At 45.8% G+C, this 71,586-nt stretch overlaps 5 protein-coding genes across 5 annotated transcripts; 2 read left to right on the top strand and 3 right to left on the bottom strand.

Annotated features, from left to right (window-relative positions):
- Positions 1-3,910: 3,910 nt before the first annotated feature.
- LOC135171045 (uncharacterized) lies at positions 3,911-10,053 on the top strand. The gene is made up of 4 exons (XM_064137334.1): positions 3,911-4,695; positions 4,759-5,320; positions 5,378-9,624; positions 9,682-10,053. The coding sequence occupies exons 1-3, from the start codon at positions 3,911-3,913 to the stop codon at positions 9,413-9,415; spliced, it is 5,385 nt and encodes a 1,794-aa protein (XP_063993404.1). The 3' UTR covers positions 9,416-9,624; positions 9,682-10,053.
- Positions 10,054-16,491: 6,438 nt separating this feature from the next.
- LOC135171044 (uncharacterized) lies at positions 16,492-17,334 on the bottom strand. Its single transcript, XM_064137333.1, has 2 exons — positions 17,072-17,334; positions 16,492-16,987 (listed from the first exon to the last, which is right to left on the bottom strand). The coding sequence occupies exons 1-2, from the start codon at positions 17,332-17,334 to the stop codon at positions 16,492-16,494; spliced, it is 759 nt and encodes a 252-aa protein (XP_063993403.1).
- Positions 17,335-19,884: 2,550 nt separating this feature from the next.
- LOC135171175 (uncharacterized) lies at positions 19,885-31,285 on the bottom strand. The gene is made up of 4 exons (XM_064137549.1): positions 30,749-31,285; positions 29,785-29,860; positions 29,608-29,674; positions 19,885-20,378 (listed from the first exon to the last, which is right to left on the bottom strand). Exons 1-4 carry the CDS (start codon positions 30,828-30,830, stop codon positions 20,166-20,168), a joined length of 438 nt encoding a protein of 145 aa, XP_063993619.1. The 5' UTR covers positions 30,831-31,285; the 3' UTR covers positions 19,885-20,165.
- LOC135171040 (uncharacterized) lies at positions 20,604-24,350 on the bottom strand. The gene is made up of 3 exons (XM_064137328.1): positions 24,295-24,350; positions 20,913-21,206; positions 20,604-20,833 (listed from the first exon to the last, which is right to left on the bottom strand). Exons 2-3 carry the CDS (start codon positions 21,052-21,054, stop codon positions 20,604-20,606), a joined length of 372 nt encoding a protein of 123 aa, XP_063993398.1. The 5' UTR covers positions 21,055-21,206; positions 24,295-24,350.
- A 23,722-nt stretch (positions 31,286-55,007) lies between the features above and the next one.
- On the top strand, positions 55,008-55,986 carry LOC135171043 (rho GTPase-activating protein conundrum-like). The gene is given in 4 exon segments (XM_064137331.1): positions 55,008-55,109; positions 55,255-55,625; positions 55,627-55,895; positions 55,898-55,986. Coding segments are annotated over 4 exon segments (831 nt in total).
- Positions 55,987-71,586: the final 15,600 nt, after the last annotated feature.

Here is a 71,586-nt window from a genome sequence, read left to right as displayed (position 1 = left end):
CGGAGGACACTAGCGTGCCCATTCCTGGCTCCCTTCCATGTTGCCTGCAGCCGCAATCTCGCGGCCGCTTTTGTCGCCTCCTCAGTATTAATATAATTTATATAATTATTAATCTTAATAAAATTTATATAAATTACTTATATGATTAATATGAATATAATTAATTAAATATATTGACTTTGGCTTTATTATTTTAGACCAGTGTCTCGCAAACTGTGTGCCGCGGGAGAATGTTAAGTGTGCCGCAAAAGATTTTCCAAGTTGCACTAGATATTCTGAGATTAATCTAAAAACCAATTTCTTATAACTATAAAATTGCCCAAAAAGTAGTCATTTAACTTTAACTAAATTAGCCAGAACGCAGGTACTCGTATTTGCCCTCCCAAACTTTGTCGTAACAACAAGATGCACAAGCGAGGGTGAATTGGTTAGAGAGGCACTGGCGGGGATTTTCCCCCACTCAACATACCGCTTGACAACGCTTCATTTCGCTCCGTGACGTGACTTTTCAATTCCCCTAAAAAATTCTCATTGTGTGTTTCGTTTTGCGAATATTGTTGCGTTTGCTAGATTGTGTTCTCACTTTTTATTTTTACCACGTGTTTGTGTTAGATTTTCTTTATAATCAAGGTGACTGCAAATCATTAAATAGTGATCATGTTTATTAACTATTGTGACCTTTCGTCTAATTATTAATTATTAATTAGAGGGCGGGTCAAATATTAAATAAAAAGGGGCAGAGGCTGTTAACATTGAATATATTTATTCCAAATAATAATTATGGGAATTACAGTATTGTGGGTCAAGGTACAATTAATTGAAAATATAATAATAATTGAAAGAATGCCTGTTTCTGGGAATTCTCAGGGGTGGGGGGCAGGCAGGTCGCTTGTCGGACCACTTTTGATTTTATATAAAGAAAAAAGGGGGTGGCTCTAATTTATGAAAAAAGGGAGAATTGAGGGATCCACTAATAATAATAATAAGAATGATACAATAATAATATTAATAATATCTAGACAAAGAATAGGATTAATTGACACCGTTGGAGGGGTTCCGAGAATCGTGATTGGGGGGAAATGACGTCACTGGGTAATGAGGGGAAAGAAAGGGTACTCACTCGGCTGATGATAATGATTGTCGAATTTCCGTGCGGTTTTATTCTCCTTTTCGGGGTCTACTGGGTCTCGAACCTCTTCCTGAGGGGCAATTGGTGGATCCTGGTCCACGGATGAGCCTCTCTTCCATTTCGGGCGATCCTGGGCCACTTCACTAATTGTGCTCGATTTATTAGATTAGATAACGGGGCGCACTGTATTACTTTGATCGACAGCTGAACGACGAGTGTCGATCGATCAGCCACTTGAGGACCTCCTCGAAGTATTCGGGGGTCGTCGGCCCATTCTCGTCCATTTCCGGGGTGTGATATTCACCTTCCCCTGATCCACCGATCGATGCTTATGGGCATCTTCGGGGGCCGAGGGGTGGCGGGGTGACGCACTACGCAACGTGCGCGCTACGTCATCCGCTTCTTCCTCCAAGTGGGAGCGTCGCGAGTAGTGGACCGCGGGAAGGAGGGGGACGGCCTACGTCATCCCATCCTTCAGTGGTGCTTCTTTGCGATGGTTCTCGCGCTGTCCGAGCGCGGCGAGTAAGGGATCGGGGGAGGGGGAAGGATTTAGGGGAAGGGGTTCTTCAACGGTGAATGAATAAGTACGTAAATATTAGTAAAATAGGCGGCGTGCGGAGGGGAATGTCAACATAACCTCTAAGGTTATGTTGCCTCGTCACACTATATTTATTCTTAATATAATCAATAAACTAGTTCCATACTTCTTAAACAGGCGTTGATACTTTTTTAATTTTTTTTCTTACAATATTGAATATAAGAAGGTATTCATTTCAGTTACTTACTTGTGACTTAATTACAGACCCAATATGGACAAATACGTTATCCAAACAAAGAGTTCCGAAACTCCGGACTCTGACAAAACTACAAAAAAAGCAAAGGTCACATCTTCAACAGTTTCAGCAAAGCGGAAATACAATGATGAATACATAGAGTTTGCTTTCATTCCGTCCAAAGAAGAGAATTCTTTGCCCGTTTGCATTTTGTGTTCTACAACCCTTTCCAATGAAGCGATGGTTCCGAGTAAACTTTGACGATATTTTGAAAAAAAACATCCATTGTACATAAACAAGGAGAAATCTTATTTCGAGAACCTTCGTTCACAATTATACAACCAAGCCAAACGATTCAAAAATTTATGTGTGGTACCAGAAAAAGCTCAAATCGCAAGCTATAAAATTGCCCAACTATTAGCAAAAAAGAAAAAGCCTCATGCTGATGCTGAAAATATCATTTTGCCTTCGTTGGAGATAGCTGTTAAAACCATGATTGGAACACAAGCTGTTGAACGTGTGAAAGTAATACCGTTATCAGGTGCTACAATTGCGCGTAGAATTCAAAGTATGTCCGATGATATTGATCTACAACTCAAAGAGCATTTGGCGAATAATCAAGACAAAATGTCGAATTTATGGGCTCTTCAAGTCGACGAATCGACCGATATTAGTAATAAAGCTCAACTATTAGCATTTCTCCGTATTATTAAAGACGGATCGATTAAAAATCAGTTTTTCTTTTGTTCGGAGCTGAAGCAAACTACCACAGGACAGGACGTTTTCGAACTGGTAAATAAAAATATTGAATCAAGAGGAAATAAATGGGAAAACTGTATCAGTCTCTGTACCGATGGCGCACCTTCAATGCACGGCCGCAAAAAAGGATTCGTCGCTCATGTGTTGAAAATTAATCCGAATGTGAAAATTGTGCATTGTATGATTCATCGAGAGTGTTGGAATTCCTGGAAGCCGACAGGATTCCATTACTAACACTAACGCCTGCTCACCGTCAGGCAAAATCATAACAACCCAGTTGTTACTAGGGGCCTATTCCACATTTTTTGGGTGATGGGGCGCCACTTTCTGGACCGCTCTCAGCCATCCGGCATAAGGGGGATGCCCCACCACCGACCTCGAGGCCCCTCGAAATCGTCCGATTGAGCGATCGGGCAGCCTCGCTCGTTCACTTTCGTCCGGGATTCAGTAAAAGCAACACGTGTTTAACTGTGTTTCGGATATTCTTCAAAAATTGTTCTTGACCGCTCAAACGTTGATAATCAAGTTATAAAGCACCGCTCATTATTTAACGATTAATTTCTGTAATTATTAAGGTTAATTAATTTGTGTTAGTCAATAAATAAGTGACGTGCCGTGTAACCGTTATCTATTTTTTTTTGGACCGCTCAAACCCACCCACACCGATCCCCTCCGATCCAGAACATTCTTCCAACATTTTCTGGTCCTTCGAGCCGGATCGGAGGAACATTTTTTGTGTTAATCGGTGAAATTGTGCGAGTGTGTGAGTGGGAAAAATTGGCTCAGCGCGGGAAGCATAGCGGCATTGGCAGTGCCGCCCCACCATCAACGAGGGCCCGCCCCTGCCGTCCGACAGTGTCGCACCAACCACGCCGAGCGCCACCGGCACTTGATAGTGCCGTCTCACCACATCCAGGGCCCGCTCCTACCATTCGACAGTACCGACCCTCCATCATCGAGAGCCCGCTCCTGCCGTTCAGATAGGGATCCGCCCATCTGGAATTCCGGAATATTTTTTCGGATCATCGGCAGCAAAACCACGTTCTGGTAATTTTTTGGGAATCATTCCCATTGGCACCGCTCAGTCACAGGTATTTTCAACCCTTTTTCTTTTTGATCCGTGCGGTATCAATCACGTCCAAGGTGTTATATTATTTTTCTACCAGTTCATTCCCCTTTCACTGGTTTTTTCTTGGGTTTGTTTTTTTTTTGGATTTCGGAAACGCTCCATACTCATCAGCTGTCAGCTATGGCCTCCTTTGAGGTTACCCTGGGGCTGAACACATCGAGAGGTGCATTCATCGAAAGGGTGCATAACGAACTGCTCGATGATGAGGTGGACCAGCTCACCATAACATCCCTGCATGCCAAGCTGGATATCCTCGAAACTTATTGGGAGAAGTTCGAGGCCACTCATGAGAAGCTCGTCGGCGGGAGCGCGAAGGTGGACAACGTCTTGGAGTTGCCATACTTCAAGGACAGCCTCTTTGATCGGACCATCGTACACTATCACGAGGCCAAGGGGATTCTGGTTCAGCTCATAGACAGGAAGGGGGTGTCCACCGGCTCACGTCGCTCTGCCGCAGGGGGAACCGCTCAACCTTCAACGGCTAAAAGGTGCCTGCCAGAAATTGCTCTTCCCAAATATTCTGGGGTATTCTCGGAATGGCGGTCCTTCCGAGATTTGTTCAGCTCACTGGTCGGCTCAAACCCAGACATTCCTAATGTGGAGAAGATGCATTACTTGAGGACGAGCCTCAAGGATGAGCCAGCTCGAATCATCTCCAACATCGCCATCTCTGATGACTCATTTGCCTCTGCTTGGGAACTGCTCCTTACGCGCTATGAAAATAAGCGCCTCCTCGTCTCGGCGCAGCTCGAGCGCCTACTCAACCCACCAGGGATGACCGCTCACAGTGCTCGAGAGTTAAAAACTCTGTTGACCACTGTCGCCGAGGCATTGAACGCTCTGGAGGCATTAGGGTCACCGACTGCTCATTGGGATCAGGTCCTCGTCTACGTGGTATCCAAACGGCTCAGCTCGAAGCTCCGAGAAGCATGAGAAGTGAAAGTCGGGTCGTCCACCGACTTCCCCAGTTTCTCAGCTTTCAAGGACTTCCTCACCGGGAGGGCTCGTGCCATGGAGAGCATGGAGATTAATACGCCCGCTCGCTCCACGGATCAGGCTACGAGGCCTACTACTGTCAGCTCAAGAAGGCCTCCCCTGTCGGTCAAGGTGCATCACGCAGCTGCTCCACAGCCACAACAGGCCAGGCCAACTCCCAGGAACACCTCATCAGGGAAAGTGACGTACCCCTGCTCAATGTGTCAGGCAGACCACTATCTGTCAACCTGCACATCATTTCGTCAGCTCAACGGTCCAGCTCGTCGGGAGATAGTGGAACGGTACTATCTCTGCTACAACTGTCTCGGTCGTCATTCAGTCAAGGACTGCAGATCGCAGACGAGATGCCAGCTCTGTGGAGGTCTCCATCATACGATGCTACACTCCACCTCGACCACAGCTCCACCTAAGCCCAGTCAAGGGCCATCTTCTAGGACCGCTCAAGGTACTGCTCAAAATCAAGCTGCATCGTCATCAGCTCGACCATCCGGGTTACCAATGGTCACGTACACCTACGGGGATGGGGTCACTACTGTGAAGACCTCTGAGCCAAGGCCTTCAACATCTGCGGAATGAAGGTCATCCGGACAGATTGCCGTTTCGTGCTCAGCTCGTCAGCTCGATTCTGGAATTCCTGGTTGCCGTCCTGGGGTACTTCTGGCCACGAGTCTAGCTTATCTCGTGTGTCCAGATGGGGCCGCTCACCGCATTCGTCTGCTCATCGACCCAGGATCAGAAATATCTCTTATTGGGGACCAGATTGTGCGTCGTCTGGGACTTACCCGGTCCAAGACTTCACTACTTATTTCCGGAATCGGAAACTCGGCATCTGGGCCGGCACTAGGCAAGGTACCGCTCACCATACAGTCCACTCATTCTTCATTTCAGCTGAGAGTCACGGCTTATGCTCTCAGCCAGCTCACCACGTCGTTACCGACGTTTACACCCGGACAGCTCAAGTGGGATCATCTTGAAGGGTTACAACTCGCTGATCCCAGCTTCCTGGCACCAGCACCAATTGACGTCCTACTTGGTGCTGACGTCTACGGTCAGCTCATCCTGCCAGAGGTCATCACACATGACCCAGGTTCACCATCGGCTCAGCTCACCCGACTCGGATGGGTCATCTTCGGGCCCACTGAAGGTGTTGCGTTAGCTCACACGGCCACAGCTCACCTGGCGGTATCCAATGAGGACCTCGATGGCTTACTCACCAGGTTCTGGGTCCAGGAAGAGGTTCCTGAGACTTCAGAGATACAGCTCACCGACGAGGAAGCTCAATGCGAGGAACACTTTCGGCGGACACACACCAGGGACTGCTCCGGACGTTATATTGTCCGGTTACCGCTCAAGGCTCCGCCCTCAGTGCTTGGGGATTCACGAGCGTGCGCGCTCGCATGCCTTCACCGACTGCTCAGGAAGTTCTCCCGTGATGAGGAATACCATCAACTCTATACAGACTTCCTCAAGGAATATGAAGCCCTTGGCCATATGCGCCGGGTCCCCGGACAGCTCACTCAGACAGCTCATCGACAGCGTATGGGGGAGTACACAGCTCTCGGGACGACCTTAGCACATGAAGCTCCGGCTTCAGGAGGGTTGAGGGTCCCGAATAGCTCGTACTCCGCTCAGGCTGTCACTTCTCCGGAATATTTCTTTCCTCACCACGGTGTCGTCCGAACCAGCAGCGAGACGACGAAGCTCAGAGTCGTGTTCAACGGCTCCCATAAGACCAGCTCGGGGCAGACGCTCAACGAGATTATGCATACTGGAGCCAAACTCCAGAGAGACATTGCTGATGTACTGCTCTTCACTCGACGGCATAGGCTCATCTTCATGACGGACATCACCAAGATGTTCCGCCAAATCGGAGTACATCAGGATGATTGGCCGCTCCAACAGATACTTTGGGCCGATGCAAATGGGAACGTCACCACATATCAGCTCACCACCGTCACGTATGGAACTAGATCCGCTCCATTCCTTTCCATACGTGTCTTGAACCAGCTCGTGGAGGACGAGGGCAGTAACTATCCTCTCGCCGTGGAGCCGCTCACGAAAGGACGATATGTGGATGATATTTGCGGAGGTGCTGACTCGGAGGAGGAGTTACTCAAGACCGCTCATCACGTGACTCAACTTTGCCAATCAGGCGGCTTTCCGTTGGCAAAATGGCACTCCAACAGTGCAGGTCTGCTCAGCGCACTCAGGTTGGACAGCACCTCCCACGATCAAAAGGTGATCGAGGACTCGATCACCAAGATCTTAGGAGTCTCATGGCACCCAGGAACGGACAGCTTCACGTTCTCCATCGCTCGGCCTGAAACCAACTCCATCTCAAAACGAGTCATTCTGTCGGAAACCGCTCAGCTCTTCGACCCACTTGGCTTCCTCGCGCCAGTGGTGGTACGAGCGAAAATACTACTACAGGCGCTCTGGATAGAGAAACTGGGATGGGACGACCCAGTTTCCCCGACAACAGCGCATCGATGGCGACAGTTCAGGGATGAGCTCAACCAGTTGTCGGAGGTCACCGTGCCACGATGGCTTGGACTGCTCAAGGGCTTCGACGTGGAAGTCCATGGATTTTCCGACGCATCCCAGGTGGCTATGGCAGCTGTCATTTACCTGAAGGTTCCGCACCTACCTGGAAATGGTATAACGCTCGTCTGCTCCAAGACTAAAGTAGCCCCGCTCAAACGGCTGACCATCCCACGCCTGGAACTTACGGCTGCTCTGCTCCTGGCCAAGCTCATACGTTACGTTCAGGATCAGCTCAACCTCAGAGCTGCGCCCACCTACCTCTGGACGGATTCCTCCGTAACGCTCACATGGATCAGCTCCCACCCATCACGATGGAAAGAATTCGTGAGGAATCGTGTCACTCTTATCCAAGAGCTAACTCAGCCAAGTCACTGGAGGCTGGTGCCTGGCAAGGAGAATCCAGCAGATTGTGCTTCTCGAGGTCTCACCGCTCAACAGTTAGCAGCACATAAGCTGTGGTGGACAGGCCCACCTTGGCTACAACAGGACAGCTCATCTTGGCCAACTCACGTTCTAGAAAGGGACCTCAATGTGGACCTCGAAGAGAAACCGGGGCAGATTTACTACGGCGCCGCTCAGCAAATAGCTATCTGGGATCTCATCGATAGGTTCTCTTCGTTCAACCGACTACTTCGGATCACCGCGATCTGCTCAAGGTTCATCGCTCGGCTTAGGAGGGTTCCTAATACGTCACTCCATTATCCGCTCACGCTCAGCGAAATGGAAGACGCACGGCTCCTTTGGATCAAGCTCACCCAGACAGCTCATTTCAGGGAGGAACTACGGATCATCTCTCGCGGGGAGAAATTCACCAGGTCCCATCCGCTCACCAAGCTCACCCCGTTTATCGATCGTCAAGGGATCCTGCGTGTTGGTGGACGGCTCAGGTTCGCACAGCTCGACCCCGAGAGCAAAAACCAAGCAATCATCCCAAAGGAATCGCAACTGGCTCGCTTACTGATAAGCCAAGCTCACCTAAGGACACTTCACGGCGGGACACAGCTCACTCTTCGTCAGCTCAGGACAGCTTACTGGATCCTCGGAGGCCGAGCTCCAGTGCGCTCCTTCATCCTTAAATGCGTGAAGTGCGCTCGACAACGTGGGATACGTGCTCAACAGCTCATGGGACAGCTGCCACCAGCCCGACTCACCCCCGCTCGCGCCTTCCTCAACACGGGGGTTGATTACGCCGGCCCCATATCGCTCCGGTCATGGAAGGGACGGGGCCACAAGTCATACAAGGGCTGGTTGGCTATCTTTGTCTGTATGACCACCTCAGCCGTGCATCTCGAGGTAGTATCAGATTACTCAGCTGATGGATTCCTAGCGGCATACAGACGTTTCTCCAGTCGGCGCGGGATCGCTCACACCTTATTCAGCGACTGCGGTACCACCTTTCTCGGCGCTGATAAGGAGCTCAGGAGGCTATTCTTAGCAGGATCATCCGAATCTCGACAGCTCGCCCAGCTCCTCATTCAAGATGGGACTCAATGGTCCTTCAACCCTCCAAGCGCACCACACTTCGGAGGCAAATGGGAGGCGGCAGTGAAGTCGGTGAAATATCATCTCACCCGGACTATTGGAGAGGATCTGCTCACCTTCGAGGAACTCACCACCTTGCTCACCCAAGTTGAGGCAGTTCTCAACTCACGGCCGCTTGAACCGCTCACTGATGATCCTGATGACTGCTCGGCTCTGACCCCAGGGCATTTTCTCATAGGCCAGGCTCCTACAACTCTTCCAGAGCCATCATTGGAGAATCTTAACATCTCTAGACTCTCCCGATGGCAGCTCATACAACGAAAACTCCAAGGGTTCTGGAAGAGATGGTCCACAGGATATCTCCAACGTCTACAGGCCATATCCAAGTGGTACCACCCGACTCACGACATCAACGTCGGCTCTTTAGTCTTACTCACGGACGAGAGGTTTCCTCCATCAAAGTGGCCTCTCGCCCGAGTGACCGCTCTACACCCTGGCAAGGATGGGCTTACGCGAGTAGTCACGCTCCGGACCGCTCAGGCGACGTTAACGCGCCCCATCGTTAAGCTCGTACTCCTGCCAGTACCGACGTCAAGGACCTAGAACCACATCTCAGCGCTACAGCTCGTCAGCTCATTGGCCTTCACCTGGACTTCGTCAACCCTGACGGATTTACGACCCGGCACGATCAGCGAGGTCCACCGTGAAGATAGAATTACCCGGATTTTACGGGATTTACGACCCCCCCAACGTCTCGGATGATTCCAAGCTTAGCCAGCACACCAAGGACCAGCTCTTCGGACAGCTACAGGGTGATCCACCCAGCATACGATCTCTGAATACTCTTGATTCCCAAATTTTTGTTTTAGGTCATATTGCTCATCGACAGCTACTCTCAAGTTGCTGACGGTTGGGGAGGATGTTGGAATTCCTGGAAGCCGACAGGATTCCATTACTAACACTAACGCCTGCTCACCGTCAGGCAAAATCATAACAACCCAGTTGTTACTAGGGGCCTATTCCACATTTTTTGGGTGATGGGGCGCCACTTTCTGGACCGCTCTCAGCCATCCGGCATAAGGGGGATGCCCCACCACCGACCTCGAGGCCCCTCGAAATCGTCCGATTGAGCGATCGGGCAGCCTCGCTCGTTCACTTTCGTCCGGGATTCAGTAAAAGCAACACGTGTTTAACTGTGTTTCGGATATTCTTCAAAAATTGTTCTTGACCGCTCAAACGTTGATAATCAAGTTATAAAGCACCGCTCATTATTTAACGATTAATTTCTGTAATTATTAAGGTTAATTAATTTGTGTTAGTCAATAAATAAGTGACGTGCCGTGTAACCGTTATCTATTTTTTTTTGGACCGCTCAAACCCACCCACACCGATCCCCTCCGATCCAGAACATTCTTCCAACAGAGAGGTATTGGTAACAAAAGCCCTTTCGGAAAAACTTTGCCAAACAATGAAGGAAGTCATTAAGATCGTCAACTATATTAAGTCAAACGCACTCCGAACAAGATTTTTTGCATCATTATGGGAAGCAATGGATTCCGATCATAAAGGTTTGTTGTATCATACTGAAGTGAGGTGGCTCTCGAAAGGAAAATTTCGCGAACGTGTGATACTTTTGCGAGCAGAAATTGTTTCATTTTTTGAGACAGACAATACTGATAAAGTCGATTTTCTGTATGACGATATTTGGTGGCTTAAAGTTTCGTTCCTGAATGACATTTTTGAAAAATTGAATAAACTGAATATGAGCATCCAAGGAGCCAAGGAAAACATCATTAGCATTACCGGAAAACTCAAGGTTTTTGAAGAAAAACTGAAACTGTGGTTGCAAAAATCTAAAAATTTGCAATTTGACTTTCTTCCTACTGTCAATACATCAACAATTAAACATAAAATATCAAAAGAAATTCAAACTACATTTGAAAATCGGTCCACTTCATTCTTCAAATATTTTCCATCTCTGAATTCGAAAAAAGACGAATGGGTGGTCAACCCCTTTGTAGGTTGTACGGACAGCTCATTCTCAATAAAAGAAGAAGAGGATTTTATCGACCTGAAGAATGATTTGGTGCACAAAGCTTCTTTCGCAGAACTCGAGTTATCAAAGTTTTGGATCTCCCTTCAAAATCAATATCCAGAATTGAGCATGAAACCTCTTCGAAGTTTGTTACCATTGGGCTCCTCTTATCTCTGCGAAAGTGCATTTTCTTCATTGACTGAAATTAAATCTAAAAAACATGAGTGACTTCAGATGATTGATGGAGAGATGCGAGTGTGTTTGTCCAACTTCGAACCACGAATAATGCAAATTTGTTCCCAGTAACAAGCCCATCCATCACATTAAGCTTAAAAAAATTATCAGCCTAGAAAGCTAGGCGATAGAAGTGAAACTTCATGGATCTCGATGGGCACTTGAAATGAAAATACACACCCTAGCCAGCAAGTTTTATGAGATAGAATTATTTCCCCGATAACCGAAGCCACTATTCATTATTGGGGAATTTCTAAGGGTGTTAGGTTAATGAAAAAAAAGTTAGTTGACGTTTTTGCCGCCATTTATAAAAAATCTATTCATTCGCTTCCATACTTTCATGTTCAAGAAAAGATACAATTGGTTTGTGATCTGACAAATATAAAATGAAAACTCGGGATTGTAAATTATTTAAATATCTTGAGAAAATTGCATCGATTGTAGTCCCTGATCTGGTTGTTGAGTCTTTGGGATTATTATTCATTTTTACATTAAATTTGCTTTCTAAAAATTGTACAAGTGGTTGAGCTTCTTTCAAGGCAAAATTTACATTAAAATCACCACTTAAAATCATGGGCATAGTGTTCAAATCTTCTTCTAATTCTGCTGCGCCAGAGGGAGTATATGCCAATAATGCTCTATGTATAAATTTTATGATATCGTTAATTCTTTGGTTCGATACTGCAGCCAAGCCTTAATTGTTCTCTTGTTGATGAGACCACTCAAATGACTGGACTTGTGAATTTTCTTTTTCTTAATGTGTACATTGATGCAATGATCGTCATCAAGATGTCGTGGACGATGTTTCACCATTATATCCCCTTCAACTGGAACATTGATGATCTGTCCATATATTCCATATTGTCCATGTCCATGCCGTAATCGCCGTATTTGCGTGAATGGAATTCTCGGTGATATGAGTCTTTCTCATACCGAATCGAGGGGTGGAAGATGGGCAGGTATTTGTACACATGAGAAGCCATTATATACTGACAATATTGGGATAGAATTAGCGTTGAGTGTTCGAAGGCAGGTGTAGCAAATTTTCATTTCATCTCTATTCATTGTTGGTGCAATTGTGTCTGAAATCTCACTATGTTGATTGGCTGGAGCTCTCGAATCCTCTTGGAACCACAATCGATCACAGATAGAGCAAGGAAAAGCGAAAGAATTATTCTTGAATTTTTTATCAAATTCTTTATGTATATTCTTAAATTGAGTGAAGTCTTTGTAAGGGAGGTTAGGGTTTATGGTTATGCTTCTTACGTCATCCTCTATTGCTGATGGCCCTGGGATGTCTGCATCAACCCATGGAACAAACATACCGTGGAAATTTCTATTTGCAGCGTTTAACGTTGCGGAAGGCTCATTACCATCGCCCAAATTATTGGTCTGTTTGATTTCGTCTACCAGTGAAGGGTTCGGAGGTGGTTGTAAATTTATAGCCCTCTTCCTTGCTCGGTATTCCCGGACACGTTCAACACTGGGTTTCGGGATTTTCTTCACTTTATTTAGTTTATTGTTTGAACGCAGTCGATCTCTGTATTCCTTCCACAATTGAGCATCAGATTTAGGTATGATGTACAGCTCTGATTAATATTTTTTAGACTATTTAATAACACTTCTCACTTCTCTATATAACCTTGAACACTTAGAACCACTATATAACCTCGATAAACAACAAATGCTGCACGACTCTTGAAATATATGTATATCTTAATAAAACAAGAAATCTCCAACAATTTTCGCTATACGTGTAGTATAGGCGGAAATTACCATTTGTAATCTCTCGCTATACTCCCGCGCTCAGATCACGCTCTACGCATGCGCTTCGCTTGCGCATCAGTCCCATTCCTTTGCGTCGGCGCATTCGAATGCCTGCCAGTCAATGAGCTATGTGCGGTCTGCGCAGGCGCCCCGGAGCACGTGGAGATGACAGACGCTACAGTGCGTACACGTACGTCCCCTCCCTTCCCATGATACTCATGGCTCATTTCGTCGGAGCCAATCCCCCCCCCTTCACAAGCTACCCCGCTCTCGTCTTTTCCTACTCCGAATCTATCGCGTTTTTCTTTCTCTCTCAGGTCTCCTTCAGTTCGACTGCCCCACCACGCGCTATCCCCTCCCTTTTCCTGTCGCTTTTTCGTTACATACGATATTCGATTTACACCCGAACGAGCGCAAAGAAGTTTCACTTCAATAAAAATATGTTCCTTTCTATTGTACCAAATATTAATTAATATACCTATTTGTAAAACAAATTTTTAAAATTTTTTTTAAATATACGTTTTCTTCCGAAAATTTATTTAGCTTAGTGTGCCGCGGAAAAAAAATTTCTCAGTTAGCGTGCCGCAGGCTAAAAAAGTTTGCGAGACACTGGAGTAGATGAAGATATGTTTCCCCTTGCCTCTCTCTCCAGGATCATCCTGGCGCAGGTCCTTAGGGCAGCAAGCTCAGTCTGGAGCACGGTTGCGTGCGAGTCCAGCCCGATGGCCCTCGCTATTGCGGGCCCCTCTGACCAGACCACCGCTCCTGCCCGTCCGCTCACCCGTGATCCATCCGTATACCAGACTAGTCCACGGGGCGGTGCCCAGTCCGTGTCCGTTCCTGACGGGGTTTCCCCCCATCTAAGGTTGACAGAGAACTTTCTGCGAAAGTGTCATCTGGGTCTACAGGCGTCAGCACCGCGCAACAGTAGCCCTTCCACCTCTCTGTCTGCGCGGAGGACACTAGCATGCCCATTCCTGGCTCCCTTCCACGTTCCCTGGAGCCGCAATCTTCCAGCCGCTTTAGTCGCCTCCTCCCTTATAATCAGGTGTGGCGGTTGCATGAAGAGCAGGGCCTTCAATGCTGAGCTCGGGGTCGTTCGAAGGTCCCTTGTTGTGCCCAGCATCGCAAGCCTGCCTACTCTGTCCACCGCTTTCCTGTGGCAGGCCTTATTCAAGGCTGACCAACACACTACGGCTGCATATGTAATCTGTGGGGTCATTATGGCCGTGTAGATCCATTTGACCATCCGCGGCTTTAGACCCCATGTGCTTCCGAACATTCGCGTGCATGCCCAGTATGGCATAGTGACCTTGTTGGTCTGCATGGCGATATGCTTTTTCCAGCTGAGCTTCTTGTCGAGTCAAATACCTAGATATTTGACTTCCCCAGAGAACTTCAGCACTGTCTTATAAATGGAGGGAGGTTTGACGGCACCCCTCCTAGTGCTTGCAAAGTGCACCATCTCCGTCGTGCGTGGGTTACCTTCAGGCCCTTCGATGTGCACCAATGCTGAACATAGTCCAGCGTCTTCTGTATCTTGCTATGTAGCATGCTCGCGTCCCTGCTAGTTACCAGCAGTGCCACATCATCCGCATATGCCACTGTCCTTACTCAATGCGGTAGTATGAAAACAACCTTGCCAGGTTATGGTTTTCGGAAACCTCGCATGGCCTATTAATCTACTCTACTTACATGATAATTAACACTTAGGCCATTACCCACTGCCAAGGGGGGGATTGGAAAAATCCATACTGTCGGCCGGTTCAGAAGGCCGAAGGACACTTTGCAACCATGACGGCGCCAGGTCACAAGTGACTGACGCAGGCATGGCTCCCACGGGGAACCTCGGGGCGGTGGTCCTTGGTGTCAGCCTGACACCCAGAATGTGAAAAGTGGATAAGGGTATTTGGGGTTAAAAGAAATAGAATAGAAGAAGAGGAAGAAAAGAGAAGAGGTGACTCTAATACTCATTCATATCTCCAACCGGGACAGGGTTACCCGGAGAAGGTTACCGGGTTCCTGTCCCACGACTCCCGTCTCCGACAACGAGAGCTGGTTGGTCCGATTCATTCGTTCACTCATCGTCGCCGCCGTTTCTCATTTCCGCGTACGCTTCCACACATTTTAGCCACATGCATTCCCTGCAAAAATCCGCGAACACGGCGAATGACTCCCTGGACGACACTAGCGCTTGTGCCGCCTGGGGCCATGGGCGATTCCCGATTATTCCCGCGATGCACTCCCGCTGTGGTGCATATATCGGACAGTCCATAATAAAATGCTGGACTGTGTCTTCAGCCTGGTCGCACTCGCAGTTGCGTGACTGGGCAAGGCCCCGGTCGTGAAGATAGGACCGGAATTGCCCATGCCCTGTCAGGACCTGCGAGACCCAGTGGTCGCACTCGACCCACTTAGCTTCCAGGCGCGCCGCAGTATCGGGGAAGAACGCAAAGGTGTTCCTCCCGGTTGAAGCCCGCTCGAACCTATTCCGCCAGAGATTTCGGATCTCTGTTTTTATTTCCTCAACGGCCTCGATCGGGCGGCCGTTGTTACCAACGCGCGGATTCGCGGGGTCTATATCTACATCTCCTATTCCGACCGGAATGCCTTTCTTGGCTTGGTAGCGCGCTGCTCTTTCCCTCAACAAAGGTCCACAGGAAGAACTCCCGCCGCTGCGCAGAGTGCTTCATGTGAGGCCGTCCTATACGCGCCAGTCACCGTCAGCAGCGCGCTCCTCTGCGCGGTACGGAGTTTCCTCCAGTCGTACAGTGTGCACCGGTCCACCCACCCGTGGGCTGCATACGACGCGACAGCCTGAAAAACGCCGTGAAATACTACCTTAACCGATCGGTATCGGAGTCCCCAATGCTTGTGCATTAGGACCGATAGCCGCGTGAAGAGGACCCTAGCCTTTTCTTGAATATGTTCGGTATGGGTCCGGACCCGCATATTCCTATTAAAGTGTACCCCGAGGTACCTCAATCTATCCTTGAATTTAATTTTCTCCCCGGCGAGCCTAATCTCGGGTGGGCGGATGTCCAATACTGCCACTGTCCTTACCCCCAGATCCTCGAGTCCAGTGAGGAGGCCGTCGACAACGAGGAGCCACAGCAGAGTGGGGATAACCCCCCCACTGCGGGCAGCCCCGCCCCGCCACAGCCCTTACCGCACTGTCCCCAAGGGTGGAGTGGACAACTCTAGTTCGGAGCATGGCGGCTATCCACTTGGTGACCGACTCCTCGATCCCAAATGATGCCGGCGCTTTCTCCATCGTATCAAAGGAAGTATTATCGATGGCTCCTTCTATGTCTATAAAGACACCCAAGGTATCCTCCCTCCTTTCCTTTGTGTTTTCTATTATGCCTACCAAGTGGTGCAGCGCAGTCTCAGTTGATCTGCCAGCTTGGTATGCATGTTGTGAGGAGCATATTTGGTTGGACCTCAGTGCCCCCTCCTTAATGCGCCTGTCGACCAGCCTTTCCAGCGTCTTCAACAAGAAGGAGCTTAGATTGATTGGTCTGTAGGCTTTCGCATTGTCATAGCTGCATGTACCTGGTTTGGGGATAAAGACAACTCTGACTTCCCGTCACCTGCTAGGCACATAGCCTAATGCCAGTCAGGTCCTAAGTGCGGGTAATAGTCAGCCCAGGAGCAATGAACCCCCTCTTCGCAAGAGGGCCGGATGTATCCCATCTGGACCCGGACTCTTGTACATTTCGAAGGAGTCCACCGCCCACCGCAGCCTGTCCAACCTTACTATTCTTGCGGCTAGCTCCCAGTCGGGATCGCCGCCTCCTGTTCGCGTCCAGTCCGCCTCAGGGCACTCTCCCGGGTGCTCTATAGTGGAGTCCGGAAAGTGCGCGCGAACCAGATGTTCAAGGACCTCTCGCGGTTCTGTGATGGTCTCTCTGCTTGTCAGCGTGATTCCACCCAGCCCTTGTGCAGGGCCCCCCGAGAAAACCCTGCGAAGGCTGGAGATGCGTGAAAGTGCCTCCAGTTCTTCACAGTTTGTTCTCCAGGTGAGCTCCTTTGATTGCTTTATTAGCCTCTTGTACTCCCTCTGCACATTTCTGTACAGAGTCCAGTCTTCGGCTCTCTTGGATTTGTGCGCTCGGTTCCCGAGTCTCCTGGACTGCCTTCTCAGCCTGTCCAGTTCACGACTCCAAGGCACTTTGTTTCCTTGGCTGCATCATTTAGCCGGGCATGCCATCTGGAAGGACTCGGTTAGGACAAGGTGAATTCTCTCAACCTCGTCCTCCAACCTGTCCTCTCTGCAGGGCCTTAGGCGTCCTACCCTGAGCCTTTCCTCCGGGATCCTCTCAAAGGACTCCCAGTCGGTGGGCCTTGGGTTTCTGCGCAGGCGGTCTTGCTGTAGTTTGACACAGCCCTTAATGCTAATTCTAATGCATCGATTGTCGGAGAGTGTGTCCTCCCGGTCCACTCTCCAGTCCCTGCATCGCCCCGCCAGCTGGCAGGTGCACATGGTTACGTCAATGATACACTGACTCCAGGAGAGTCAGTGCCCCTAATTCCAGGAGAGCAGTGCCCCTGTCATTACATCTCTCACTGCCCCCCACCACGTTCTGCGCATTTGCGTCGCACCCTATGATGAGTGGCAGCTTTTTGGCTCTGCAGTGATTCACCAAGTCACGCAGTTCCTTGGTAGGTGGTGGTGTCGGTGAGTCATGCGGGAAGTAAGCCGAGCAGAACACAATGTCCTCCGCTTCAACCTCCCCCCGAAGTCACAACCACATAGTAGTGGTTGTCGTGAGACTTCGGGGGTTGTCGTAAATCTATGTGGTAGAAGTTAGTCATTCCCCTGGCTCCGCCCGCTTTTTTGACAGCAATGCAGGCCCTGTGGCCCAGGTCGCCCCGGGCATAGAATAGCTCCACTTCGCCTCCAGATAAGCTTTTAACCGAGCCTCCGTGATGCCAGGGCTCTTGTATAAGGCATATGTCAGTGTGCTCTACCGCAAGTCTGCGACTCAGCAAGGCAGTCGCAGCCTTGCAGTGCTGCAAGTTAATCTGGGAGCAGTGGACTAGCAGTGAGACTAAGCCGACTCCCCGCATCTCGTCTCCTGCTCCTCCGCGCCTCGCCAACCTGGCCATTGGTGGGCCTTTAGGCAGGGTCGCCTGTTGGCCCCCTTACCTGCCCCGGGTGAGATGAGCCCGGCAGGGCTCAGTTGATGGTCCCTTGAGACCTCCTTCCAGTTCCCGCCGAGCCACCCCTCACAAGAGGCGGCCTTCCTCTACAACCCTTTGGACATCCGCTCAGCGGAGGTCGTGCAACAGCAAAAGGGTCACTCTGTAAGAGGGAGCCCTCCTCGCTCTCCCTCGCCCCACCCTCGTGGCCGCCTTTCTCGGCAGTTACAGGGGCACCCTCCGGACCATCTGGTCCAGTTGGCACTCCCTTCCGCCCGCCCTCATCCCCTGCGGCCTCTGAATCACTTTGGTCAGTGACCGCATTACCAGGGTCCCGCTGGGCCTGGGGCGCCCTTCCTCCCACCGCTCTCCGCTGGGTCTCGTAAAAACGAGTTCGGCCGAGGCAGTAGAAGGGGGCCATCCCCAACGCCTTCAGGACCTCCAGGAATTTGGGGTCCACTCCCAGCACCAGGTTTAGTTCCTCGTCCCCGCTGCGGCAGTCCCAGATCCTCCACTTTCCAGTGGTGAGGGTCTGGTTCTGCATTCTAAGCCTCTCAAGGGCCACTACCGCTCCCACGGGTTTTCCCGGGAGAAAGGCCGTCACCCTGATTAGCTTCTGGAGCGCTTCCTTATCCATTAGGAGAAGGGAGGCCCCTTCCCAGGGTGCCAGGGTGGGCACCACGGCCTTCAGCCAGTCCTTCGACCGACCATCCGCGCATGCCACCCACAGTACACCGGAACTTGGGTACATTTTTTTTTTTAATAATAAAATTAAAGCTAAAATACTTTTTGTTGTTCAATATTTAATGTTAAAACTGAGGGGAAGAGACAAAAATATAAAAACAAAGAAACAAATATTTATTAAAAAAAATTTTTCTATCTAAAAACTTGAAGTTAAAATGTTTTTGTTTAATTTTGTTTTTTGATTTCTATTTTATAATTTAAAACTAAGGGAAAGAAATTACAGGAATTGAATAAATAAATGAAAAAGAAAATATTTTATTGATTATTTTTCCCATCCAAATCTTGGCCAATAGGGTTGCACCATTCGACGTTATTTTGTATAGTCAACACGGTATTTCAGCGGAAATTCTTGGAAATTTCACTGGAAATTTTGTATGTTGCTTATATAAAAAAAAACAAATGATGAAGTAACCCTCAATTGTATCTGACAGATTAAATGGCAATTCGTTGAAAATTATGTCTCATGGTGCAATTCTATCGACCAAGATTTCGATGGAAAAAATAATCCCCCGAATACCACTCGAACTTCGAAATTATCTGATATTTCCCTCAAGGTTCCCTACAAACAAATAAGCTCGTCAAGTTTTCCAGAAAAATCACTCGCGCTTCGCGCTCGTGATTTTTAAACTGGAAAACTTGACACGTTCATTTGTTTGCAACGAACCTATCGGGAAATATCCGATAATTTCGGAGCTCTTGTGGTATTATATGCGAAAATTTTGTTTTTTATTCAAAAAAAATCTTAAAACTAAAATACTGCACGGTGAGGGATCTGGTTTGAGTAAGTGCAATGATTGTGGGGGACTGGTGCCGGTGAGGGGGGTGAGGAAATTGAGCCGTGAGAATACACTGAGGCACACACGTGTCGAACGTATCCAGACTATTTATTATAAAATATACGTTGATAAAATTACAAAAGATAATCATAATGAGTGGTCACTGAATTTACGAGTGTATAATGAGAACAATCTTCGATTAAGAAACCGAGAACTGTTTGTTCGTTTAGAACATTCGAAAGGTACACTAGAGCACAATGAGGTACTTGTTGTCCCTACGATGTCCAAACGATGAGAGAGAGATTTTGGGAGAGGTCACGGTCGAGAACAATCTAGATCGAACACACGTGACCCTTCCGATTGGTCAAAGGGCGTGTTTCCGGGGTTGATCTCTCCGGAAAGTGGCGCCTCAAATAGGCACAAATGCCAAACGACCCCCTGGCAACAGCGGGTTGTTTTGGCCAAGGGTCGAGCGGTCAGAGGTTTGGCGAGCGCGGGGGGAGGGAAGACTGTGTTTAGCTGGATCTCCAACAAAAAAAATTTGACAATGAGAAAAAAATTTTTTTTTGGTTAAAAAAACTCAAAATTGATAATACATTAATTTATTTATTTTGTATAAATCTAAGCTTAAGGGGGGGGTGAAGGAGGGGCGTCAGTTCCACTGCTCTAGGTCGCAATCCTCCTGGGTCAGGTCGTGCTGGGCGAGCTCCTCCCCGAAGAGGGTCCTGAGCGCCCAGGCGCCCTCCACGTCGTATAGCATCTGCTCGCCCTCGGCCTCCAGGCCATGCGCCTCGCGCCTCAGAGCGCCGACCCACCGCGCTCTCGGGGTGTCCGGGCCAACACCACCCTCCCAACGAGTTCCGCGCTGAAACAAAAAAAACATACATATTGTATATAAATAGGAAAATGAGGGAGGGAGGAGGTATTTTAGGAGAGCAATAGACAGATGGGAATAACAGGAAGGGGTTAGAGGGAATAAAGGGTCTTGCCTAGCAATAAAAAAAGTCAAGACTCACCGTTAATGCAACAAAATTTATGACATTTATTTCAGCTAACCAAAAAAAAAAATACAAAAATGTTTAATGAATTTTTAAGCCGAACGGTTACTGCGTGATAACGGGATAAAATCAAGACTCTGGAGGGCCAATCCTTCATCATCATTGCCGCTTCCATCCAATTGCATCGCAATTTGATCAAGCTCTTTTTGACGCTGCGTTGGAGTGCATCGCACTTCGTAATCGTCCTCGCGATTACTTTGCTCTAGATTAGCGCCCAACGCCACAAGAACGGCCTCAATTTCCTCAATAGTTTTTCGCGGTTCTGAAACGAAAAAAAATACAAGATTAGCTTAAGTCCATCTAATCTAAAAATTCGTGTAATTGATTGATTAACTATTTACTTGTAAGGGTTGAGGCCGCGGAATTTAATGGTCCATGCTGCGCATGTTCACCCTCGCGTTCCAGGATTAAATTAATTACTGATCGAGGGCTTGCAATGATCTCGATCGATGAATCCAATTCCACCATGGTTTCAGGGATCATATGCTTCGATGTGTGGTCCTTGGATCGATTTTCTTTTCGGATTCACGTGCTCTAAATTGTCTTTGTTTTTCCTTAGCTAGTTCTCGGCGTTTTTCGCGAGCGTTAAAGACGGCCTTCTTTTTTTCCGCGAGTTTTAAACGTTTTTCGCGAGCCTGTATTTTTTATAGATCCTTTTTCTTATCAATATAATTCACTTGATTGAACACATCAAGATCTTGTTGTAACATATTAATTCACAACTTTTTTTCCTCTGTGCTCACTTGCACGATATATATATATATATATATATATTCTCAGGCGCATCAATTCTGCGCTGTGCTATCTGCACCAGATTCAGGGCAACACGAGCCCAACAGTTAATGGGTCAACTGCCAACAGCTAGAGCACCGCCTTCAAGACCATTCCTGCATACTGGAGTGGACTATGCAGGGCCACTTCCAATCCTGAAGTGGAGACCAACGAACGCCCAACCATCAGCGGTTCATATAGCGGTTTTTGTGTGTTTCACAACCTCAGCTGTTCACCTTGAACTGGTCAACAGACAAACAACGGATGCATTCATCGCAGCATATAAACGATTCACAGGAAGGCGAGGCATTCCAGCTATCATGTACAGTGACAATGCAACGACATTCGAAGGAGCAGCCAACGAACTCAACAGACTATACAACCAAGAATCTCCAGATAACCAACAAATTAGAGCTGCTCTTGCTTCCAACGGAACCCAGTGGAAATTCATCCCACCAAATGCTCCTCACTTCGGAGGCAAGTGGGAGGCCGCTGTAAAATCAACAAAGTATCATCTACGACGAGTATTGGGAACAACAATGTTAACATACGAAGAGCTCAACACGATCCTGATACAAATCGAGGCCTGTCTCAACTCAAGGCTTATTATTCCGATGAGAGATGACCCAGATGACCTTCAGGCTCTTACACCAGGGCATTTCCTCATCGGAGAACCTCTTCAACTACTCCCGGAGCCATCTCAACTCAACACAAATATCAACAAAATCACACGATGGAATCTGGTGACCCAGAAAATACAACAATTCTGGTCGAGATGGTCCAGGGAGTGTCTTCAACGTTATCACTCCATCTACAAGTGGAATCAACAGCAACGCAACATCAAGGTGGGAGATATGGTCCTGATGATCAATGATGATCTCCCTCCAGCACGTTGGCCACTGGCGCGAGTCATTGCGGTAAGGCCAGGAGCTGATGGACTAGTGAGAGTCGCAGAACTGCTCACAGCAACACCAGAGGTCCCAACGAATCCAGATGGATCACCATCAACACAGAACATTCGGGTTCAACGACATCATTACACCAGACCGATAGCAAAACTTTGCTTGCTACCAACGGACCCAACACCAGCAGACCAACAAGATGACAACTAGAGATTACCATCAACAGAGGATTCATCACGCCTGATGAATGCGGGCGGGATGTTTAAACTATACCTAAAAAACGCCCCCCAACTCAACGACAAGTGATCGATGAATTTCGGATACTTCCGGGGTTCATCGGGTCACTGGTCATCGGTCTCGGTCACCAACTTGAGACCCCCCCCAAATCAGTCTTACAACGTATCTCCAACGTACCGGTCAACGTAATTCTATAATTTCGCATTTATCAACGGCTCTCAACTACAATTAGAATATCAACGATCCAGGATTTCACACGGGTGAAACCCAACGAACTTTGTGAAACTTGTATAGTTTTTTACAATTAGTGACAATAAAACCACGAAGTTTTTATAACTTAGTGTCGTGTGTCTTCGACTGCATCTCATTACACCAATCCCAATTTTTCCGACGCCCGACCACCCAAAATCACGTTCCTCAACTAAACATTGTTTAGTTGAGGAACGTGATTTTGCGAGAGACGTTGAATAATGCGAAAAGGTAGAATTACGTTGACCGGTACGTTGGAGATACGTTGTAAGACTGACTTGGGGGGGGTCTCAAGTTGGTGACCGAGACCGATGACCAGTGACCCGATGAACCCCGGAAGTATTCGAAATTCATCGATCACTTGTCGTTGAGTTGGGGGGCGTTTTTTAGGTATAGTTTAAACATCCCGCCCGCATTCATCAGGCGTGATGAATCCTCTGTTGATGGTAATCTCTAGTTGTCATCTTGTTGGTCTGCTGGTGTTGGGTCCGTTGGTAGCAAGCAAAGTTTTGCTATCGGTCTGGTGTATTGATGTCGTTGAACCCGAATGTTCTGTGTTGATGGTGATCCATCTGGATTCGTTGGGACCTCTGGTGTTGCTGTGAGCAGTTCTGCGACTCTCACTAGTCCATCAGCCCCTGGCCTTACCGCAATGACTCGCGCCAGTGGCCAACGTGCTGGTGGGAGATCATCATTGATCATCAGGACAATATCTCCCACCTTGATGTTGCGTTGCTGTTGATTCCACTTGTAGATGGAGTGGTAACGTTGAAGACACTCCCTGGACCATCTCGACCAGAATTGTTGTATTTTCTGGGTCACCAGATTCCATCGTGTGATTTTGTTGATATTTGTGTTGAGTTGAGATGGCTCCGGGAGTAGTTGAAGAGGTTCTCCGATGTGGGAATGCCCTGGTGTAAGAGCCTGAAGGTCATCTGGGTCATCTCTCATCGGAACAATAGGCCTTGAGTTGAGACAGGCCTCGATTTGTATCAGGATCGTGTTGAGCTCTTCGTATGTTAACATTGTTGTCCCCAATACTCGTCGTAGATGACACTTTGTTGATTTTACAGCGGCCTCCCACTTGCCTCCGAAGTGAGGAGCATTTGGTGGGATGAATTTCCACTGGGTTCCGTTGGAAGCAAGAGCAGCTCTAATTTGTTGGTTATCTGGAGATTCTTGGTTGTATAGTCTGTTGAGTTCGTTGGCTGCTCCTTCGAATGTCGTTGCATTGTCACTATACATGATAACTGGAATGCCTCGCCTTCCAGTGAATCGTTTATATGCTGCGATGAATGCATCCGTTGTTTGTCTGTTGACCAGTTCAAGGTGAACAGCTGAGGTTGTGAAACACACAAAAACCGCTATATGAACCGTTGATGGTTGCGCGTTCGTTGGTCTCCACTTCAGGATTGGAAGTGGCCCTGCATAGTCCACTCCAGTATGCAGGAATGGTCTTGAAGGCGTGGCTCTAGCTGTTGGCAGTTGACCCATTAACTGTTGGGCTCGTGTTGCCCTGAATCTGGTGCAGATAGCACAGCGCAGAATTGATGCGTGCACTGACTTTCTGCCACCAACGATCCAGTATCGTTGTCTGATATGAGCCATGGTGAGTTGAACTCCTCCGTGGAGTGTTTTCTGGTGAGCTTCGTTGATGATGAGCGTTGTCAGGCGAGATTGTCGTGGTAAGATAATTGGATGAGTCTCGTCTGGATCAAGCAATGAGTTCTTTAGTCGTCCACCAAGCCTGAGAATTCATATATATATATATATATATATATATATATATATGTCATGGGACTCGCGTAAGTACTGAACAAACTTAAAAATTCCTCCTATCCGCACACCGCGATCTTTGGCCAGTCGGACCCAACGACGCGACCGACGGTACCGAGACTCGTGACCATATCTAACACTCACAGAATTAAATACAATAGACATGGACGGCGCGTCAAACGAAACCACCACGGGAGGACCGACGGAACCGGTCAACCGCGAGACGATAACAAGTAACCCGACGGCAATATCATGCGTAGCAAACACGACAACCACATTCACTACCTTACAGTCGAGAATAACAGCAAGTACGGTCGCAAGTACATCTAAAGGTAGACCGAATGAGGGGAAGGGAGGGGAAATTCTTTGTAGACACGGGAGCTGATGTCAATCTAGTACGATCAGACAAACTCAGTCCGGAATTAAGGATAAATCGTGAAGAAATGATAATTATCAAAGGGGTTACACCGGGGAAATCGAGAACGATAGGGTACGTAACTCTGAACCTAGAAGGAACTGAAGACAAATTCCATGTCGTCGATTCGAGTTTTCCCCTTTCAGAAGATGGAATGCTGGGCTGGCCATTTCTGAAAAGCAGGGCAGTCAAAATTGACTACGGGGAAGACACCCTTACAATAGGGGAGGGGATACACACGTTTTTAAATACGGAATCAATTTCCCTTCCGCCTAGGACAATTAAATTAGTCTACGTCAGAGTAGGTAAATTCGACGCAGAAGTCGGTTACCTCCCGCGAAGGGACATCAAATCAGGGGTGTACTTCGGGGATGCGATAGTGAAACCTAGGGAACGTGTAGCTTTTTCATACGCGAACAATACCCGGGAAACCGAAGAACGATTTAAAATTCCATTTGTCGACTTAGAAGAAATAGAGTCAATTGCAACGGAAGCGGAAATTAAAGCATTCAGCGAATCAGAGAGTTCGGAAAACCGGTCGGACAGAACCAACAAAATAATGGAAATGCTCCGGCTGGAGGGTCTGGATGAGGAAGAGCAGGAAGAGGCAGAAAATTTAATAAGATATAATCCTTGGGTATATAAGCTTGATCACGAAAAACTAAAAGAAGCCAAAATACCGGGATATCAATTTAAACTAAAAGACGATGAACCCGTCGTAGTCCGACAATTCCGCCTGCCCTTCCACATCAGAGACAAATCTAAAGAAGAAATAGATACCATGCTGAAAGCCGGTATCATCGAACCCTCTGACTCACCGTATAACTCGCCAGCGTGGATGGTTGCGAAAAAACCAGGCCCCGACGGAGAGAAACGGTGGCGTATGGTAGTCGATTTTCGTCGACTAAACGAAAAAATGGTCGCGGACGCATACCCACTACCCAATATTACGGATATACTAGACCAATTAAGTGGCATGAGATACTTCTCAACATTCGATTTGGTATCCGGATTCCACCAAATCCCTCTAGCCCCGGAGAGTCGCCCCAAAACAGCCTTCTCAACCACGGGAGGACACTATCATTATACCCGAATACCAATGGGCATTGCGAACGGTCCACCAGCCTTCCAGAGGTCAATGGACGTAGTATTATCCGGACTACAGGGGGCAGGCTTATTTGTCCACATGGATGATATAGTCGTCTATGGAAAAACTTTACAAGATCACAGAGAACAATATAAATCGTTCGTGGACAGTCTCCATGATGCATAAATGAGCCTGCAGCCCTCTAAATGTGAATTTTTAAGGGAAGAGGTAGCCTTTTTGGGGCATTGCGTCAGCCACGAGGGAATAAAACCTAACCCCAAAACAATAGAACCCATTTTAAAATATCGAAAACCTAAGGATAGGAAGGGAATTAGACAATTTATCGGATTGGCGGGGTACTATCGGAAATTCATGGAGAATTTCGCGACAAAAGCACGCCCCCTCACTGAACTCTTAAAAGAAGAGGTCCCCTTTGAATGGGGAGAAAAACAAGAAAAAGCATTCACAGGAATAGCCCGAGAAATAACGTCATACCCCATACTACGGCATCCAGATTTTTCTCGACCGTTCATCGTCACGACCGACGCATCAGATTATGCGGTTGGGGCAATCCTCAGCCAAGGCAAGATAGGCGAAGATCTGCCTATAAGCTACGCCTCGCGAGTGATGACAAAACTAGAAAAGAACTATACAACAACAAAAAAGGTACTCCTAGCGATAATATTCGCGATTAGGCAATTCTGACCATATTTATACGGAAGAAAATTCACCCTGATAACCGATCATCAACCACTAGTGTGGCTGAGGTCAACAAAAGACCCAGGGGCCCAATTACGTCGTTGGGCTAATGAATTAGAAGAATACGATTATGAGATCAAATATAAACCGGGAAAATTAAATCTAAACGCGGACGCGCTATCGCGAAACCCGATACCTGAGGAGACAGATGACGTCACTCAGGAGAAAACCGTCGCAATCATAACCGGAATGAACGCGCAAATTTGGGACGTAGAGGTCGGGGACGCGATATGGTACACTATCAGACCAAGTGGCCGAAGAATAGGGCCATGTGTGATCGAAGAACTATGGTCAGATAACAAAGTACTGGTCATGCGCGGCGATAGACCAGATATCGCTCGGGGGGAAAACATTGTTGCAGTGAATACCCCCCCGACAGATTGGAACACAAGCGAGACCGGGATTGAAGCGGTCTCAGCTTACGTCGACATAAAGGTCGGTGATATGGTATGGCACAAGAAATTCTCACCATATCACACGGTGGGACCACACGAAGTTATCGCACTCCTTTCGCCCGACGTAATTAAGGTCAGAACAAGGAATGTCGATACACACGTGTCAAAATGCCGAGTCGTCTCGGTAAACGACGAGCCGAATAAGGGTCCGAGATCGACTTCACACGGAAGCCAAGACGCCGCTCAACAACAGCCACCCCAGGATGACCCCGGTCAACCAATAGAAATCCAAGAAAACCGCCCGACAAAAAGGAAGCGAGGACGCCCACGAAAAATTCCTGTTAAACCAGGGATACGAAAACGGCCCTCGAAATTACCAGCAGTTAAAAGAAAAAGAGGACGACCGCGGAAAATCCCACTCGAAAAAATATCTACAGAAGAGGAAAATATTGCAAAACGCCCAAAAAGAAACACGCAACCTCCTCAGCCAAATGAAGAACCGGAAACAGAAAGAGAGAGCTCTAACCTCGGAAGCGAACCCGGAAGTATATTCGACCCCACACAAGAGCCAGTACCAACGTCAGACGAAGATATGGGTCGACAAAACTACCAAGAAAAAAACGCAACAGCTGACGAGGGAAACGAGACGACACTCGACAACCAAAACGAGATCGATGTGCTAGAGAAAGGCGGAGAAAACAGCAACAATAGTCATCACAGAGAACCACTGGATGACACAAATTACGATGCATGGGAGCCGCCGACGGACGCTGATAACAGCGAGGGAGAAGACCCCCCTTTCGTCGACAACGAAGAGCCACCAGAGTATCAACTTTCTGAAGAAGAAGACAACGAGTCTGTCCGACACTCTTGAATGCACGTGACGGAAGAATAACTAAACTTCGCATTTTTTCTCCCAGCATCCGGAGAGCCGGATAACGCATGCCTTAGGGTATTAATCGAAAAGGAATGGATACAGGCGGAAGAACTGACGTCACAACGGTGTCAAACGGAAGAGGTAATTAAAATAAAGAAATCCGACAAATGGTGATTTGGCCTGGTCATTAAAGATGACTCAGAGGCAGAAGTCCTCGAGGATAACATTAAACGAGCCCTAGAAATATTTCTGGAGCTAATAACAGCCGAAAATATACAAATAATAAGAATGGCGCACGACTATGATTGCCTATCGGGACGATCACCAAGAACAATCAGAACGACCCTGAAGGAAAAAATACGCGGAACCAACATACAAGTAATATTATGCGCAAGATTACTCGAAGTGCCGACTACGGAAGATCGCATTTCCATCGTTGAAGAAAAACATACATCAACGATAGGAGGACATAAGGGTATCACTAAAACCCTATACGGAGTGAAACTCCAATACTATTGGAAAAACATGTCCCAAACGGTCCGAGAATACGTGAACCTCTGCCAAACCTGCCAACGCAAGAAGCTAACGAGGGAGAAGGCCCGCCACCCCATGATCATTACCGACACACCAATCGACGCGTTCGAGAACGTGTCTATGGACATCTATGAGCCCTCCGGCAGGAGCTACAGGGGATACGCATACCTATTGACAATGCAGGATTGTCTAACGAAATACGCCTTGGCCGTGCCATTGAGAACGGAACGAGCGGAAGACGTAGCACGGGCTCTCGCACGCAAATTAATTTGTACATTCGGCGCGCCACAGGCACTCTTGTCGGACAGAGGCACAAATTTTACAAGTCAAATCACCGCGGAATTTTGTAAACTATTTAGAATTCGCCACCGTCTGACTACCGCGTACCACCCCGAATCAACCGGATCCCTCGAACGCAGTCACCATGTCCTAACCGAATTTCTGAAAACCCAAATCGGAGATAGCGGCGACTGGGACAAATGGATAGATAGGGCGATGTTTGCGTACAATACGAGCGTACACGAAAGCACGGGATTCACCCCTCACGAGCTAGTTTTCGGAGTAAAACCACGCGTACCCTCAGCAAGATCGATCGAGGGAATCGGAGGCAAGCCCTATCGCGTATTATTCCAAGACCTAACCGAAGGACTGAAAAGAGTACGCGAACAAGCCCGGATAAACCTCATAAAATCGAAACAAAGATCCAAAAAAATATTATGACCGAAAAGTGAGGGAAATACCGCTTCAAGTAGGAGAATATGTTTGGCTCCTAAAAGAGCCTAGAACGGGAAAAAGGGACGATGATTGGAAAGGACCTTACCGTATTCTAGAAATTTTGGATCACAACAACGTGAATATCCAAATGGAAAGGAGACCGAAAATCGTGCACCGCGACAAACTAAAGAAAGCCCGACTCAGGGAAACCGAAACTCGCCCCGTAAACCGAAATTAGAAAAAACGAAACAATGAAATATCACCCGAAAGAAAATTTCTGAACAAATAAAAAAAAGATATAAAATAAAATAATAACTCACCATAAATAAAGAAGAGGCATCATCTAATTTGGCAGCAGTTGACTCCGGAAACCGAACTGGAGGCGAGCTGGATGGGGAAAGAAAAAAAACAACAATGAAATTTTCAAAAAAAAAATATATATATTAAAATATTTTAATAAAAAAAAGGTAGAAAAAAATATAAATCCTGGGGCAAACCAGGGAAGGTGACTGCGATGGCCGCACCAGAAGAACCAGGAGGATTCCCTCAGCCTTAGACACCGCGAATACGATCCTGAAAAGAAAACAAAGTATAAAAATATTGGCAAAAACAAGGATCACGATCAGGAGATACAAATAAAAAAAAAACAAAAAAAAAATAAAAAAAAAAACAGAAAAATGGTGCAAACTCATCGCTTTTCTGTTTTCAGAACTTCAACAGAATGTCTCTAACAAAAAAAATAATAATAATAATAAAAATTTATTTCTTCCCAAACTAAACGCACGAGAACCCCTTCCCATAAAGCCTTCCCCCTCCCCCGATCCCCTACTCGCCGCGCTCGAACAGCGCGAGAACCATCGCAAACGAAGCACCACTGAAGGATGGGATGACGTGGGCCGTCCCTCTCCTTCCCGCGGTCCCCTACTCACCAGGCTCCCACTTGGAGGAAGAAGCGGATGACGTAGGCCGTCCCCCTCCTTCCCGCGGTCCCCTACTCACAACGCTCCCACTTAGAGAAAGAAGTGGATGACGTAGCCCCCCCCCGCAGTCCCCTGTTCACCACGCGTTGCAGTCTTATTATTAATGGACCCCTCAATCCCCCCAAAATTAGAGCCGCCCCTTTTAACCACAATATTATAATTCCCATAATCATTAATTGGAATAAATACATTTAATGTTAACAACCCCTGCCCCTCTTTATCTCATATTTGACCCGTCCTAATAATTAATAATTAGACGAAAAGGAGAATGTAAAAAAAAAAACAAATTAATTAATATCACCTCCGAATAACTCACAAACAAAATAATCATGAATTTACCAGGCTTGTGTATAGCCAAACCAAGATATTTAAATTATTATGCCATAAATAGGCGAGCCAATTTACCGTAAAATTTTCACATTTTTTTTCTCAAATTATATATATTTAAAAAAAAAAAAAGGAAAATAATAAAATGACTTACCGATGAAAACACCGCCGGTGGAAATAAGCTCATCCCCATTTGAAGATCGGGACGCCCTGCATTGCATCCCACGATGAGGCATTCTCCACAAATTGAAAAAAAATCCTCACAAAAATATTAAAACCACACCCAAAAACTTCACTATTCGTCAAGTGTCACCAAACGACTGGTGACACACACGCCCCGCAATTGCGACCCGGTAACCCGACACCCCCCCTCCGGAAGAGCTCCATGGGCACCAAGAAAGACGTCGGGCGGCGACCGATATCGATACCGAGAAAAAAAAAATCACAAATCAATCCCGCTGGCGCACCAACGACGATTATTTCAATTTTGAAATTCCCTAGAGACACCCCTCGTTCATTGTAAATTTACATTAATTCGTAAGATTAAGGTATTTAGAATTGTGAATCATTATTTTTTTTCTTTAATTTCCAATGGAGATGATTAACAAATGACGAATGGATAATTTATGGCCATCTAAGTACCATAATGCGTTTGTTTTTCGTCATTATTCTCCATATAAATTTGAACCTAATGAGGGTAGCGAGAAGATGAGTGGAATTGGGCCCAGAAATGATAATACGGATAATTATCGGGTGCTGAGAGAAATTTTACGGGTTTTGGGGTAGAGGTTATACATTGATGCATGAGAAATATTGCGTATTTTACTGGAATATAATTCCGAAAATTAGAGGGAATAAAGAGATGGGGTGAATATGTGCGTGGGATGTTAGAAAAAAAAATTTATTAATTCACTTTGGTGATTGCGGAGATATTTGAGACTCATTTAAAAAAAAAAAAAAAAAAAAAGACTTTGAGAATATTATTTATCGCTCTCAGGGTATTTTTAATGGATCAACAGTTCTAGTAACTATTGCACCAGAAAATTTGGTCATCTGAACTTGTTAAAATTTAAAAAAATTAAAATTTATCAAAAAAAAAAAATAACTCATCACTTCGGAAAGGCGAAACTTCATTGGATTGATAATAATAAATTATAGTGTTTTTTTTGGATAATGAAATAATTATTTCGAACTGATCACAGCCCCATTAGTTGTAATATGTTATATAAATATGTTACCAGGAAATTGAATACAGGATCCCGCATGATCTCTACCTCTGTCAGGAATATATTTTAATGTTTTCACATTTTCAACCATCTGCTCAAATTTTTAGAGTTATTAGTCGTTTCGACTTGAGCAGTAAAATAGGTTGATAAATGACAAAAATCGGGATACTCATATCACATTTCGCCCGAAAAATATTCTTATTTCTGACTGATGAACTGTAGAGTACAATCAGCCAGGAATAAGAAGGGGAGTGAAGGACGAAACGTAAAACAACAAAATAGCCGTGTATACTTGGATGTTTCAGGCTCGCAGGGAGACCGGAAACTCTAGGCGTGGAAATCACACGATTAGAGGGAGGAAACGGAATCCTAACAACTAAATATGCGAATCTGCGAATCTATCACACGGTGTGGAATATGATTACATATATCGACGTAACAAAATTCCTAGAGAAAAAACAAATCTTCACACGACACTGGTTGGGAATGAAAGGGATCTGTACCCAACTACGAGGCAATTGTAATTTTGAAGACCAATTAGACCAGGTAATTAATCGGCTCGATATATTAGACGGTACTCATCGACACATGAGAGAATTGTTAGCAGAAACACTGGAGAGATCGAAACGAGCGGTCCTCGGATTTGTCGGGAAAATAAGTAAGATTCTTTTCGGGACAATGGACGAAGATGACGCGGACTATTACGACCAATACATAGAATCCCTACAGAACACAACTAGGGAAACCCTAGCCCTTCTGGCGAACCAAACACACATCATTCAATCCGAATTCGAATCAATTCACCAAACTATTCAAGGTCTGACTAAAGAAATTAAGACCTTGAACGCGACGGTCTACGTAGCCATCGAAAACATCCTCGAGCGTATCGACACTATAGGGATTAATGGGAAAATGGCGAGCCTTATATCAGCTTTCGATGCGGAACTGAGTCAATATGAGCTCGACACCCAAATGCTGATTAACGCTATCCTATTCGCGAAAAGAGGCTAATTGCACCCGTCAATTATGTCGCCAGAAAATATCGTGGACGCGGCTAACGAAGTAATTCAACATAATCGGGGGGCGGAGTTCCCGGTCCCCCTAGAAATCCCATATACCACCGAATTATTAAAACTCGCGGATCTGACGGCCTATTTTCATAAGGAAAAGGTCGTATTCGCCATCACGATACCTATACTTGAGCTAACAAAATATACCGTGTATAGACACCTGACGTTGCCGACAAAAATTAATAATACCTCAACGTCTCTAGTGGCCTTTATAACACCAAGTTATCCCTACACCGCTATTTCGGAGGAAGCCAACACGTATCTCAAGCTTGACAGTGAAGACATCAACCACTGTAAAACGGGAATGATCGGCCTTATATGCAAGACCGCACGACCCTTATACGAGGTCAATGGGAACACGGATTGTGAGGTACAAATGATCTCCAATCCCCGTTTTTCGAGCTCCGAAATATGCGATGTACGGGTAAAATCAATGGACCGAACATATTGGGCCCGAATAGGAAATTCCAACACATGGGTTTTTTCCGTCGTCACGGAAGACGAAATACGGGTAAAATGCACAAGACACGAACCCGCCACGATCATCATTACGGGAACCCGAACAGTCACTCTAGCGCCGGACTGCGAGATCCGATCGCGATCCGTCACGCTCACCCCATTCCAAGAACTGACGTCGAAGTTCGACCTCAAATTCGTGAACAGAGCCGTCTTCGACATCCCGACCCTACTAAATAAGACAATACGCGGACTCGGACCGAACAATTTGACGGAAATCTTAGGCGATATAGGCCTACTACAAACGGTACAGGTTGGACAGAACGACGAGGACAGCGTCACAAGGGACAGTCTCGGGCTGCAAGTCATTATCGATAAAGCCCGAGCGCTGTCCAAACAAGGGGACACAAACAGAAGACTGAGGAGGGTTAAACACGGGTTAGGATACGCGGGGATTTCGCTAGGAATTCTTGGGGTGATTACCGCGGCATGTTGGAAATTCTCGCTATGGTCGAAGGTCGCGACGCTATGTGGGGGAGTTAGGTTTTGTTCAGGTACTCGAAACAGGGAGAACGAGCCCCACCGACCGAGAACCAGGACCCTATCGCCGCAGGCGCCACCACGACGACCACGCGCGAGAAAAACAAACCAAGAAGTACACCTTCCGATGAAGACGCTCGCTCGAGGAGTACGACCGGGGCCTACAGCCACCATCACGGAGATTGTGGAGCTGGACGAACACTTGGAGCCTGTCGAACCAGGTCGCCCAGTCGAGACAGCCGCCCCCCTCACCACTCAGCTCGCGCTGATTCCCCAAAATCGAGTCACGCACACCCAACAATATCAGGCCCTTCCGATGATCAGCGGGCCGCCGGAACGAACAGGAGCTCAGGGTTGGCAGATCGTCAGCCCATACTGGAACGGGGAGACGTCTTACTCCAGACCACCCCTCCAACACGACCTGGGAGGATGGTAACCAGCAGAACCAACCCCGAAAGCACCTATGAACGACCTCGCTAACTTGTTCTTACGCTTATCCGAAAGGAGTTAAATACTGTTCTTGATAAAGATTTTAGCAATAAGAAAAACTGTAAGGGTCCGGTCGATAGGGATAGTTTTAAATTTGCTCATATAGCAGGGATTTTGGCCCTTATGGCAGGGAAGTTGATAGCCCTTTTGGCATAAGCCGAGGCCCTTAAGGCACAGACTATATTAAAATTCGTTTCTCTTAGTTTAGTACTATTGCCACCTGATTGAGAACCAGGGTAGCAATAGTTTTATCAGGGGAGTGTGACGTATTGGCCTCCGCCAATGCGTCGTTTTTTGAGAATTGACCCCCAGACATTGGTCAGCAGTCCCACGGTGTCTTGGAGACGCTGTGGTCAGCTGCCCCGGTGTTTGGAGGATCGGTTTACTCCCTGCAACGCCATTTGGACAAAGGACTGAACAATCCAACGGATGTTTAGACCATTGTCATCACCCAAGTGACGTCACAGCAGGGATCGAATGAAGCAGTTTCAGGGCTTTTGGCACGTCCAGTATACTGTGTGACTGTATGAGTCTTGCGTCAATGATGACACACGACAATATTGGTGCAAAAAGCCGTGGAACTGCTTAGATCAGCGATTTGGACTTGGAGGAGATTTAGAGACTCGCAGAGAGCACAGATACCTTCCAGCAGCAGACCAGACAGGGTCTTCTACTGCTCGTAACCGCGCTCCAAGTCCAACTCATGAACATCTAATAACGCGATACCGGCCCACTCGCGCAAGGAGTGTATACAATTAAGAGCAAATATATACATATTTAATAAATTCCGCGAGTGAGGTTATTTTGTGTTGTTCCCAATCCGTCACCAAGACACCCCTCCTAGAAGAGTGAACCCGAAGGGCTCTCCGAGATCTAGCCGGACGCGGCACGACGGCCCAGGAGAAGGGGACAAGACACAGAAGTGTCCCATCACCATCAGTCCCAAGAGGGGATATATAAATACCAGCTACTAGCAACCGCTAGTAGCATCCAGAAATATATATATATATATATTTCTGGATGCTAGACTGGGAAATTCAGTATCATTTGGCTATCCAAGGCACCATCACGGTGGATGGACAAGCTCTAAACGTCACAATATTTATATTTTTTGGGTTTAAAAGTTCCAGGCTGATAACCTGATTGATAACTGGATTTTCGAAATGAGTTCACTTGACTTGATGTCACTTTGACGTAAAAAAGGTAAATGCAGTAAAATGATCTGACTGGGTTCCTTGTCACATCCCTAGTTTAGAGAAGGGGCTAAGTTTTCCACGTCATTTTGAAAATTTGGCGTTGGTGGGGGGTGCTTTCAATACCTGAGGAGGAAAGATTGCTCGAGTTTTCCTTTTTTCGCCCCCCACCTGGTTTGCATTTGGTGGCTATTGAAAGGAAAGGTCAATGATTGGTCCATTTTCCTTCTTGTAGACCAATGTCTCCTCCCCCGCAGGGAGATAATATTCTTCCTCACACACCCTAGAGAAGTGACACCAATAGAGTTTTAGCCCCACGCTTGCTTTACGTAATCTTGTATGTTCTATGCAGTCGAAAAAAACCATTGACTTCGACATTTTATATAATAAAACATCACTATTGTGCACAATTGTTTTGGTAACCACGGCCAAAGTTTTTGCATTTTTCGCGTATTTCCTTTCATTTAATAAATTCGCGATTGCAATGCTTCTCACGGATGGAGGATTATATCTCATTTGAAAGTTTGATTCGATTTCTTTATTAGATTCTGCAGGTTCTTCATTGTAACTGTTCAAAATCCCGCGGTCAAACGTCAGGATGATCTACCGGATGACCTTGGCCAATCACCTTTGACCATCGTAACGAGAGGTCGCGATCGATCTCGGGATCGTTACGATGATCAGTACACCATCAGATAGCAATCGGACAAGACGCGTCGTCAAATCAACGGAATTCCACCGGGGAATTATCAGCATGAATTCGGATAACCAAGGGGGTTGGAACCGGGAATTATCAATCGGTTTATACAGTCCACTCTTACCGAATAACTTTTTAACAACTCGGAGTGCATATTGTGTGTATTTATTTTAATCAAAATAAACCGGCTCTTCAACACACCCGGTGCCTAGTTATTCACCCTCCGGAACTTCCTCACCCACCATCCCAACCGGCCCATCAATCCCACGGCACATCAAAAATCAAACAGTAACATACTTTAAAAGTCGTACACATGTCTATGCCCTCATCTTGAGAGTGTATCCCTGCGATATTTGATATGGATTTTATTCTATGTTTCACCAAGACATTTATATTTACATATGCATGAAGAATTAAGAAGGACATCTTCCACTTCACATTCCAATCCTGACCCTCTCGCGATTTTCGGCGCTTTTGCTGGAATGCACATGTCATCATTATCTTCACTGTCTAGGTCATTGTTTTCTGTATATTTATCGACACGTACGCGTACGCTTTTCTGACAAAATTAAGGCTTTTGCCGTCCCTTATACGACTTGCGATCCGCGAGATATTTTTTGAGGCTTTCTAAAGCGTAACTTTCAACGTTTTTAGACGTTTTTACTATTGCAATGCCTTTTAACGAATAACAACAAAAGCGTCGCTCGAAGTAACAAAAAAAAATCGGTATAGGCGGGGTGTATGGTGAGAGTGGGGGTAACGGGCAACAGACAAAAACCGCGAAAGTAGGGCGCATGTGTGACGCCGCCGCCGCAGAACTCCCTCCGGTGGGGGATAATGTGTGACGGCTATAGGTCTGTCATGTGCATAGTGGGGGATTTTGTCCCCTCCACTCTCATACGCAGCGCTATAAACCGCGGGTACTCGCGGTGGATTTTATTCAGTCGTCCTGATTTCATCCAGTCATTTTTTCACCATGGATAGTAACAAACAAAAGGGATTCAGTGATGCTGAACAGCATATGGTACTGTCCCAAGTTATATCTGTGGATAGATCAGAGGCAAAGCAAATTCGTGTCGGCTTACAAGTTACGTGTTTTGGTCAATTCGTCCTGGTTGTACAATTTATGGGCGTACGCCCGAAACGCGGAATATTGCCAATGACACGATAAGCAAGGAGCCTTTTTTTCAACGATTTGAATGTCGTAACCGACTACTTTGACCGTGAGAAGTTTCATCACAAGATCAACCACAATGTACCTGCGAAGGAATTTGAGGTCATAAACGTGAAATCCCACCGTAGTTTCGAAAATCCCTGCGTGACCTTTGTTCGCAATGATGATGCAAATCAGACTCCCATAATGATGATGGGGCAGAGCATCATTACATTGAAAAACAGGGCTGCGTGGATTAATCAGTGGCTGCATTTCTTGGAGAGCTTGCCGCTCAAGGAATGTACGGAATCGCTTGTACGATCAATTACAGGCATTGCTATGAATTATATGGAATACAATAGTATGCCTGCCACGGAGGGTCTTTATCATCGCATACGCGAAAATTTCGAGGAGATGTATCTCATGGCTCGCGATGATCTTCGACGTACAATACCACACGAAAATCTCGGAAATTTGTATCAATTGTTTGGAGAATTATTCCATAATTCCTTCAATTATTTGGATAAATTCGCGAGAGGGGCTTACAGAATGCCCTCATATTGAAAAAAACAGGGTTGCACTCCGGGAGTGCAGGCAGAAGTGAAAACTTGAACTTATGGCGCGTTGGGCAGTTTTTTGGGTGAGCATTTTTAGGTGCGCTCGCGACATGAGAAATTGTACATAAAAAATCAAGTTTATCAAAGCAATGTGGGTACTTTTTGAATGGACATGAAGTATAATAATATCACGTCCCTAGTGAAGTCATCTATCGAGTTTTTTCTTTTTCCTTTTCGAGCGTCATTTGAATCATCCGCATCCATTTTCAAGACAAATCTATAATCAAAAATAAAAATGTCGATTTTTTTAAAGCTATAATCGTAGCATATATATTTTTTCGGGTTTTCCGGCTTTCCCATAATTTTTAGCGATTTTCCGAATGCCGATTCACGTTCCTAGTGAAATTCTCTAATAAAATGAATATATTTTCGATTTTTCAGGTTTAGCCAACTTTTGCGGCTATCCGATAATTTTTAATTCTTAGCTGCAATGAGCAGAGTTCATATTCCTAATTCCCCAAAATTTCGAGATTTTCTGTAATTTTATAACAATTTATCAACTTCAAACTTTAAATGCAGCGCCTTTTTAAACGCTAGCGCCAAACTTATATTCTTGAAATGTAACTGTTAGTAAAACAGGAAGTTGTCTCCCTAGCCGAAGAAAGAAACAGCTGATACATACCTATGCGTATACTAATAGTATTGTAAACTATTGTAAACATATATGTACCCCACGTGTTTCTCATTTTTTAGATAATTTTATTTAATAACGTGTTGCATTTGTTTATGTACGTAGCAGTTGTAATAATATATACAAAATATAGTAACACTATAGTATACAAAAGCACTACAACCATGTTTTTATTAATTCTATTAACACTTTCGATTTGTTTTTTTTTTAACACAATACCATAGCAGCAAAACACGTCAAATTAAATATTTAAATAAAATGCCAGACGGGGGCAAAAGTCTCACGCGTGGGAGTTTCATGCGCAACTCCCTCGCGCAACGACTGCTACGGCTTGAGCGCAGCGGTACGCGGAGTGGGGCACGGACACATAGTTAGAAAGTAATTAACGAATTTTGAGATGAAACTAATCTCAATCATTTGGGAATAGTTTAGGATAGTTTAGGAATACATTTGCATAGTTTAGGAACTAATAGTTTATTTATAATTAATGACTCTTTTATTGGCGTATAGTTAGCAGGTGGAGCAGATGATAAGTTCGAATCTTAATCGGACTTGCATAGATCGATGTAACATAATTTGGGAAGTCTAAAAACCATTAATTCAGAGTTTAGGAATTAAATGTTATTATTTAATTAATGGTGTTCTAATTGTGACTGGGGGGGCAGGCTGCGCATGCGCATACGCCCTTGCGGCCGAGGGTATATATGAAGTGAGCTGGGTATCTAAGTAACTCAACTATCAATTATTAAATATTTATCGAAGATAAATTTATTGCGTGAAAAGATGTATACAAATCAAAGGTTAAATTTAGACTGCCCAATCTGTTGCTGGTCAGTCGCGATAATATTCGGGTCGAGTGTTAGTGTATCGGTGTACGACAATAGGCGAAAGGGGCCGAATAATAACTTCGTCTTAATTTGGCGTCGTTGGTGTCGATGTGATAGGATACCACATGCCTTCCATGCTTTGAGCAAGACTACTGGCTGGAAAGGTTACTGGCTGAAACAGAGAAAAAACAATAAGTGTGTTCGACTATTAGACAAGAAAGAATTAATTGTCGCTGAAATGCACTCTTCTCCGGGTTCGATTAGGTGGTGTAGACGATGAGCTTGTTCCTGCTGTTGGTTGAGACTCGGTCTGTTCAGATACTTCTGCTGTGTGGTTGATATCTTCATCCATTAGTTATGCCGGTCTCAAATTGTCCATTGAGATTGCGATGTTTTTGTCGCGGATTCGGACAATAAAGTATTTTTCATGTCGTTCGACTACACGATGTGGTCCACAGTATGGCTTGGAGAAACTTGCTTGGATTTGGCCTTGGCGAATGAAGACGTAACTGGCGGCGTTCAAGTTCTTGAATTTGAAAATTGAACGATGTCCGTGTCATGATATTTGTTCCGGGGCTAGGTTGTTGAAGTGGTTTCTCAAGTTCTTGACGAGTTCTCCGGCGCGGAGCGGTTTATTCGATGGTGCGAGGGATTCGCCAGGTAGTCGAATTGGTTCTCCGTAAACAAGTTCTGCTGGCGTACTTGCGACGTCTTCTTTGAATGCTGCTCGGAGTCCCAAAAGTGTAGCGGGCAACGCGTCGACCCATGTGTCATTGTGACACAGTAGTGCAGCCTTGAGCTGCCTATGGAGGCGTTCGATGAGGCGATTTGCTTGTGGATGGTAAAGTGTCGTCAAGAGGTGTTTAGTTCCTAGTAGATCATTTAGCTGTCTGAAGAGATCAGATTCGAATTGTCCTCCTCGGTCGGATGTGATTCTTAGTGGCACACCATATCGGCAAATCCAGTGCAGTAATAGTGCTCGGGCAATGTTCTCCGTAGATGCCGTTTCCAGTGGCACTGTCTCGGGAAAACGAGAAAACCTGTCGATGATTGTGAGGCATTTGCGATCTCCTCTAGACAGGAGTAATGAGACGATGTCGATGTGTATGTGTTCGAATCTCTGAGACGGAAGTTCGAAATGAGCGATTGGAGATGATTGGTGCCTAGTTATCTTACATTTTTGGCACTCTATGCATGCTCTGGCCCACTCGCGGCAGTCGCGATTCATATAAGGCCATACGAAGCGTTGAGCGATGAGCTTTAAGGAAGCTTTATGTCCTGGATGCGCAAGAGAATGAAGCGAGTTGAAAACTTGTTTTCTCAATTGCTGTGGGACGTAAGGACGTGCTGAACTCGACGAGACGTCGACGTACAGTTCCACCTCGGTGTCCGGGAAACGAATTTTATGAAGGTTTCGAGTTGAAATCAGGTGATTTCCTCGTAGGATATTTCTCAGTTCAAGATCGGAATGATGCGCCTCAGCTACTTGTTGTATGTTGACGGCCGTTGAAATCGATTCCAGTCGCGATAAAGAATCAGCGACGACATTTTCATCACCGGCGATATGTCGAATATCAGAGGTAAAATTGCTGATGAAGTTTAATCGATGAAATCGCCAGGGAGTGGCTCTGTCAGGTTGTTGCTGGAAAGCGTGCGTTAGTGGCTTGTGATCTGTGTGGATTTTGACATGTCGTCCTTCCAAAATGTATTGAAAATGGCGAACAGCTTTGTGAATAGCGTGAAGTTCCTTATCATATGTCAATAACTTGCCGACATTTGGGGCGAACTTCTTGCTGTAGAAGGCTAATGGTTGCCAACCCTCTTGACGACGTTGCTGCAGGACTGCTCCGGCGGCATGATCTCAAGCGTCGGTGAATATTACCCACTCGGCGCTAGTGTCCGGATGCGCGACGAGCGCGACATCGGCTAAAACTTCCTTCGATTTGCTGAAAGCCTCGTTGAGCTGTGGTGTCCAGTCGATGATTGTACTACCCTTGACGTTACCACTCGTCAGTTGATTCAGGGGTGCGAGGAGTTGTGCATGGCCTTTAATGAAGTTGCGGTAGAAATTTATCATGCCCATGAATCGAAGCAGTTGTTTGATGTTATTTGGCTGAGGGAAATTCAATAGCATCTCTACTTTCTCGGGTAGTGGTGTAATCCCTTGCGCATTAATGAGATGACCCAAAAACTTCACTTCTGGCTTCCCGAATGTCGACTCCGCGGCGTTGATGACGAGTCCATGTTCTTGGAATCTGTCGAAAAGTGTCTTCAGGTGTTGAAGATGCTCTTCCTCGTTGCGCGAGGCGATTAACACGTCGTCGATGTATGGGAAGGCGTATGGCAGGTCTCTCGTGACTTCGTCCATGAAACGTTGGAACGACTGAGCTGCATTGCGGAGACCAAATGTCATTACTGGGAATTCGAATAACCCAAACGCGGTAATGATGGCTGTCTTCTCGATGTCTTGAGTTGCCACAGGTATCTGATTAAACGCTCTGACTAAATCGACTGTGGAAAATATTGTTTTCGCGTGGAGCGTTGCAGCGAAGTCATCCAGGCGTCGAATTGGGTAGCTGTCTGGAATGGTCCTGTCGTTGAGTCGGCGGTAATCTCTGTATGGTCGTACATCCCCTGTCGCCTACGGTGCGAGGTGTAAAGGAGATGACCATGACCCGTAGGAACGACGACCAATTCCTAAATGTAGCATATCTTGGAAACATTTCTGAGCTACAGCGAGTTTATCAGGTGCTAATCTACGAGCTTTACTCGATACTGGGGGTCCATCTGTCGTTCTGATATGGTGGACTGTCGAATGCTTAGCTCTGGAGAAGGCTCCGTCAGGTTTCGTTATAGACGGATATTCTTGAAGTAGCTTCAGGTACGGTGAATCATCGTGTTGCTGAAGCACTTTGATAGATGCTACGGTTTGGTTTTCCGTCGTCTTACCCGGTGTCGACATGTCCGTTACAGTATCGATGAGGCGTTTGTTTTTAAGGTCGACGGCGAGACCAAAATGGCTGAGGAAGTCGGTGCCCAAGATCGGGTGGGTAACGTCGGCGACCAGAAATCGCCAAGTGAAGTCACGGCGCAGTTTTATATTCAATGTGAGGACTGCGTCGCCGTAGGTGTTAATCACCGAGCCGTTTACTGTGAAGAGTTGATAAAGGATCCTTTGGAGAGAAGGTCGTCGATTATGTGGAAGGACGGAAACGTCTGAGCCCGAGTCGATGAGAAATCTCTGACGGCTGGCTGTATCGTCGACGAAAAGGTGGTTTGAAATAGCGGAACCAACTACCGCCTCTGTTGATTCTCCTGGCCTTTTCCCTGAAACTTACATGCTGGTAAACAAGAGCGTGCTTTGTCGCCATAAGCGAAATGATACCAACACGTTTCGAATTTTTTGGATACTTTCCTGGATCGAGATTGACTACCTCGCCTTTGGCGAGAGTCGGATGAGGTGCGGAATGGCGAGCGACTTGGCCGAGACTGGCCGGAAGAGAGCGCGGCCACTTGCTTAGTCAGCTCGGCAATCGGGTGCTCTAGATTCGGGCCTGAGATTGCGGTAACTGTGGGCTGAAAGACCTCGTGTAGCTTGTCCGGAAGTTCTCCCAGTTCGGTGACTGTGGCGTTCTTCTGGATTATCAAGCAGGCCTTGGTTTGCTCTGGCAGATGTGAAATCCCGCGAGTCTTTAGTACTTCTTCGTCGATATCTGGCACCAGGCTTCGTAGATAACGAAGGTGCTGCGGAAGAGTGCGATCTCCAATGCTCTCGCGATCGAGCAGTTGGAGAAGATTTGCTTCCCGGGATCTAGAAAAACATGATATTAAGGCAGATTTAAATTTTTGATACGGTATCTCTGTGGGTGGATTGATAATTAGATCCTCCACTTCCGATGCAGAGCGAGTATCAATTAGAGGAATAGTTCGGTATCAGTTTCTGTGACGATACCACGGTTCCTGAATTGAGCTTCCAGCTGGGCGAACCAAAGGGCAGGCTTTTCCGTGCTGAATGGTGGTGCTTTGAGGTCAGCAGTGACTTTCGTTGACACCCCCGTGGCGGGTGTCGGGAGACCTGTGACTGGATCAACGGGCATCGTGGAATAATCGGACGTTGTGAGTCCGTATTAAATTCACCAACACAGCACAGCGTCTATAGGGTGCTCAGCAATGTGTCAGCACTCAGCTGATGGCACTTGGTAATACACACGCGGAATTATCGATTTACGAGTGTTGTTGTCGAAAATGGATTAGGCAAAAATTCACTGTTCTCCGGGCACTGCTTTGAAGTGTGGTGAGTTAGCCTTGGCGCGTTTGTTTTGGTTCCGCAGGATGGCTATCGACACTGAGGTAATGCTATGGAATGTTCTCGAAGGTTCATCTAACGAGAATTTTCAATACGCCGAAAATCATCGTTTACGAGATACTGCGGCCATGATTTAAACAATACTTTTATCTTGTCGACGATTATACAAAACAGGGTGGCTAGGCACTGAGAAGCACTAATGCGCTAGCTAACACGTTGGAGAATGATGTGCGGCGAAAAATTAACTCGGCCACGCGGTCCAACAAATCGACAAAATGCGAGATTGCTTGCAATTGTTAACGTAACTGATTTGCAACAAATCACGTCGGGGTCACCACTGAAGTGAGTTGGGTATTTAACTAACTCAACTATCAATTATTAAATATTTATCGAAGATAAATTTATTGCGTGAAAAGATGTATACAAATCAAAGGTTAAATTTAGACGGCCCAATCTGTTGCTGGTCAGTCGCGATAATATTCGGGTCGAGTGTTAGTGTATCGGTGTACGACAATAGGCGAAAGGGGCCGAATAATAACTTCATCTTAATTTCGCGTCGTTGGTGTCGGTGTGGTAGGATACCACATATATACCATCAGCATCAGCTGATTCGGTATTCGCGATATTCAGTAGTACTGACAATATGACATACTCCTACAATAAGATTGGAAAATTGGATAAGTATTGAGTAGTTTAATATTTTCAAGTTTAATTGCACGTTGATTAAAGTAGATTACGTCAAAGTGTATCAATTGGAGGTTATGGCGAATGTTTTGATCTGTTGATAGCATTTTACACACTTCGAATCACTTGTCTATGGAACGAGAATATTTATAACCAATTGGTATTAAGAACTATTATACCCTTTGTTTCATAATTATCATTAATAATAAAATCATCGCATACGAGGCTCGTGTGACAAGTGGTATGGTATCAACGCCACCTTGGGAGCACGTATGGTCTCCTGTCATAAACGCTCTATCGATAATCAATCACATTCACCGGCCATAATTCAATGGAGATAAACTCATTTGAACATCCCACGTCTCCAATTTTCCCAATAAAAATGCAATGGGCCGATGTTGCTGTGTCCAACAGAATCTGCTAAAACCTCGGAAGTGTACATATATTATCCTAAAACCCAAGCCTCTGAGACTAGGTGAGTATCCACTCGATGACAAGGATGATTTACAAAAATAGGTTAGAATCTGGATTATTGGTCGCGACGATGACCTGACCTTCTCTGATTTTAGCTTTATTATTATTTCGTGCCAGCGAAATTATCTAGCGATTCGTACTCAATTATGTCGAAGGGCAGTGTATGCACGGTGAAAACCTTTTCTCAGAAAATGAAGTCAATGTAGAGCAAAACGGTCTCTCGACTTCTCACTATAACTAATTCTTCACGAACAGTTCATTGTTGACTTTAATTTCACTTTTTGTGGCAGAATCGCAAAAGTTCACGGTTTTTGTCGCTTTATCATTCAAATGGACAGGAAGCAAAGAAATTTTGTTCCTTCTTTATCACTTCACTACACTTTCTCATGAATCTCACGATTATTGATATCTGCAAGTTATGATCCAAGGTTATTGATATCGGCAGATCATGGTATGATGAATGTATTCCAGATAATGGGCCGTCCTCCGAAGGTTCAACGACATCAAGTCATACAATATTATATCAAATTTATGGACATATTACAAACCAACGATTTTCCCGTGGCATCAGATAAAGTATGGAGGGAAATGAGTAAGGAGCTCAAGGAGAAGTGGACTGCGCACTCTGTATACACTCATGTCAGAGACAACAAAAACGGTTGCCTGCAGGAGGCTCGTAAAATTTGTTGGATCACAACACCACCACCCCTATCACGGCCTCGGAGCAGAGCGAAGCTCGATGACACTCTCCCTGAATGTTCCACTCTCTTAGATGATTCATTCGATCCTACTAATCACGTGTTTGAGCGTGAAAACATTGATCCCTGTCTAGAAGAATTCGATATCTTCCTGTCACCTGAAGACTGGGAGAAAATAAAACCAGAGAATCTGTCAGAGCCTGGACCAACACGTTTAAAGGCAGGTGTCTGGCCTTACGTGATAAGTAATGCGTTCTATCAAAGGTACAAGATCCCTTGTGCCATGATTGCGAAGTGGTCCCAAGTTCGTGTTGAGGAAAGTGGCTCTTTCAAATTAAGTTTCCACGCTATCTGTAAGAGTGAAAAGTGTGGAAATGTCTTCTCCGGCAGTGCCAATGAGCAGCCCGTCAATGGCAAACTTACCTTGAAGGTACGAGCACGTGACACCCGCGGTCAGTCTCACGAAGATATCAAACGCCCTTTAAGAGGCTCAGAGAGAGCTTCAGTGGCTCAAGAGCTACTGAAGCAATGGCCGGAAAACTATCAGCGGGAGTTGCTCCGTAAAGGTATGGATTTTGGCCAGTCAGTTCCATCAAACATTCGCCCGGGCAACATATATCGCCAGGCGAGATACGAGGCTCAACAAAAACTTGATGGTATCCTCCCGGGGGATAAGAGAGATCAACTGACGATACTCAGAGATCTTACCGTAGATCCAAGGTACTCCCACATCATCATTGAGCTAGCCTTGAGCCCATTCCACTTAATGTATTGCACACCGGAACAGGTGTTCTCATACAGACAGTACTGTCGCCTAGTGAAGAATTCAATCGTCATGGCAGATGCAACAGGTTCACTGGTGAAGAAGTTTGAGAAAGCTCTTGGGTCTTTCACAGGTCATATATTCCTTTATGTACTGACCATAAGGTTTAAAAAGAAGACTTCTCATTTGCGCAAGTTTTGGCAGATAAGCAAGACTATCTTTTCCTAACGATTGCTTTGCTTGTTGACTGCCAGTCGATACAAGAGTTCCAACTCGTTTTCCTTCTCATCTGTCTCGTGGCGTTAATGCCTGTGAATGATCATGGGATTGACTTGCCTGAGAAGACAAATCCACTGGTCAACCGTAGTATTCATTTGGGGATAAGAAAAATTACGGCCGACCAGGCCCGAGCAAAACTAGAGCAATATATTGCTCTGCGTAGTCCCATAATCGACAATCTACAGGAGCACAGTGAGAACGCGGCGATGGAAATTACGGCCAACTTTCAGCACCTCCTGGAAGAAATTTCTACAAAGAATAATACCCTGACTCATCAGTGGATTGAAGAATTGATTTCTCCCGTCAAGCCAGAAAATCCTGAAACTATCGTTGGGAATGTAGAGAACGGGCTCTATCCTCCTCCTCTTGTAGTAGAGTTGGAACGAATTGGTAAAGAATTTGTTCTGTGGAGCTCTGCTGTGCTACCGCCGGGAATGGACAAGTCACATGCCTCGACTGCGGCGCAGGAGGGTTATTTTAATGAGATCAAACATCGTTTATTTGGAGGGACGAAATTACCTGTCAGCTGTAATCGTTTCTTTCGAGCTCATGTAGATGACATCTCGGCTGGAGTCAGAGAATTAGGAGCCAATTTGAGAGAGTTTGCACACGAGACATTTGATACATGTGAGGGAATGAAGACCGAGAAGGAGCCGATTGGAGAAAATGGTGCCACTAAGTCAGATCAGAATGAAAGGAGGAAAGAGAAGGTCGACAGAGGGAATCTAGAGAGTGAAGAAGAGAAGAAAAGCGACTGGGATCAGGTAATTCCAGAAGTTGAGACTGAATCCAGGGATGAGGTAATTCCAGATGTTCTTGAGCCTGAATCCAGGGATGAGGTTATTCCAGATGTTCTTCACCCTGAACCGAATGGACTTTCAGAAGACGTCAAATTCATTAATGATTCAGATTTTCGTTCTCAAATGAGATGGCGAGGGATTAAGAATGATAAAAATGGATTTTTATGGCAATGTGGCGATGCTTACGTCGTAATTGAGGAGCTATCACAAGAATCATTCGGCGCTCAATTGTGCACACAAGAAATTGATTGTGATATTTTTGGGCTGGAAAATGCTGGATTACCAAAACTTGTTGAAGGAGATCTACTTGATGAAACTCATGCAGACAACAATAATAATCAACCATTGATTGACGCTAAACACAAAATTAATGATTCTAATCCCTCAAAACCAGAACCATCAACGCCAGTGATAGAACAACCTCAATTTTCCAGCACTTTCTTGGACTTGAATAGTAATGACTCATCGCAGCCTCTGGATATGCTCTTAATTGACCAAGTGAATGGAAATCCTCGAGAATTCACGCCAAATCCCCATCGATCGAGCAAAGCACGGAGAAAGAGGAAGCGCGGTGGCTACTTTGAACCATGTCCCGAGATCGCAGACATGAACAGACAGACCAGTGTCAGGAAACCTCGTCATTTCTTACGGAATGGTCTACACTGTCCCGAAGTCAAACTGAATGGAACAGGAATCTACGTCATAAATACATGTGCCTTCGATAGTTTCATCCACATTTTTCTCTATGCAGTTTATGATAATGAACATTATCGTACCATGGTGGAATCCTCAGAGGTAGGATTATTCAAATTCCTGACACAGTTCCTGAAACACGGATCTTTGGTGAAAGTTTTCCAACAACGCTGTTCTCTATTAGCTGCTCACTATGAATTACGTCCGTCTAAAAATTCCACGAGACTGACACCAGTTACCCTAAATGCCGAGGACTCATTAGCCAATGTCTGGCAACATTTCTTCGGCGAGCCAGTACCTAAAAGAACCACGGAATGTTCAAATATCTATTGTTCCATTGGTCAAACGACTAATATGCCGTATTTGATTGTTAGCCACCAAACAATTTGTGACCATGGTTTTAGGAATCTGGAGAAGGCCATCGACATTATTCATGTAAAACAATGCAAGAAACTCGGATGTGGCGGACTCATAACAGTAACATTGAACTGCCAGGACACGGTATTCATTGAACTGGACGTAGCGGACATTACCCGTGGAACAAGTCTTGGCTGTTGTTTGGAGGACTTCCCTACTTATTTGAATCTGGGTACAGTTTACAGGTGAGAATAAACATGTCATTTGACGCTGGGTTGGTCGGGTGAGACTTATGTACGCCGTCAGTTGCTTTATAAATTGGCGTAGTGTGTGACCTTTTATCTAATTATTATTTATTAATTAGAGGGCGGGTCAAATATTAAATAATAAGGGGCAGAGGCTGTTAACATTAAATATATTTATTCCAAATAATAATTATGGGAATTACAATATTGTGGGTCAAAGTACAATTAATTGAAAATATAATAATAATTGTGTGGTGACTATGTCGCCACTACAGCCTGGCATTCCCCAATCCTGTCTAGACCTCCTAGACAAAAATTCCAAAAAAACACTTATCCTAATTACCTACCCGACCGACGCCATCCCTACCATATAAATCCGGGGAACACCCCAGAACTGTCCCAGCAAAGAACCCAACCTTCCTGTGCACTTAGCCGGCATCACGACGTCACGTGTCGAGAATACGATGCCGAGCCAATCACAGTCGAGATCCCTAGCATCCCCTCTCCTGTTTCCCAAACATTCGCACGCCCACACTTTCCGCACATTTTTCCACACTCAACAGTCACTCACCAGCCAGCACTTGGACACATCATACATCACATCATACGGAGACCATCGAGAGGACAAGCCACGCTTAAGGCCAACTCTCACCCTTGTACAATAGTGTTTTAAATAATAAACGTTTGTTCACATCCCGACCCGGCGTTATCCTTCACCTGCTCACCCCCACAATTGAAAGAATGCCTGTTTCTGGGAATTCTCAGGGGTGGGGGGCGGGCAGGTCACTTGTCGGACCACTTTTGAATTTATACAAAGAAAAAGGGGGTGGCTCTCGATTTGAGGAAAAGGGGAGAATTGAGGGATCCAATGATAATAATAATAATAATGATACAATAATAATATTAATAATATCTAGAAAAAGAATAGGATTACTTGACACCGTTGGAAGGGTTCCGAGAATCGTAATTAGGAGGAAATGACGCCGCTGGGTAATGAGGGGAATGAAAGGGTACTCACTCGGGTGATGCTTTTTGTCCTGATTTTCCCTGTCTTCTCTCCGGGTTTTTCTAGGGGGTGTCCACCTTTTTCCTAGGGTCCACCAAGGTTGTCTTTGGTCCAGAGGAGCCTCTCTTTTAACTCGGGCGATCCTGGGCCACTTCACTATTTGTCCTCGATTTATTATATTAGATAACGGGGCGCACTGTATTACTTTGATCGACAGCTGAACGACGAGTGGCGATCGATTAGCCACTTCAGGACCTCTTCGAAGTATTCGGGGGTCCTCGGCCCATTCTCGTCCATTTCCGGGGTGTGATATTCGCCTTCCCCTGATCCACCGATAGATGCTTATGGGCATCTTCGGGGGCTCGAGGGGTGGCGGGGTGACGCACTACGCAACGTGCGTGTGCGCCCATTGTCCTGCAACGCGTGATGAACAGGGGCCTGCGGCGGGGGGGGGGGCGCTACGTCATCCGCTTCTTATTCCAAGTGGGAGCGTGGCGAGTAGGGGACCGCGGGAAGGAGGGGGACGGCCTACGTCATCCCATCCTTCAGTGGTGCTTCTTTGCGATGGTTCTCGCGCTGTCCGAGCGCGGTTAGTAGGGGATCGGGGGAGGGGGAAGGATTTAGGGGAAAGGGTTCTCCAACGGTGAATAAATAAGTACGTAAATACTAGTAAAATAGGGGGCGTGCGGAGGGGAATGTCAACATAACCTCTAAGGTTATGTTGCCTCGTCACAACATGTATTAGAAAATCTAATCCTTTCGAAAGAAAAATCTGCCAATGAGTTCAAAGAGATAAATATTAACAATTTATCGAGTTCCTATCTGAAAAAGAAACAATCTCTTTTCTACATAGATAGGACTAGGGAAGAAAAGACTGTTAAACTACCTCATTATAAGATTTATAAACTTTTGGTGCAAAGAGATCTCGTTCATTAGGCGGGCGCTATAAAATAGTCCCACGATTTTTTCCTGGAGACTTTTTTGGGGATGAGGGTTGATGGAGAAGTCAGGAAGATGGAATTGTTAACACAGTAACAAAGTTAATATTGTTTGTTGATGGAGGTTGGGACGTTAGTGGTTGATTCCTGAGTTTTGTTCCTGATTCTTCCATTTTCACACAAACTACGCATGTACTACTGTGTATTTTTGAGAGAGACAAGTGATCCCTCTTGCAATTTTAGGCTAGCCGGGACTTTCTGCAGACCAGGGATTGCCAACACCAAAGTCTTAGATAATGAGTACATTGTGATTGATTAGTTGAACTAAGTCACGTTTTCAGTCATCGCAATATCCCTGATTGAAAAAACTATTTCAAATATCATTTGTGACTATTTTTCTGTAAATTGTAATCCACCGAACTACAATATCAATATGTTAAAACATGGCATGAGAGAATCAGATTTTTTTAGCAATTTCCCATTTTTCTCTTGAGTAAAAATAAGAAAAATATTTTACTAATTCCCAAAGGTCTCTTAAGCTAGTCACATTCTGAGGTAATACTAGAAGATTTTCATAGGAAAACTGAAGAGTATCGCAAAGTGTTCATTTTTTGTTTTGTTAACTTCAGAAATTGTTATACGTGGAGTCAATGAAGACTTGGTATTACGTATATGTAAACTTGTAGAAGAGAGTTCCATCAGCGAGGCTCTAATCGAGAATCCATTCCATACTACCATACTAGCGCGGTTGCGAGCAGTGGATGACCCTGTTTGGTCTGCTGCTGGAAGGTGTCTGACTCTCTGCGAGTCTCTAAATTTCCTCCAAGTCCAAATCGCTGTTCTAAGCAGTTCCACGGCTTTTTGCACCAATATTGTCTTGTGTCATCATTGACGCAAGACTCATACAGTCAAACAGTATACTGGACGTGCCAAAAACCCTGAAACTGCTTTATTCGATCCTTGCTGCGACGTCACTTGGGTGCTGACAATGGCCTAAACATCAGTTGGATTGTTCAGTCCTTTGTCGAAATGGCGTTGCAGGGAGTAAATCGATCCTCCAAACACTGGGGCAGCTAACCACAGCGTCTACAAGACGCCGTGGAACTGCTGACCAATATCTGGGCATCGATACTAAAAAAAACGACGCATTGACAGAGGCCAATACGTGACACTCCCCTGATAAAACTATTGCTACCCTGGTTCACAATCAGGTGGGAATAGTACTAAACTAAGTGAAAGAAATTTTAATATAGTCTATGCCTTATGGGCCTCGGCTTATGCCAAAAGGGCTATCAACTTCCCTGCCCTTACAGTTTTTCTTATTGCTAAAATCCCTATCAAGAACAGAATTTATCTCTTTTCGGATTAGCGTAAGAGCAAGTTAGCGAGGTCGTTGATAGGTGCTTTCGGGGTTGGTTCTGCTGGTTACCATCCTCCCAGGTCGTGTTGGAGGGGTGGTCTGGAGTAAGACATCTCCCCGTTCCAGTATGGCCTGACGATCTGCCAACCCTGTGCTCCTGTTCGTTCCGGCGGGCCACTGATCATCAGAAGGGCCTGATATTGTTGGGTGTGCGTGACTCGATTTTGGGGAATCAGCGCGCGCTCGGTGGTGAGGGGGGCGGCTGTCTCGACTGGGCGACCTGGTTCGACGGGCTCCATGTGTTCGTCCAGCTCCACAATCTCCGTGATGGTGGATGTAGGCCCCGGTCGTTCCCCCCGAGCGAGCGTCCTCATCGGGAGGTGTACTTCTTGGTTCGGTTTTATCGCGCGTGGTCGTCGTGGTGGCGCCTGCGGCGATGGGGTCCTGGTTCTCGGTCGGTGGGGCTCGTTCTCCCTGCTTGGAGTACCTGAACAAACCCCAACTCCCCCACAAAGCATCGCGACCTTCGACCATAGGGAAAATTTCCAACATGCCGCGGCAATCACCCCAAAAATTCCTAGCGAAATCCCCGCGTATCCTAACCCGTGTTCAACCCTCCTCAGTCTTCTGTTTGTGTCCCCTTGTTTGGATAGCGCTCGGGCTTTATCGATAATGACTTGCGGCCCGAGACTGTCCCTTGTGACGCTGTCCTCGTCGTTCTGTCCAACCTGTACCGTTTGTAGTAGGCCTATATTGCCCAAGATTTCCGTCAAATTGTTCGGTCCGAGTCCGCGTATTGTCTTATTAAGTAGGGTCGGGATGTCGAAGACGGCTCTGTTTACGAATTTTAGGTCGAAGTTCGACGTCAGTTCTGAGAATGGGGTGAGGGTGACGGATCGCGATCGGATCTCGCAGTCCGGCGCTAGAGTGACTGTTCCGGTTCCCGCAATGATGATCGTGGCGGGTTCGCGTCTTGTGCATTTTACTCGTATTTCGTCTTCCGTGACGACGGAAAAAACCCATGTGTTGGAATTTCCTATTCGGGCCCAGTATGTTCGGTCCATTGATTTTACCCGTACATCGCATATCTCGGAGCTGGAAAAACGGGAATTGGAGATCATTTGTACCTCACAATCCTTGTTCCCATTGACCTCGTATAAGGGTCGTGCGGTCTTGCATATAAGGCCGATCATTCCCGTTTTACAGCGGTTGATGTCTTCACTGTCAAGCTTGAGATACGTGTTGGCTTCCTCCGAAATAGCGGTGTAGGGGTAACTTAGCGTTAAAAAGGCCACTAGAGACGTTGAGGTATTGTTAATTTTTGTCGACAACTTCAAGTGTCTATACACGGTATATTTTGTTAGCTCAAGTACTGGTATCGTGATAACGAATACGACCTTTTCCTTATGAAAATAGGCCGTCAATAGTTCGGTGATATATGGGATTTCTAGGGGGACCGGGAACTGCACCCCCGGATTATGTCGAATTACTTCGTTAGCTGCGTCCAGGATATTTTCTGGGGACATAATTGACCTGTGCAATTGTCCTCTTTTCGCGAATAGGATCGCGTTAATCAGCATTTGGGTGTCCAGTTCATATTCGCTCAGTTCCGCGTCGAAAGCTGATATAAGGCTCGCCATTTTCCCATTAATCCCCATAGTATCGATTCGCTCGAGGATGTTTTCGATGGCGACGTAGACAGTCGCGTTCAAGGTCTTAATTTCTCTAGTCAGACCTTGAAGAGTTTGGTGAATTGATACGAATTCGGATCGAATGATGTGTGTTTGGTTCGCCAGAAGGGCTAGGTTTTCCCTAGTTGTGTTCTGTAGGAATTCTATGTATTGGTCGTAGTAGCCCGCGTCATCTTCGTCCGTTGTCCCGAAAAGAATCTTACTTATTTTCCCGACAAATCCGAGGACCGCTCGTTTCGATCTCTCCGGTGTTTCTGCTAACAATTCTCTCATCTGTCGATGAGTACCGTCTAGTATATCGAGGCGATTAATTACCTGGTCTAATTGGTCTTCGAAATTACAATCGCCTCGTAGTTGAGTACAGATCCCTTTCATTCCCAACCTGTGTCGTGTGAGGATTTGTTTTTTTTTCTAGGAATTTTGTTATATAGATATGTGTAATCATGTGCCACACCGTGTGATAGATTCGCAGATTCGCATATTTAGTTGTTAGGATTCGGTTTCCTCCCTCTAATCGTGTGATTTCCACGCCTGGTGTTTCCGGGCTCCCTGCGAGCCTGAAACATCCAAGGATACACACGGCTATTTTTTTGTTGTTTTACGTTTCGTCCTTCACTCCCCTTCTTATTCCTGGCTGATTGTATTCTACAGTTCATCAGTCAGAAATAAGAATGATTTTCGGGCGAAATGTAATATGAGTAATTCAGTGGTCCGGTATTTCCAAGTCGTAAAATTCCCTCGTTTTCTCCAAGGAGAGAACATTCTACTCAGAATATATCGATTATACCCTGATTAATAAGTTACTTTTGTTATTTATTAACTTATTTGACTGCTCAAGTCGAAACGACTAATATCCCTATCTAATCAAATTCCTTCTACTACACGCCTACCCTGTTCTCACTTATCTTTAATTTATTGGGCTATCCTGTTATTTATGCTCAAGCCGCAAAAATTTTTTAAATCTCGGTAGTTCATGAAATTATGCTCTTATTCGTGATTTTGTTGTTTTTTTTGTGTGCAATTCTAGGTTAGCAACTGAAGGCACAGTCTAATAAGAAACTCTGAAAATTTGAGCTCCTGAAAGAGGAAAACAAATGGTTGAAAATGTAAAGACATTAAAATATAATGGACTTGATGTTCTCAAGTCCCAGAGTTGAATTAAATTAATTAATGGCCTATGGAATAATTACCTAAACCTATCCCTGACAGGGGTAGTGAACATGCGGGGTCCTCTATTAAATTTCCCAAATTCCTCTGGTGGACATTTAATTAAACGCATGATCCACTATTTCTCCATAAGTTGGGGTTTTCGTGAAAACATTGTATTTTCATTTTATTCCCTAGATTCTCTTACTCGTCTCATTCGACTCCTCATATCATCACCTCATCTATAATCAACAATATCCATCAATCGGTGACAATCGTCATTGTCCGCCCAATTGAAAATCCTATTACAATGAGGAATAGGAAAAGGATAGGATTACTCAATGGGTAATGAGTATGGGTACTTTATTCGGTGTTTCACTGTCCACATTGCTACTTCGTGATAGTCAGTTGACAAATGAGGAGAGTAATATACCTCTTGTTTTTCAAAAATTACTGACTCAATTGACGAGGCGTGGAGTTAAGGAGGAGGGTATCCTCAGGGTCGGTGGACATAAACACAACGTGGAGGCACTGTGCAGTGAGTTAGAGATGGACTTTTATAGTAAACCTAAGGAGACTGATAAGTTGTTTCAACGGAGTCCTTGTCATGATTTGTCAGCTGTGCTGAAAAAGTTGTTGAGGGATTTGCCACAACCCTTGTTGACAGTTGAACTTATTGATACTTTTTATCAGTCATGGTGTCAAGAATCCCAATGGATTGTCGTACGCTTTGAATCTTCTGGTATTACTGCTACCAGTGGAACATCGCTGTACCCTCAAAGAATTACTAACGTTTTTCAAATTAGCCGTGGAGAATCAGAGCTCAAACATAATATCGATTCACAATGTTGCTATGATTGTTGCACCCTCGTTATTTCCCCCGCGATATATTTATCCGCGTGATCGTACTGATCTAAGTGCTCAGGTAAATTTGGCCGCTGTTTGTTGTCAGGTAACAGAGGCATTTCTAAACTGTGGGATGTGCCTAGTAATTTAATCGGCCAGTTGCGTAGACCGTACGAGGAGCGTTATCGCAAGTACAGAAAAAAATAATACAACGAATTTTTTTTTCTTGCTTTTCTGTTTATAAAATGTATGGTGCCTTTCTGCCAGTTTTAAGATATGACAGAGTATTATAAGATTTTATCATCCTCAGTATATAGGTCTTTGTCTAGATCAGGTTGTTAATTTATTATAAATTTTTATCTATCAGGAACTTGGAATATTTCCACCTTTTCGAGTTTATTATACGATGAAAAAAATCATGTTTTTAACTTCCCGATAGGAAGTTATTGGTTTCACCCCGAAAATAAAAAATCGTAATTTTATGAAATGTCGACGTTTCATGACCAGGAGAACACCCCCGATGATTTTTAGCGTGACGTCTGTCTGTGTGTGTGTGTGTGTGTGTGTGTGTGCGTTTGTGCGTGCGTGTGTGCGTGTGTGTGTGTGTGTGCGTGTGTGTGCTCACTTTTTTTCGTTCACGCTCCCAGGCGAACGGTAAGCGCGATCGGAATGGGGGTGGTCGCGATCGATAGATGTCATCGAGTACAAGATCGGATTAGTTTGGGAGCGAAATTCCCACACCCGTTTTTGAGTTTTTTAAAAAATAAGGATTATTTTGATCTTTCAATTTCTTTCGTTCACGCTCCCGTCCAAGCGCGTGATGCGATCGAGGCGGTTATGGTCGCAGTCGAGGGCCATTGACTTGGTCAAGATCCCATTAGCACGGGAGTGAAATTCCCCCACCCCTTTTCGGGATTTTTGTTGAAAACAATGGAAAGATTGACAACTGACATTATTCGATATATGAAGCCTATATTGAGCTGTCATTCATGCTTTCGCGAAAACGCATAATGCGATCGGAATGGTCTTGATCACGATCGATAGGTTTTGACTTGGTTCGGATCTGATTAGGTTGGGAGCGAATTCCCTCCACCTCATTTTGCGTTTTTTTAGAAAAGAAGGGTTAATTTTGGATTTCTTTCGTTCACGCTCCCGCGCAGACGCGTCCCCCGATTGAATTGATTTTGATCGCGATCGATAGGCATTGACTTTGTCTAGATCCCATTAGGACGGGAGTAAATTCCCCCTACCCCTTTTCCATTTTTTTAAAGTGAAATCCTCTCACCCTTCATAAAACTTATGAACGAGGGTGTCCAAATGTGTAAGTTAATATTTCAGCCTATCGGGAAGTTGGTTACGAGGCTCGTCAAGGGCTGAATAAAATAAAAAATCGTGTTACGAATCGTGTTGAGAATTGGTCGGGAAGTTAGTAGTTCGACCCGTAATGGGTTACACCGACTCCAACACAACGCAACAACATTGGGAGCGAGCGTAGCGAGCGACCAACAACTCTGACAGATTTTTATTTTTTGGTTTTTAGTACATTTATCTTAAACATTGCACTGCATGTTTAACATAAAACCGTTTAACTTGAAAAGTTTTTTTACCTATTTTTATTTTCTAGTTTTTAGTTTTTATTATACGCCATTTAGTGGCTGCGCCCATTTTAAATATTGAGGTTGTATAGTGCACTGTATTCTTCTTATCAAGCCCTTTTATTTGATACCCATATTGGTGGAATTGATAAAAAATTGTTATCAGCCATTTGGTAGCGGCGGCCATCTTAGATTTCAATTTTGCATAGTACATTGTATTCTACTGGTTGAGCACTTTCATTTGGTACCCATATTAATGGGATTGATAAAACTTAAGTTATCCGCCATTTTGTAGCGGCCGCCATCTTGGATTTCAATTTTTTATAGTATATTGTATTCTGCTTTTTGAGCCCTTTCATTTGATACCCATATTGATGGGGTGATAAGACCTACGTTATCCGCCATTTTGTAGCGGCCGCCATCTTGGATTTCAATTTTTTATAGTATATTGTATTCTGCTTTTTGAGCCCTTTCATTTGATACCCATATCGATGGGATTGCTAAGACCTACGTTATCCGCCATTTTGTACCGGCCGCCATCTTGGATTTCAATTTTTTATAGTATATTGTATTCTGCTTGTTGAGCCCTTTTATTTGATACCCATATTGATGGGAATAATAAAACATAAATTCTCCGCCATTTTGTAGCGGCGGCCATCTTGAATTTATAATGATAATGAATAAACATGATTGTATTGTCACCAAAATCCAAAGTGTATACAAAATCCGCCAAAAAACCAAAACAAAACATGTTTTTGTAAAAAAATGCGCCAAGCATATATTTCGATGTTGTTAATTTGAAAGAAAAAAAAGACAAAAAAACTTAAAACAACAATTACTTAAAAAGTGAAGCCACAATTATGGAAATTTGAAAAAACTACAGAAATAACAAAAGACGCCAAGCTCATTGATTGAATTTACCAGTGGAGAAAGCTGGTGATAATAGGAGTCAATAAACCGTTTTGAGTTCTCTATGAATATTTTGACTAAGACGAGTCCCATAATATCCTACAAAGGACATCGCAGTGAAATCAAATACTCGACTCAAATCGAAAGGGGTAAAAAGTCCTTTGTGAATCAAAAAATTATTCAGCCATATGGTCAGGATCAACGTACTTGGCGCGGTTTTTCCTGATGACCTAGCCTATTTGGATATGCGATATTTCCTTTTTTCGTTAAAAGCCGCCCGTGAGACTTGACCTGAGCAGTGCTGACCCGTATAGCACTGCTGACTGAGAAGTTTGACGTAAGAATCTTTCATCCCTATGCATCAATTCCGGAACTACGATAGTTTGTGTCTCGAACATAGTTGAATGGTAGAAAATTCCCTAGTCCGATGGTCTGCTCGTCAAGATTCTCATCCCTATGCATCAACTGTCGACCTACGATAGTTAGTGTCTCGAACATAGTTGAATTGTAGAAAATTCCTTAGTCCGATGTTCTGCTCGTCAAGATTATCAAACTCATAGACCTTTTCACGATAACCAGATGGAACTTTCGGTTCAATTTTTCGCTTTGTTGATTCCCCTAGAAGTCCCAGACTAAACGACAGTTCGTGTAATAGAGGAAAGTACTCTGTTGTCGCTAGTTCTAAAGAGAAAGTGGTGGGTTTCGAAAAAACCGCGCCAAGTACGTTGATCCTGACCATATGGCTGAATAATTTTTTGATTCACAAAGGACTTTTTACCCCTTTCGATTTGAGTCGAGTATTTGATTTCACTGCGATGTCCTTTGTAGGATATTATGGGACTCGTCTTAGTCAAAATACTCATAGAGAACTCAAAATGGTTTATTGACTCCTATTATCACCAGCTTTCTCCACTGGTAAATTCAATCAATGAGCTTGGCGTCTTTTGTTATTTCTGTAGTTTTTTCAAATTTCCATAATTGTGGCTTCACTTTTTAAGTAATTGTTGTTTTAAGTTTTTTTGTTTTTTTTTTCTTTCAAATTAACAACATCGAAATATATGCTTGGTGCATTTTTTTACAAAAACATGTTTTGTTTTTGTTTTTTGGCGGATTTCAAGCATTTTTTCAAAATGGGCAGGAGATTTTATACCTCCACTACCCAAGCTACTATCGAATGAGAGTCTTACTATTACTTAGATTTGCTCCGTTCTAAAAATAAAAGATATTCATCCTTAGAATTTCTCGGCCATCGCATTTTGGCAATGTTTGTATCGTCTGTTTTTATCCATTCGGTTTTCTTATCCCCAAGCAGACTGATATAGTGGTCATTTTTTCCTATTTTGCCATGTAACACGGCACTATGGACGGAATATGACTCATCACAGATATTAACTAGAGTTGTTGGAACTGCTTTAAGTTTCCAACTGCTGATTTTTTGTTTAACATCCTTTTTATTCAACGAAAAAATGTTCAATTGTACTACTTAAGCATGTTTCTGTTGCTACTACTTAAGCATGTTTTTCGTGAAGCATCAGTGACATGTCCACAATTATCACAATGTTGTGAAACGTCGTACCAATATGACAATGATCTTTTGATCAAATCATCTAAGGACACTGGTTCTTTGATGTTATTAAACGATAAACTTAAAACAATATTATTCTCTTTTGAAGTTTTCATATAATTACATACTTTACATCGATTGAGATGAGTAAATTCATGTTTTAAATTTTGTTGTAAATCACGCACTTTGTCACATAAACGCTCGAGAAAGATTACGGGATCCTGCTCGTTATCAAGAGAAAATTTATCATCGACGAATTGTATGAGTGCACTTGCATTCAAAACTTCAGAGCCGTCTATGTATTTTTTCAATAATTCATTTATTACTGTGTGCTCATCTTCAGGTGTGAGCAACAGTACTTGGCGTATTACGAGGGACCGAAATATGCATTGAATTACTGCATTAGCATAACTGGCACCACCGGCAGAATTGCATAGCCCGCAGATAGACGAACTTATATCGACTTGTTTATTTTCTACATTCGTCTCATCATTTGAACCAATTTCAAAAGCTCACTGAGTGTCCCATACCTTCGGCCAATATTTATCGGGCAGAGGTATTTGTTTCATATCAGGTCTGTATTTTGCCCTGAGTCTATTGTATTCTTCAATGGCCGTAATGGAAGCTTTTGCCGAAGATGGATCGAAATTGATCAAATGGACGCCTCCCAATGTAGTTACTCTTGAAAGAGCGACGTACGTTTGGCCAGAAGAAAATATGGTTTGTCCCACATCCATAACAGCATTGTGTAAACTCAAGCCTTGACTCTTAAGAATTGTAATTCCATAGCTCAAACAGATGGGAAACTGTCGTCTCGATATGTAAGCTCCACTCATGATTTCGAATTTTACGTCGATACGTTCAATTTCGAATTCTTGCCCCGATTGTAGGCGAACGGTTATAGAATTTATATATTCTACTGCCTTATTAATGGATTTAGTAACTGCTGTTACAACTCCAATAGTTCCATTAACCAAACCAATAGTAACATCAATGTTCCGTCTCAACATAATCTTCGAACCAACTTCAATGGTGATGATTTTTGCTAATCCAGCAGATGAACGGTCGTCTTTTTCTTCTTTATCTATCATTTTCATGGCTTTTGTCTTAAGCCGGTGATCCCGACAATCTACTGAATCTTCAGCGATAAGTACTATTTCCTCTGCAGAAATTTCATCCAACATTATAGTATTTAAGCATTCACATTGCTTACGTGTTGAAAGTAAACATACCGTATCCGGCGGTAAACTTTTTATATACTGACATAGAAGATGTACTCGATTTGCAGTTTTCAATGAGCCAATGTCAAACTGCCTTGATTCTAATAATTTGATGTTTTCAGCAGTGATCATGCCAACCCTCAATTGAGATAGAAGATCTCCCTATGCTCTATCTTTCTGCTGAAGCATATTAATCGTCAACTCATCATAACTGAATAAATCCGTCCAAATATTAGCACTAGACATCGATCCCAATCTCCTTTGTACCTCTGTTGATGACAATTTTACATACGGTGGATCTTGGCGAACAGGAGGTAGCTGTAAGAGATCTCCGAAAACTAGAATATGTTTTCTGCCAAACCAACCATCAGTCTGCTCGAAAGTATCGAATATCTCCACAAGTCTCTGATTGATATACAACAATGTAGTATTAGAAACCATTGATATTTCATCAATTATTATCAGTTCTACATCACGCATCTCTTCCTTCATAAGTTTCAATAAGTTATCAGATAACTGCACATATTTCGGTGCGTCATCATGTTCTATAGGGAGCTGGAAATATCTATGAATAGTCAATCCATTGATATTGAAAGCTGCGATACCCGTGGGGGCTGTTACTGATGTTTTTCGATTCAATACTTTACTAATCCAAGTCCGAATCACTTCAATTAGGAAACTTTTCCCCGTTCCACCTTCCCCACCAACATAGAGACGTAATATGTCACCTTTGGTAGTCAGCATGCGTTTTACTTCTTCAAATATTCTCTTTTGATCCCCATTCATTTGTGAAACCATGACCTCTAAATCCACACTTTTGGTGACGTTTTCGTCAATGTCTTTGAATTCCTTCATAGCCATTTTACCTTCTTTCGGATCACAACCCACGTACGTTTCAGGTGATTGTGTAGTCTTCTCATTCGATTTCTCAAGTTCCTCTCGAATTTGTTCTGAAATGTAATCCAATCCTCGTTGGAAGGTTTCCCCCTCTTCGAGATATTCACATGCTTTGGCAAGGTACTCTTTTTCAGTTTCAAGAACTTCTGTGTAGGACAGATGGCCTTCTTTCAACTCAGCTGTATCTCTCCAGGATTTAAAGAGTAGTAGCAGGGTAAAAAAGTAGTTTTCTGGTTCGGTACTAATATTGTATCTCCAATGATTAATCAAATATCCTCTTTTACGTTTTTTCAAGAATAGAGAGGAATTGAGAGCATAATACGCAACCCCTTCAGTTTTCGGTTCTTTTCTGACGATATCATACCATTTGCAAAATTCATATAGGCTCAAGGATTCAAGGGCATCTGGTTGATTCGGATAATGATCATCTATCAATGACGGGCAGAAAATATCTGTTGATGCTTTTTCTAATTTTTTTATTTCATCATGTTTTTTCACTTTTCGATTTCGAATCATTCTTACATCTAACCACTTAATGGTCGTGTTAGCATCAGTTCCATACAGAGAAATTCCTAATAGTGGATCAGCAGCTTCGAGGGCTCCAAGTTCTCGATTTTGAAGGGCACGCATTCCTATATTCCACAATTTTTGTTTCACAGTCTTTGTTGAAATTGCTTCTTTAATAACTGTCGATGTCTTTGAAACTTCATATTTTGTTGAATATTTAGTGCAGTATTGCGTTAAAAGTGATGATGATTCTCCAATAAACTGTATGTCCATATTACCTTCCCATGCAACGAGAAGAGCAGGATTATAATCGTTAATGCAAGTTTCTCCTTGACTTCGAGGAAGATCATAAAGTCTTGATTTTGTTTTCAATTTTTTACGGCCAGCAATCGAAATGGCAGGGTCTCGTAACACAAATGTATCAGTGACAGGGCGTGGAAACCCAAATCGACATTTCGTTGTAATTTTGCCGGACTTCTCTTTTTTTGAACGTAAGCAATAACTATTGTGCTTATGCTTTTGATGTGTCGTAACTCGACGGTGTAGAGTTGAGGAAATTTTGCTATTGGGAATCGTGCAAGTAATGTAGCGCATGATAAATGCTGCCACTTCCTCATTTGAATTTATACCAACAATTGGAGTGTTTTCAACCCATATTATCAAATGGAAATGGAGGGTTCCACGTCCTTGATATTCCCTTCGCCAAAAGTAGTGCTCGATCTTGCCAATAGGATGACTTTCAGATAGTAGGAAATCAAGTACCGCATGAAACTTCATGTCAAGAAATCTAGACACAGAAACTGGATCTGCTGCAATGACTTCTCCATCAGATAATTTGTCCAGATACGGAGCATTAATTCTGCGGACATGTAAGATCATTTCTTTCCAATTCCATTCTGCGGGATTCACAGTCAGAAACCATGTGGCTGGCCCATAGTGTCTAGCCATGCAGTTCAAATTATTCCGAGGTTTTCGCCAGAATTGTTTTGAATTACGGAGTGGCTCAAAAATTGTGTTCATATTTCCTTCTACGTCTCCCTTGTGTATTCCATCCAAGTACCTTCCGGCTGTATATTTCTGACGTGGATTCTTTACATGTAGTGTGTGATAAATTCTACTGTTGATTTGTCTTATATTAGTGTTATTCAATAAATAAAACAGATACTGTTGATTTAACCGGAAACGTGGTATTCTTGAGCAGAGCCGCATTTTCATGTACTCTTGATCCACTATAGGCTCATTGCGCTCCTCCCATTGTCCGTTCTCTCCATACGGATATAAATCAGGAAAACAAAGTAAATCCAGTTTTTGCATGTTGTAATTCAATGGGACGACTCGTACTTTCTTCAGTTGATACAGATTATATGCTGTTTCATTCACTCTTCTATCATGCATGGGATAAATCGTATATTGCTCAAACCGTGACGTAGTAGCCAAAATTTGAGTTACCATAGGAGATGCTTTGGGAGGATTGTCCGCTATGACAGACGGTAACACAATTTTTTCCTGTTCTCTATTTTCCTTTTCACTTTCGCTTTTGACGGGTTGTCATATTTTCATGTTGGCTGTTTGAGGTACTTGTTCGCTTGCCGTTGATGCTTTTCTTTCTACTCCTATCTCATTAGATTTAGTAATCAGATATGTATCTTTATCGTCATCTTCAGCATTTTCACTATGCAGGGCCTCACAGTTGACTTCATCATAGTCTTCTGTATCACTCTCTCCTGAATCGAACTCATATTCAACATCGTCATGGGTAAACCATGTCATTAAATTTTGAGCTGATTCAGGTAGTTCGATTTCGGCATATAGTGGGTTATTACATCGTAACCATTTTAGAGCCATGAAGACCTTCTCCAAATCGACCAATTTCTGCCAAATAACCTTAGCTTTAGTAGGGATTCCTCTGATTAAAATGTACAGCTCATGATCTTTATTAATAGGAGCCGTAGTTGAGGCTATCTTATTGAGGGTTTCTTCCATTGGTAGTGGTAAATGAAAAGTTTGGCCTACAAGTTTCTGGACTCGCATGGTATGAGGTATGTTCCTTTTGTGAACAGTTCCTGATCTCTGCACAACTTGAAATACTTTTGCTCTTTGAATGAGTAGTTTTTCATAATCATTCAAATTTGTAATCTCATCTGGGACATCACGTACATCGTGGTTATTTAAAATACAAATTGGTGGTAACCGCTCAGCCCCGGACCTCTCTATAAACGAGACGAAGGGGAGGGTTTGAGTCACCTACTGAGCGCGTCTCCAGGTGGCGGATAGGAGGGGGCCGGAGTATGAGTGGCACCTTGGGACCGGAGACAGGAGGCTGGAAAGAGCACCTGAATCTGGATTTCCGGGGTACACTTCGGATACCGGTCTGCGATGACTATAACGTCGACCTACGGAAGTAAAAACCCGTTAGGAAGACCCAAAGCATCGCCGCGGACCAGACTTCCCAAGCTAAGGTGGAAGTTATCGTGCCGAGGGCTGAATGACACTGGGGAACAGTGTCTCAAACGATACCCTTGGGGAACCAGGCAGCACCCCATTGTATGCATGCCTTACCTCCGCATCCAGGCTCTGCGGGGGTGGACCTTCTTTTCCTGGTTACTCGTGGGATTAACATGGACCCATTAAATAATAATAAAAATTTTAACGCCGATGACGGTGCCCTCTCTGAGGGAACGGCAGAGGCTTACAGGTCGGAGGAGAGTACGATCTGCGCTAGGGCTCCGGAAGGGGAACAAGCGCAGATACAAATGGAAGTGGAAGGGGAGCCAGCCTCAGAGGGGCCTACCAGTGGTGGGCCCGCTGTCGCTGACCCTACCCTGGCGAAGAGGAGGAAGGGTAGGACGGGCGCGGAGAAGCGCCGGGCCCGCCAGGCTAGGCTGAAAGCCGAGGCCTCGCGGGATCAGCAATCTCCGCAGAAAGGGACCGCGACGGAGGAGAAGGAGGAACAGGGGACAGGGCCCAAGAGGCCCAGGTCCTCAGGATCCACTCCCCCCGAAGTGGCCATGCCCAAGAAGAAGGCACGGGCAATGGAAGGACTGGGGGCAACCTCTTTCAGAGAGGCGGCGAAGGGTGGAGGCAGGGTGGCCGTAGTGCCAACTGGCCATCCGGAGCTGTCCCTGACAAGGGAACAGGCCAACCTAGTCCAGGAGGCGCTAGTGGCGGCGTTGTTCGGGACTGACCAAGATGGTCAGCTCCCGAGCTTCGACGGCCACTGGTATGACGATGGCGTGCTGTGGGTGGCATGCGCGGACAGTCGATCAAGAGAGTGGTTGACTACCGTGGTGCCCACCCTGGCACCCTGGGAAGGGGCCTCCCTTATCCTAGTGGATAAGGAAGCGCTCCAGAAGCTGATCAGGGTTACGGCCTTTCTCCCGGGAAAACCCGTGGGAGCGGCTATGGCTCTTGAGAGGCTGAGGATGCAGAACCGGGCCCTCACCACAGGCAAGTGGAGGGTGTGGGACTGCCGGAGCGGGGAGGAGGGGCTCAACATGGTGTTGGGAGTAGACCCCAAGTCCCTAGAGGCCCTGAAGGGTTTGGGGATGGCCCCATTCTACTGCCTCGGCCGGGCTCGTTTCTACGAGACCCAGCGGAGAGCGGCGGGGGGAAAGGCGCCCCAGACGCAGCCAGGCCCAGGGAAAGTGGTCGCTGACCAAGGGGGGTCAGTGACCGCAGGGGAGGGGAGAGGGCAGGAGGGTGCGCCAAAGGGTCCGGGTGGACAGGAGAGTGCCCCAGTAGCTGCCAGGGAAGGCGCCCGCGAGGGAGGAGGAAAGGAGTGCGAGGAAGGCTCTCTCTTACAGAGGGACCCCCTTGCCCCTGCAAGGCCTCCGCTGAGCGGACGGACCAAGGGCCGAAGAGGTAGGCCGCCTCTGGTGAGAGGGGGCGCGGCGGGAACTGGGAGAGGGTCTCAAGGGACCCTCAACTGGGCCCTGCCGGGCTCATCCCACTCAGGGCAGGTTAGGGCGCCACCAGGCGACCCTGCCTAACGGCCAAACAATGGCCAGGGGGATAAGGGGGGAAGGAGCCGAGGGCAATAGGCAGGGAGACGGCATAGGCTCTCTGCTAGTCCACTGCTCCCAGATTAACTTGCAGCACTGCAAGGCTGCGACTGCCCTGCTGAGTCGCAGCCTAGCAGTAGAGCATACAGACATATGCCTTATACAAGAGCCCTGGCAACACGGAGGCTCGGTAAAAGGCCTATCTGGAGGCGAGGTGGAGCTATTCTATGCTCAGGGCGACCTGGGCCCCAGGGCCTGCATTGCTGTCAAAAGAGCGTGCGGAGCCAGGGGAATGGCCAACTTCTGCCACAGAGATTTGGTGGCGGTTGTCGTGAGACTTCGGGGGGAGGCCGGTGCGGAGGACATAGTTTTCTGCTCGGCTTACTTCCCACATGACTCGCCGACACCACCACCTACCAATGAGCTGCGTGATCTGGTGAATCACTGCAGAGCTAGAAAGTTGCCACTCATCATAGGTTGTGACGCAAACGCGCAGAACGTGGTGTGGGGCAGCGAAAGATGTAATGACAGGGGCACTGCTCTCCTGGAATTTATGGCAGACGTTGACCTAGAGATCCTAAACAGGGGCTCGAGGCCCACGTTCGTCACTTCTCGCTGTCAATGTATCATTGACGTAACCATGTGCACCCGCCGGCTGGCGAGGCGATGCAGGGACTGGAGGGTGGACCGGGAGGACACACTCTCTGACCATCGACGCATCAGATTTAGCATAGAGGGCTGTGCCCAACCGCAGCAGGACCGCCTGCGCAGAAACCCAAGGGCCACCGACTGGGACTCCTTCGAGAGGAACCTGGAGGAAAGGCTCGGGGTTGGACGCGTTAGGCCCTGCAAGGAGGACCGGTTAGAGGACGAGGTGGAAAGAATCCACGTTGCCCTAACTGAGTCTTTTGAGACGGCATGCCCGGCTAGACGTTGCAGGAAGGGTAATAAAGTGCCTTGGTGGAGCCGTGAGTTGGACAGGCTGAGAAGCCAGTCCAGGAGGCTCGGAAACCGAGCGCACAAATCGAAGAGGGCCGAAGACTGGACTCTGTACAGAAATGTGCAGAGAGAGTACAAGAGGCTCATAAAACGATCAAAGGAGCTCACCTGGAGGACATACTGTGAGGAACTGGAGGCGCTTTCAGGCATCTCCAGGCTTCGCAGGGTCTTCTCGGGGGGCCCTTCACAACGGTTGGGTGGAATCACGCTGGAAAGCGGAGAGACCATCACAGAACCGCGAGAGGTCCTTGAGCATCTGGTTCGCGCGCATTTCCCGGACTCTATTATAGAGCTTCCAGGAGAGTGCCTGGAAGTGGACTGGAAGCGAACAGGAAGCGGCGATCCCGACTGGGAGCTAGCCGCACGAATAGTAACGCTGGACAGGCTGCAATGGGCGGTGGACTCCTTCGAAATGTACAAGAGTCCAGGTCCGGATGGGATACATCCGGCCCTCTTGCGAAGAGGGGGGCCATTGCTCCTGCGCAGACTGATACTGGCATTCAGGGCCTGCCTAGCATTGGGCTATGTGCCAGGCAGGTGGCGGGAAGTCAGGGTTGTCTTTATCCCCAAACCGGGTAAATGCAGCTACGACAACGCGAAAGCCTACAGACCGATCAGCCTGAGCTCCTTCTTACTGAAGACGCTGGAAAGGCTGGTCGATAGGCACATTAAGGAGGGGGCACTGAGGATTAATCAGATATGCCCCTCACAACATGCTTACCAAGCTGGCAGATCGACTGAGACTGCGCTACACCACTTGGTAGGCACAATAGAAAATGCGAAGGAAAGGGGGGAGGACACCCTTGGCGTCTTTATCGACATCGAAGGGGCCTTCGACAATACCGCCTTTGATACAATGGAGAAAGCTGCGGCAGCGTTTGGGATCGAGAATTCGATCATCAAATGGATAGCCGCCATGCTCCGAACAAGAGTTGTCCACTCCACCCTTGGGGACAGTGAGGTAAGGGCTGCCGCAGGGAGGGGCTGCCCGCAGGGGGGGGTTATCTCTCCTCTCCTATGGCTCCTCGTAGTTGACGGCCTCCTCACTGGACTCGAGGAACTGGGGGTAAGGACAGTCTCATACGCAGATGATGTGGCACTGCTGGTAACTAGCAGGAACACGAGCACGCTGCACAGCAAGATGCAAAAGGCGCTGGACTATGTTCAGCAGTGGTGCACATCGAAGGGCCTAAGGGTAAACCCAGGCAAAACGGAGATGGTGCACTTCACACGTAGAAGGAGGGGTGCTGTTAAGGCTCCCTCCATTTACAACACAATGCTGAAATTCTCGAGTGAGGTCAAATACCTAGGTATTTGGCTCGACGAGAAGCTCAGCTGGAAAAAGCACATCGCCATGCAGACTAGCAAGGTCACCATGACTTACTGGGCATGCAGGCGAATGTTTGGAAGCACATGGGGCCTAAGGCCGAAGATGGTCAAATGGATCTACACGGCCATTATGACCCCACAGCTAACATACGCAGCCGCAGTGTGGTGGACAGCCTTGAACAAGGCCTGCCACAGGAAAGCGGTGGACAAAATAGGCAGGCTTGCGATGCTGGGCATAACAGGGGCCCTCAGAACGACCCCCAGCTCAGCGTTGGAGGCTCTGCTCTTTATGCAACCTCCACACCTAATTATAAGGGAAGAGGCAACAAGAGCGGCCGCAAGACTGCCGCTACAGGGAACATGGAAAGGAGCTAGGAATGGGCATGCTAGTGTCCTCCGCGCGGACAGAGAGCTGGAAGGGCTACTGTCGCGCGGTGCTGACGCCTGCAGACCCCGATGGCACTTTCGCAGAAAGTTCTCGGTCAATCTTGGATGGGGGGAAACCCCGTCAGGGAAGGATGCGGACTGGGTGCCGCCCCGTGGACTAGTCTGGTATACGGACGGATCACGGGTGAGCGGACGGGCAGGTGCGGGGGTCTGGTCAGAGGGGCCCGCAATAGCGAGGACCATTGGGCTGGACTCACACGCAACCGTGCTCCAGACTGAGCTAGCTGCCCTAAGAGCCTGCGCCAGGATGATCCTGGAGAGAGGGGACAAGGGCAAAAGATCTTCATCTACTCAGATAGCAAGCGCGCGCTGGGGGCAATACTCAGGTATGAGTGTTGTTCTAAGCTGGTGAGTGAATGCGTCGAGCTGATGGAGGAAATTGCCGTAAATAATCGGCTCGAGGTGGCCTGGATTCCGGGCCACGCTGGCATCAAAGGCAACGAAAAAGCCGATGAGCTAGCAAAGAACGGTAGTTGCAGGGGCTTTCAGGGGGAGGTGGAGCACGTAGGCGTGCACACCGATTCTGTGAAGGACCTGGTCAAGGAACGTGCGGATAGGAGGATCGTGGAGAGATGGGACTCGGAGACGGGTGCCAAGCACACGAAATCCCTCCTAGGAGAACCCACTAGGAAGTTGGCAGAGACCCTGTTGGGCCTAAACAGGGTTAAGCTCCGTACCATGGTGGGGCTTATCACTGGACACTGGCCCCTGGCTCTGTACTTATCAAGGATAGGCAAGGGGACTGACCCCCTATGCAAAAGATGCGGGCTGACAGAGGAGGATCCTCTTCACCTATGCACAAGATGCAGCGGACTCGATGAAGCCAGATGGAATGTCTTCGGGTCTACTTGCATAGATATACGTGTCGACAGGGACGGGATCAAGGGGCTCTATGAGTTAGCTCGTAGGGCACAAATACTCGATACCAGCGACTAGACGGCTGCCTGAGGGCAGGGTGTAAAATGGCCGAAAGGCTGATTGCACCTCCGGACAGGACCGTCTAAATATGATAAGTGATAAGTGATAAGATAATATGAATATAATTTATATAAATTATTAATATGATTAATATGAATATAATTAATTAAATATAAAAACATAATAATTACATTTATGGTGTGACGTATTGGCCTCCGCCAATGCGTCGTTTTTTGAGAATTGATCCCCAGACATTGGTCAGCAGTCCCACGGTGTCTTGGAGACGCTGTGGTCAGCTGCCCCGGTGTTTGGAGGATCGGTTTACTCCCTGCAACGCCATTTGGACAAAGGACTGAACAATCCAACGGATTTTAGACCATTGTCAGCACCCAATTGACGTCACAGCAGGGATCAAATAAAGCAGTTTCAGGGCTTTTGGCACGTCCAGTATACTGTGTGACTGTATGAGTCTTGCGTCAATGATGACACAAGACAATATTGGTGCAAAAAGCCGTGGAACTGCTTAGATCAGCGATTTGGACTTGGAGGAGATTTAGAGACTCGCAGAGAGCACAGATACCTTCCAGGAGCAGACCAGACAGGGTCTTCCACTGCTCGTAACCGCGCTCCAAGTCCAACTCATAAACACCTAATAACGCGATACCGACCCACTCGCGCAAGGAGTGTATACCATTAAGAGCAAATATAAATATACATTTAATATATTCCGCGAGTGAGGTTATTTTGTGTTGTTCCCAATCCGTCACCAAGACACCCCTCCTAGAAGAGTGAACCCGAAGGGCTCAGCGAGATCTAGCCGGACGGGGCACGACGGCCCAGCAGAAATGGACAAGACACAGGAGTGTCCCATCACCATCAGTCCCAAGAAGGGATATATATATATACACCAGCTACTAGCAACCGCTAGTAGCATCCAGAAATATATATATAACCCCTTAGTGAGTACACTGGGAAGTAGAAGAGAATCAGTTTGGCTATCCAAAGCACCAAAAGAGGGGTAGCCAACCTTTAAAACGTCACAATGGAGACTTGAAAAATACGATCTTCTTACTGATGACTTGGTAGTATACCATAGTGTAGTTTGTAACGAGATTTTTCCTCGGGGTTGAGAAAAACCCGTTAACTGCCCTTTCCCCTGGATTCGCAAGTAACATTTGTTGGGCGCCAGCCGTCCTTTTTACTGGGGACGACAAACCGGAGTCTCAATAAACTAATTCTCAACATAAACGAAAATTTACGAAACAAAAAAAAACGTATAGCTTTGCTTACGAATCCATGGGAAGACCTTGAATACCCGCGCTGCTCAGGGGGTAGGTTGTAGAGAGAGGGCGTAGTCCGGATGGAGGTAGTTCGTTGGACTTTCATCCGCAAAAGAAAATAACAAGACCCCTAAAACATTG

The sequence above is a fragment of the Diachasmimorpha longicaudata genome, chromosome 18, assembly GCF_034640455.1.
Source record: "Diachasmimorpha longicaudata isolate KC_UGA_2023 chromosome 18, iyDiaLong2, whole genome shotgun sequence".
Lineage (NCBI taxonomy): Eukaryota > Metazoa > Arthropoda > Insecta > Hymenoptera > Braconidae > Diachasmimorpha > Diachasmimorpha longicaudata.
Note: the sequence above shows the minus strand (reverse complement) of the source record. Positions and strands in the feature narration are given on the sequence as shown.

What these genes read in the sequence shown, in the direction of transcription:
- LOC135171045 (XM_064137334.1), top strand. Translation starts at nt 3,911, where the DNA reads ATGGCCTCCTTTGAGGTTACCCTGGGGCTGAACACATCGAGAGGTGCA. An exon ending in GTCTACGTGGTATCCAAACG is followed by an intron (nt 4,696 to 4,758) that starts GCTCAGCTCGAA and finishes CGACTTCCCCAG; the next exon opens with TTTCTCAGCTTTCAAGGACT. An exon ending in ACGGGGATGGGGTCACTACT is followed by an intron (nt 5,321 to 5,377) that starts GTGAAGACCTCT and finishes TCATCCGGACAG; the next exon opens with ATTGCCGTTTCGTGCTCAGC.
- LOC135171044 (XM_064137333.1), bottom strand. Translation starts at nt 17,334, where the DNA reads ATGTGCACCTGCCAGCTGGCGGGGCGATGCAGGGACTGGAGAGTGGAC. An exon ending in ATTCACCTTGTCCTAACCGA is followed by an intron (nt 16,988 to 17,071) that starts GTCCTTCCAGAT and finishes CAGGCTGAGAAG; the next exon opens with GCAGTCCAGGAGACTCGGGA.
- LOC135171040 (XM_064137328.1), bottom strand. Translation starts at nt 21,054, where the DNA reads ATGATCCCTGAAACCATGGTGGAATTGGATTCATCGATCGAGATCATT. An exon ending in CGCGGCCTCAACCCTTACAA is followed by an intron (nt 20,834 to 20,912) that starts GTAAATAGTTAA and finishes TTTTCGTTTCAG; the next exon opens with AACCGCGAAAAACTATTGAG.
- LOC135171175 (XM_064137549.1), bottom strand. Translation starts at nt 30,830, where the DNA reads ATGCCTCATCGTGGGATGCAATGCAGGGCGTCCCGATCTTCAAATGGG. An exon ending in CACCGGCGGTGTTTTCATCG is followed by an intron (nt 29,861 to 30,748) that starts GTAAGTCATTTT and finishes TTTTCTTTTCAG; the next exon opens with GATCGTATTCGCGGTGTCTA. An exon ending in CATCGCAGTCACCTTCCCTG is followed by an intron (nt 29,675 to 29,784) that starts GTTTGCCCCAGG and finishes TTCCCCATCCAG; the next exon opens with CTCGCCTCCAGTTCGGTTTC.